The sequence below is a fragment of the Nuphar pumila genome, chromosome 4 (assembly GCF_984573655.1).
Source record: "Nuphar pumila chromosome 4, dmNupPumi1.hap1.1, whole genome shotgun sequence".
NCBI lineage: Eukaryota > Viridiplantae > Streptophyta > Magnoliopsida > Nymphaeales > Nymphaeaceae > Nuphar > Nuphar pumila.
Window position 1 is genome coordinate 63,676,130 of NC_143252.1, and position 72,089 is coordinate 63,748,218.

Below are 72,089 nucleotides of genomic sequence, written 5' to 3' on the forward strand. Positions count from 1 at the left end.
ACTGAAACTCCTGAAGAATTCTTAGACTAGATTAGCGAAGTTTGTGAAATCCTTGAATTCAAGAAAATCCCTGAGGATGGTCAAGTAGAATTAATATTCCTCAAGCTAAATGGTTGAGCTGCATCCTAGTGGCGCCATCTCAAGCAATCATGCAAGCACCAAGGTCGTGCCATAATTGAGCGCTGGGAGCACATGGAGCAAAAGTTGCATGCTCAGTTTCTGCCTATGAATTATCAACGTAAACTATATCAGAAATATCAGAGTCTAAAGCAAGGAAGCCGATCAATAGATCAGTACACCAAAGAATTTCATGACCTCGTTGCACAAAATGACATATGTGAAAGTGATGAACAACTCGTATCAAAATATATTGAAGGTTTGAACTTCCAATTGCAGGATATGTTAAATTTTGTTGAGTGTTGGACTGTTTTCGAGGCTTATCAAAAAGCGCACCAATGAAAAAGATCTACTCAGCAAAAGACCTTGGCAAAATCGAGTCACTCTATTAAACCCCCAATGTGGGCCCCTATAGTCCTAAGTGAAAAGGTTTTCCCACCCTACCGATACCCCAATGCGACTAACGCGTCTAGGGTTACGAGTCAGAATGCTCCGGTAGGAACCCAAGCTTGAACTTCTAGTTCCAATACCCCCATCAAATGTTACACTTATGGGAAGTTGGGTCACAAGTCCACTGAGTGTCGTGGCAAGGCCCTGTTCATTGAAGGATCGCATGTTGAGGATGATTCTAGATTGGATCCTGAATCCAAACCTGTTTATGATCAAGATCTTGAAGATTTTGAGGAAGAACCCAAAAAAGAGTGCGTGGAGGAGGTGTTGCTACCAGATAGAGGTGAAGCTCTCATTTCTAGGAGAATATGCTTAGCTCTACATCAAGAATCTAGTGATCGTTGGCTTCAGACGCATATTTTTTAGTCTGCATGCACCGTAAATGGAAAGGTTTGCAGATTCATTATCGATTATGGATGTTACGAGAATGTTATATTGGTTGAAGCTATGACCAAACTGAACTTAAGATGTAAAACTCACCCCATCCATATCAAATGTTGTGGCTTCAAAAGAGCATTGACGTCTGTGTTGACCGACAGTGTTTGGTCAAATTCTCGATAGAAAACACCTACCTTGATCAAGTTTGGTGCAATGTATTTCCCATGGAGACGGGTCATTTGATTTTAAGAAGACCTTGGCAATATGACCGAAATATCATACATAATAGAAAGATCAATGTTTATGCCTTCACTTATGAGGGCGGAAAGATAAAGTTGCTTCCTTCAAAAGATCTTCCTCCATTATCTTCCGCCCCATCATCCATCGTTCAATCCACTATTCTCATTGTTACTCTTCCATCTCATCCTGTTGTCCCCATGAATCTCTTAAGATTGTTGCATCTCACATAAAGGGACCCAGTGTGTTCATCGCAAGGCATGAACTTCAGGATCAACCAAAAACCCATTTTGTCATGAAGGATTCCCTAGCGAACCCTTCTCCTAAATTCGGTAGTGATCCTATCATTGAAGTTAATGAGAAAATCGTGAAGGAACCCTCATCTGAATTTGAGGGTGTTCCTATGAGTGTGTTCATTTCTGATTCAGCCTTTGAAGAGATGAATGCAGAACCCAACCTCGTTAGAGAGACCGACGAGTTGTGTGATCTTTCTTCGCTTTCTGATATAGAAGATCATAAAGAGTTGTCTCACAACATTTTTGACAATCCTTTATTCATGGAGAATCCTAAAGGTTGTACAAGTTGGTTCGATGACAACTTCATCTTTGATAATCCGCTTTATGGCAATGTTGATGAAGACATCAAACATGAAGAGGTGTTTGTGTGTGAGAATGTCATCGATGACTTCACACTTGTCATTAATAATCTCATTTTTGAAGCTAATGTCAAAATTGAAAAGCTCAATCCAAGTATTAGAGAGTCTGTGGAAATTGATGTCAATGAATCCTTAGAAATTGAAAATTCTCTCAGTGAACCATTAGAATGTTTTGAGCCTCATGTGAGCCCTAAATGCGATATGAGTAAAGCTGAAATAACAATCGTGCATACCCCAAAGTTATTGTGAAAACATTAGGATTTAGTTGATAATATAGATTCTACATTCTTAATAAATCCTCATAGTAAATATGAATTATTGTTATATTACATTGCTCGTGAATTGCCATATAATTGCCAAAATGTTAGTAAACAAATTGAATTATTGAACAACATGATCTATAGGCAATTTTTATTTGTGGTTGATCCAAATTTTGAAACTGTCTATAAAGCCTTGATGCAAGGTAAGATCATTAAATATAATGTTTTACATGATTTTGAGCTTCAATTCCATAGTTCTGCATCGCATCTATCTGAATTTCATTTTGCTCAGCACATTGCATTGCATTGCATCAAATATTCTTGTCATTCTTATAAAGAATTTTCTGCCCTATTTAGTTCACTTTTATTTGCCTTGAGCAGTTTCTACACTAATTATATTTTGAATTGTTGCAGAAATTATGGAGTGGCGCTTGAGCATAAACAAGCTCCGAGGATGAAGCCTTTCGACCCAGAGGGAAATGATGCAGAGCATTCTGAAGATCCGTGCATTGAAGGTAAGTTGGATTCATTTCCAACTCATCAGATCTGATTCGGGATGCAATCCGTGGCAGATCCAATCGTAGAGAACTATCTGGGTCCAATTGCATCTCTGCATACCCAGATCCACTTTAAATATCATGTTCCAATTTCTAGGATATTTTGTGTGTTTCTCAAAAATTGTATTTATATGTTTGATTTCATTTTGTATCTCCAGAATCGTTTAGACTTTTTATATATTTTATTTCTGTTATTTTTTTTAGGTGTCGAATTCTACGGATCCAGATAGTTCTAGTGCCCTGTAGAATTATTTTACGGCACTAGAGGGTGTATGGGTAGTTTTTATTTTTTTATCTGCATTTTATTTTAATGCATTTTTTAGCAGGATCCTAATTGTAAGAAGTTTGGATCTTGCCCAAGATCCAAACCACGTTGGATCCATTTGGTACCACTTCAAGTGAACAATCCTGACCCTCATTTGAATCCCAATTTGACTTAGAAGGTCAAATGGTTGTTGGATGGTCATAATAACCCTTTTCAAATGTTGCAAACTCATTGGTCCAAGAAGAGGTGGCACCTCATTGGCTCAATGAGAGGTGAGCCTCTTGTCCATATGCATTTTCATTGGGCCAACTTAAGGTGCAATGGGAGTTAAGATTTGTTTGTAATATGCTCTCTCGTTGGCCTCAAGGGAGGCTGCCTCTCATGTGGCCAATGGGAAGCCTTGCTCCTTTTTTAGCCCCTTAAATCCCAGCATAAAAGTGGTGGAGAGGTTGGCTGTCAAAAAAAAAATCTGCTGCAAGTTTTTGTGAAGAAGAAAAAAATGTGAAGAGTGGTCATTTAAGGAAGAAGGCCCTTGCGAAGGGTGTTTGGGTGTTGTGGTGTTGCCAAGCGTGTGAGCAAGGTCTGGAAACCCTTGTGGTTGTTATCCTAGACATCGGACACATCCCTCGTGTTGTCAAATCAATTGTGGTGTGGGCTTCCATTGTTGTTGCTGAAGTGTGGATGATTGTGGTTGTATTAGATACACAAACTTCTTCTCTTGTTTTCTGAGTTCTAGTTTTCAACTTATGTATGTTTACAAAAATTGTATTGCATCTTTTCTTTGTGTTGTAATTTCATCTAGATATTACTCATTTGTTATAGTTGGTTTTGTTTTGAATTTGTTCAAAATCTGGTGGATTTTTATGTATGGTTATCTTGGTTGGATTCAAGATTACAGTTTCGAGCTTTGAGTTTGGTGTTTGTCGTGTTCGTCATTCTGGACGGTTTGACACAGTCGCAGAGTTCTGACCGTAGCTCCCAAGTTACTTGTCAGTTTTGTGTGTGCTTTAGCTTGTTGGAAAGCCAAGACGTCAAGCTTCAACTTTTATGTTGAGCATTTGGTCATAATCTGCGTCTAAGAGCAGTTAAAATTGCTGGCAATTTCCTGACGTTGGGATGTGAACCACGTTCTGTCCTGGCAGTAATTTGTCTAACAGAGGTTAGTGTTTTGCCCTGATCTCCCAAGTGACTGAACAGAAAAATCCAAGTCTTAGCTTGTTTGGAAAGCTAACATTCGGATCTCCAACTTTTCTGTTAAAAGATTTTTCTGATTCAACTTCGTTGCTAGCTAAATACGGCTATCAATCTTTGTTGCGTGAATGCTAAAAAAAAAACTTGTTGAATTGCTTTGTTATGTCTCTGACAGCATTCGGTATTGGTGACAATTCTTTATATGTGCTGCTTTGTCTGATGAACCGCATAACATTTAGAAAAGTTGATATCCTATTTAAGATCTTTCATGTTCTGAGGGTTTGATAATTTGATCGTTTACTGCTTCATATATTCACTTGTTATCTGCATACTCTAAATCCAGTTCTACCATTCACATATATTAGAACAGAAAATATCTTACTTCAAAAATACGTAGAGACCAATAAGGTAATCCAAAAATTTCGATATTCGACATTATGGAAAGATCACAAAGTGATTGAATCGTCTGTTCAGAGTTTTCTGAAACTCCTCCGCCAGAGGGCTCGAAACCCCTCTCGAACCAACTGTCTACCTTATTCAATCAATTTGTCAAAGACCAGTCTCACTGATCCAGACATTCGTTTGTGGATCGGATATCACAAATCTGATTTGAATGTTCTTGAATCTGTTAAAAAGGTGTGTGCATCACGCAACTTTCTTGTATTGACCACCTCTTTCAAAATAGTGCTCAGGCCCCGAATCTCCGTTAGAGTCTTGTTCAAACTCACCGAAATATCGTTAGCTTCCGCGCGTGTCGAGATCCAGTTAGATCTTGAATCATAGATCGACTCCTGTGCTGAGTCCGTATCAGTTTTTTAAAAAAATGCATCAAATTACCTGTACAATATGATCATTTTCTTCTTCTTTTTTGATAGGCAAGCTGGGGTTAGGCAGACCAGTTATACAACTATACCATTGGGTTTTGAGCCTGCAACATCCGAACACAATGTGACGTGCACTAGTTTCTCCTACCAGACAAGAGGAGCTAAGATTTACTTGCAAAATTTCAAGTTCTCTGAATCCATCTCGATCACTTAGGTGCCAACTGCTACCTGATATTTACACAAATACAATGGCAGCAGTTCCAAGTAGGTTGGACTGGGGTAGGATTCATATAGTGGGTTTTTCTATTCAAATCTATTGCATATCCTTCCAAAAACAAGGTAGGGAACAGTACGATCATTAGCCCATTGGCTGGCGGCACCCTAATCGCATGCATATCATCTGGAAGGCCAATAATCTTCCACCCTCAAGTTTAATAACCAATAGCTGTGACACACCTTGTGATACATTCTCCATCAAGAAAAAAATAATAACGTAAAAGGTTGCGAAGCCGAAGATAAGACACTTAGGAACCACAATGGTTACATAGGCTACATCAGGGTTCCACTCCCAAGAGGCATACAAGAATGACAAATAAACACATTCCAAGGTTGGGTATTCACACTGTAACAGCCATAAAACAAGTGGCAAAGACGCGTTATGGAATTATTTTCTGCCAATTGCGCAGATAAAGTCATAAAATTAGAGTGTAAAAAGAAAAAGAAATGACCTCTCATTACATGAAAAAAAATAAAACGAATTCAGCCAAATGACTACAAAAGGAAGCTTTGTTGCTTCAAGAATAATTTAACAATTAAATGACTTGACAGAAGAGACTTTTAGTAGAGCCAAGAATTTATAAGAGCAATAGAAACCACACATACCAGCATGAATAGAGAGCTTTAAAATCATGAGCGTTTAGACAAGACATATTTGCTCAGCCAATGTTCGAATTCTTTAATGATGTACACACGACGAAGCCCCTTGATGTCCGCATTGGGTGCACTCCAAGAACAGCTATGCAAGAACTTGTGGTCTTAAGATGAGGTTGCACAAATTCCCAAATTTTTTTCTTCTGCACCTAAATGGAGATACAAATTTAAGCCCAATGAGCTGAAATAAATGAATAAATGCGTATGTGGTCAGGTCATTAAGACATCCTACTAGGGCTGGGCAATGGGCCAGCCCAGCCATATTTTGGACAGGCAGATCGGCCTGTTAATGACTTGGACTTAGGCCGGGATCAAAATGGCCCGGCAAAAAGCTCTGTTCAGCTGGCTTGGGAAATAAAACCCTGGCCTAACCGAGCTAAATGGCAAGTGGGCCCCAGGCCACCTAAACCAGTTTCTATATAGCTTGCTTATTGAGAAACACTCTTTGGAGTCTTTAGCAGCCATCAAGACCGCCAGTAAATAGTGTAAAGAGGGAAAAAATTGTGCCGCTGCGATCAGCACCACAAAACTGACTGATTTTGGTCAGATATTTTAGGTGTATGACAATACCTCTCTCTCTCTCTCTCTCTCTCTCTCTCTCTCTCTCTCTCTCTCTATATATATATATATATATATATATATATATATATATATATATATGTGTGTGTGTGTGTGTGTGTGTGCACACGCATTGTGGAAGGGGATGTCAAATGCATATTTTTAAGGAGTACAAGAAAGGTCCAAGACATGTTTACTGTATTGTAATATCCAAGCTATATAGGTTTGCTGTATTGTGTCATATCATATCATGTGATATCTGAAATGAAATGAGGATCTTCGAATCACGAACTTAGATTCACAAAGAAAGTGTCTAGAAAGACACTAAATCATAACCCTTAAAAAGGGTATAATAGGAAACAAATAGGAAATAAAATAATCTTTATTGATATGAGAACACCTAAATGCTTAAGAAGCATTTGGGAATACATTACAAAAGGGCCTGCACCCCTATATATACACCGCAGGAAGAGGGGACTCAATAGAGTCGTTGGACAGTCCAATGGCTCTAAATAGAGCTGTTGGACTGTGTCTAACAGCTCTATTGCTAGAAGTCTGGACTGAGACTTGACTAGCAAAGTCAGTCTAGTTCAAACTGAACTAGACGACTAAAAGAAAAATATAAAATTACAAAAAAAAGAAAAGAAAAAATATTTTATTTATATATATAATACTAATATAATAATATTATTATATATATATTTATAATTTTACATTTTAATACTTCCCCTCAAACTTACGGTACAATGAGCGAAAGTTTGTCTAAAAGAAAGTAGAATCGGGGAGCAGCAAGAGGCTTTGATATTCTGAAGTAACATATGGCAGATCAATTGTCTCGTGTAGATATTCCTCTCTGACATAGTGACAATCCATTTTGATATGTTTGGTGCGTTCGTGAAATGTTCGGTTACTGGCAATGTAGATCGCACTTTTGTTGTGACAACACATCTATGAAGCTTTTGTTGCTTCAGCTCCCATATCAGGAAGCAATCGTCGAAGCCAAACTACTTCAATGGTCGTGATTGTCATGGCTCTGTATTCAGCTTCAGTGGATGAGAGAGATACCTTATGTTGTTTTTTACACATCCACTAAATCAACGATTCACCTAAAAAACACAAAAAACAGTGATTGAGTGTTTGTTATTGAGATCTCCTCCCCAATCAGCATCAGTATATGCAATTAAATCAAGAGAAGATGAGGAGGATAAGAAAAGTCCTCGTGAAATTGAGGACTTAATGTATCTGATAATACGCATGACTGCTCCCAGATGAACAGAAGTGGGGCCATGTTGAAATTGACTTGTTGTGTGAACAACGTGTGTTATATCTGGTCTGGTAATGGATAGATAAAAAAGTGTCTCGATAAATTGTTTCTAAGGAATTGGATCTGCAAGGAGTTCTCCATCATCAATCTTCATTTTAATATTTACCACTTCTAGAGTATCAACTTTCTTATCATCAGTAATACCAGACCTGGAAACAATATCAAAAGCAAATTTAGTTTGAAATAATAAATATCCTCTAGGAGAATAAGCAACTCCAATGCCTAAAAAATATCTTAATAAGCCTAAATCAATCATTTCAAAATGAGATTTAAGAAGTGTTTTGATCGTTTCAACTTCCTTTTTATCGCTTCCTGTGATGATCATATCATCCACATAAAGAAGCACAATAATTCCTGCATCGAAATTCTTAACAAACATAGTGTCAGTTAAACAGAATTGAAAACCAAAATCGATCATAACACGACTAAACCTATCATACCAAGCTTTTGGTGTTTGTTTAAGACTATAAAGGGTTTTTTCTAAACGAATGACCTTATATTTAGGAACACTTAAACCAGGAGGGGGTTTCATGTATACTTCTTCAACTAGCTTTCTATTTAGAAAGGCATTTTTGACATCCATTTGAAAAATGAATCATTTCTTAATAGAGGCTAAAGCAACTAAGGTTCTAATAGTTGTCATACGAGCCACAAGAGCAAAGGTTTCTTCATAATCAATGTCATATTCTTGAGTATAACCTTTGGCTACTAATCGAACTTTATATCTTTCGAGAGTACCATTACTCTTGGTTTTAATTTTATAGAGTCATCGGCATCCTATAGTTTTCTTTCTTAAAGGAAGGTCTTGAATAGTCCATGTATAAGCCTTTTTTAGTACATCTAATTCAGCTTTCATGGCTTCTATCCATTTGATATCATTTCTTGCTTAGAAATATGTGGATGGTTCTTCATATGAGTGAATTAATGCAATAATTGCCCTATACGTAGGTGAGAAGGACTCGTATGACAAACTTTTCTGGAGGCCTCGTGACTCGGGATGATCATCTAGTTGGAATGTTAGAATACTTTTCAAGTGCACATGGAGGATTAGACTCTTGTCTCTTTAAATATTGAATACTAGTATTCCTATAAACTTCTTCATCATCAACATTATAATCAACAATTCTTCGATCATCATCAAAGTTATAGTCAAGATCATATTCATCAGGTGTTGATGTTAGATCTAATAAAAACGAATACTCAGTGACTTCCTTTGGTTTTTCAAAATCAAAGAAACTCTCTTTTTCAAGAAAGGAAACATTTTGACACATAGTATGTTATTTTTGAAGTCAAAACCTCTATAACCTTTCTGATTTTCAGCATATCCTAGAAAAGCACATAGAATCGCACGAGGGGAAAGATTATCATTTTTGCCGATAAATATGAAATATTTGCACCCAAAGATTCTTAGTCTAGAGTAGTCTGAAGAGACTTTAATAAGTTTTTCAATGGGAGTGATATTTTGTAAAGAGGAGGATGGCATCCTATTAATGAGATAGGTGGCGGTTAAGGCAGCTTCTGCCCAAAAATCTTTCGGGACTTGATTTGCTATTAATAATGTCCTAGTGGTTTCTATAATATGGCGATGTTTTCATTCAGCCAACCCATTCTGTTGAGGAGTATAGGGGCAAGATTTTTGATGTGTGATGCCATGTAATTTAAGATAATTTTTAAAATCAGTAGATAAAAACTCTCCTCCTGAATCTGTGCGAAAGATAGAAATATCATTTTGAAACTTGTTTTTAACCATATTATAAAAAATTTGAAAGTGTGAAAATACTTTAGACTTATGTTTAAGAAAGTAAATCCACGTATGTCAGGAAAAATCATCGACAAAAATAACATAGCAAGCAAATCCTCTTTTAGAAATCACAGGTGCAGGACCCCAAACATCCGAATGTACTAATTCAAGTGGTCTTGAAGAGAAAAAGGTTTTGTTCTGAAATGGTAATCTTTTCATTTTGACAAGAATACAATCTTTACAAACAAATGATTCAGAGTTACAAAATTTCTCTAGATTTGGAAAATGTTGGATTTTGGCTATATGTGGGTGACCAAGTCTCTTATGTCATAGCTCCAACTCAATTTTCTGAATATTATAGCAAAAAGCATCCTTCGGGATTTCCAAAAAATCCATGTAATAGAGTCATTCTCTATGGCCTTCCCCAATCAGCTTTCCTGACTGGCGATCCTGTACCCAACAACCATGAGAAGAAAAAGAAATATTATATTCAAAGTCAGAAATTTGAGACACATATAGAAGATTTAAATTTAATTTTGGAACATATCTAATTTCTGGGATAGAAAAATTCTTTGTTTTATAAATCTTTTCAAAATTTCTTATTCCTTCTATTTCAAGGGAAGTCTCATCGACTGTAAAAACCTTTGACACACTTGTTTTATTTTTAACACATTCGAATAGACTTTGATTATTTGGGGTCATGTGAAAAGATGCACCGGAGTCAACGAGCCAAGAAATTTTACCAGGATCGAAAAAAGATGAGGCTGCAGCGCCGGTTGAGGCTTCAGATGAAGAAGAGGCACCTTTGATGCGAGGCTGAAGAATCTCCATTAGTTGTGTCATTGAAATTGGTGCATCCTGATCTTTGGACTCCGATCCAGCAATTGCAGCTCTTTTTTCTCTTAGCTCTTTGAGTTTGGGACATTGTGGCTTGTAGTGTCCTGGCTCATGACAATGATGGCCTTTTTCTTATCATAGTCACTGTTCTGTCGATTAAAGTGAGGAGGTCTATAAGATCGAACATGATTTCCTGGTCTAAACACAGCTAAAACAGAATCATCTTCATCTTTAGAAGGGCCTTTCCAGAGACAGTTCTCTGTTACGACAATGAAGTCGTACATGATACTTCAAGTACAAGGTTTTGATGATGAGCAAAGTGAAATCATCTGCATTTCAGCTAAGGCAATGAAGAAATTGAAGAATTCGATGAAGAATCTTTGAAGACTAGTGTGCAAATGTTAAATTCATTAAAAGTCTTATATTCTTGTAAGAGCCTTACTTAGAGTGTTCATTTTTCAAACGTTTTGATCGTTCAAAATGGACTGTTTTGACACCCTTTCATACCCTCAACGTATGGAAACTTTCAACTATAAATATGAGTGCATTTTACACTCAAAAGCACTGCAATTCAATCAATTCGAATCAATTACTCTTTGTTTTTCACTCATATTTATTTTCTTACTCATGTGATATTTTTCACTTCAGTTTTTCACTCAAATTCCTTTGAGAGATAGTGAATTCGTGAGTAGAGTATTTCAACAACCTCAAAAGTCAATTGCATCTCATTTGCATTCAAAAGAAGAGCTCATAGGTTGTATTGTAAGTTGTTACTGTTTCAATTTTCTGTAAAAGGAAGGACTCCTTGGTTTAAAGGAGTTGTTTGCTTTCAGTAGGTGTGTTACTGGAAGTGGGACCGGATTTGGTCTGTATGATCTTGTAGTTACACAAGGTTGATAGTGGAAATCTCAAACGGGTTTTGCTTGGGGACTGGATGTAGGTCGGGAAAGACCGAACCAGGATAAATTATTGTATTCTTTGTGTGTTTGCTTTGTGAACTGCAAAATCTGTCAAAATTCCGCAGACAATTTTTAAAAGCACTATTCACCCCCCCTCTAGTGCTCGTTGCTTCGATCCTACTGCACTTTCATTTAGTATCGGAGCAGGTTTGCTATTATTTTGATTTAACCATCATCTAGCATGGCAACTATAATATCTCAGCACAAAGAATGATGCTCCTATGTTCGTCCTCCTCTTTTCGACAGGACAAACTATGGATACTGAAAAGTGAGAATGACAATATTTTTACAATCCATGGATCTCGAAATTTGGAGAGTCATTTCAGAAAAGTACCAAATGTCATCAACTGATTTCAGTCAATGGACCGATCAAGAAAAAAAGACGGTTTCACTTAATGTCAAGGCTATGAATGCATTGTATTGTGTCGTTGACAAGGTAGAGTTCAATCGTATCTCTCAATGCTCTACAGCAAATGAAATCTGACATACTCTTTTCGTGACTCACGAAGGTACGTCAAAGGTAAAGGAATCTAAAATTGTTTCTTTAGTTCATAAATTTGAATTGTTTAAAATGAAGCAAAATGAATCTATATCGAATATGGTAACAAGAATGACCGATATTACTAACACTCTGAAATCCCTTGGAAAAGAATATTCACAAGTGGATTCAGTCAGAAAAATCCTAAGGTGTTTAACTCCTGAATGGGAGAGAAAAACCACAGCTATTGAGGAAGCAAATGATTTAAACACTTTCACTCTTGAAGATTTGGTTGGTAACTTAATGGCATATGAAGTTCAACTTCAAGACAGACAAGAAGAACAACCCAAGAAAAAATCTTTTGCTTTTAAGGCTACTTCTGACTCTGAAAATTCAGAAGAAGATGAAGATATTGCCCTCATCACAAGGCAATTCAGAAGATTCATCAAAAAGGGAAGATTTCAAAGAAAGGTAAAGAAAGCGGATTTTTCCAATCCAAATGAAGTCAAGTGTTTTAACTGCAAAAAGGCAAGACATATCAAGAAAGATTGTCCTCTTCTCAAAATCAAGCCCAAGGACCAATTCAGGAAGAAAAAGGCATTTCAAGCATGTTGGGATGATAGTGACTCCTCTTCCGATGAAGAATCAAATGAAGAAGTCGCCAACATGTGCTTTGTAGCACAAGAAGACTCGGTAAGTCAATTTGACTATGATGATTTATTAGAAGCATTCAATGATTTATATGCTAAGTTTAAGAGTCTAAGTTCTAAAAACAAAGAGTTAAAACTGAAAATTCAACTCTTGACTCTCAAAATAAAGTGTTACTTTAAAAGATAGAGGATCTGAAGAAGGAAAACTGTTGTCAAGCATTTGAGATAAAAGAAATTGGAATTAGAAACAATCTCTTACAAAAAGAAATAACTAGTCTAAAAGAAAAATCAAATGATCTTTTTTCTATAGTGACCAAATTCATAAATGGTCAAGAGAATCTAGAAAGACTTCTTGGTTCTCAAAGATGCTCGGTTAATAAAACCGGATTGGGATATAGCTTCTTTGATACTCAAAATAGACCAAACTATGTGGTGAAGAATCAAAGACAATATTCTCAACCATTTGTTCAAAGAACTAAATTTTCTAGTTATAATAGAAATGCATATGATCATGGAACTTATAATGCTTATAAGCCTAGACATGATTACTCTAGAAATGCTAAATCTTTTTATAGAAAAAATATTTATTATCAAAGGAAACCAAAATCCAAATGGATATAGGTTCCTAAAACTAACTCTCATAGACCCAAAAATAGAAAAGGGGTCAAATGCTTTGTCTTCTAATTTTGTTGTAGGTACACAAAATAAGGAGCAAATGGATATTGGACAGCGGTTGTTTTAAACATATGACTGGAAGGCCAGAGTTATTTTTCACCCTCTAAAAAAAGGATGGAGGAACTGTCACCTTTGGTGACAATAACAAGGGAAAAGTAATAGGTATTGGTAATCCAAAATTTTCCTTGATAGAAAATGTTCTTTTAGTAGATGGTTTAATGCATAATTTATTATCTATTAGTCAATTATGTGATACAGGTTTTCATGTTTCTTTTGAACATGATTTATGCTTAATTTCTGATTTTCAATCTAAAAAGATCATTTTTAAAGGTATAAGAAGGAACAATGTGTATGAACTTTATCTAGATGAGTTACCCACTTTTAATGAAAAATGTCTTATTGTTTCAAATGAAATTCAATGGTTATGGCACAAGAGACTTGGACATGTTAACTTTAAAAGTATTTTCAAGTTATCCAAGAATGATCTTGTTAGAGGCCTACCTAGAATACCATATAAGAAAGATCACTTATGTGATGTTTGCCAAAGGAGTAAACAAATCAAGAATTCTTTTAAAGCAAAAGATATAGTTTCAACAAAACGTCCTCTTGAACTTTTACATTTAGATCTATTTGGACCATCTAGAATTCAAAGTTTGAATGGTAGCAAGTATACTTTTGTTATAGTTTATTCTCGATTTACATGAGTGATTTTTCTAAAAAGCAAAAATGATGCTTTTTCTGAATTTTCAAAACTTTGTAGAAGAATTACAAATGAAAAATCTACATCTATTATTAAAATTCGTAGTGATCATGGTGGTGAATTTGAAAATGAATCTTTTCTAAAGTATTGTGATTTACATGGTATATCTCACAACTTTGCTTTTCCTAGAGCGGCTCCACAAAATGGAGTTGTTGAAAGAAAAAATAGAACTTTGCAAGAATATGCTAGAACCATGCTTCAAGATAAAAATTTACCAAAATACTTTTGGGCTGAAGCAATAAATACAGCATGTTATGTTTTAAACTGTGTTCTTATTCGACGAATCTTACATAAAACAAGTTTTGAATTGTATTATAATCGTATATCAAAGATCTCATATTTCAAAATTTTTGGTAGTAAATGTTTCTTGTTAAATACCAAAGATAATCTTGATAAGTTTGATTCAAAATCAGATGAATCAATATTTCTTGGATATTCTTCTAGAAGTAAAGCTTATCGTGTTTTTAATAAAAGAACATCTTGCATTGAAGAATCTTTACATGTTTCATTTGATGAGAATTGTGAGCAGGTTATATGCCTCTAAGCGAAGGAGAAGAAGTAATACTTCAAGAAGAACCTTTGATAGAGAGTACTTCTCAAGATAATGTTCCTCTTCAACCTGTTTGGAAAGAAGTTCCCAATCATCCACATGAACAAGTTATTGGAGAAATAAAGAGTGGTGTCCAAACAAGAAGGCAATTAGAAAAATATATTGCAAATATTGCTTTCATATCTAAAATAGAACCAAAGAATATCAATGAGGCTTGTGATGATAAGTTTTGGCTTTTGGCCATGTCTGAAGAACTTAACCAATTTACTATGAATGATGTTTGGGATCTAGTTGATAGACCAAAGGATCATCCAGTAATTGGAACAAGATGGGTCTTCCGAAATAAGCTGGACGAAAATGACGAAGTCATTCGAAACAAAGCAAGGCTAGTAGCACAAGGCTATAATCAAGAAGAAGGCATAGATTTTGATGAAACCTATGCACCAGTGGCTCGATTAGAGTCAATTCGAATGATGCTTGCTTTTGCTTGTTACATAAACTTAAGTTATATCAAATTGATGTTAAGAGTGCATTCTTAAATGGACACATCAATGAAAAAGTTTATGTAGAGCAACCTCCAGGCTTTGAAAATGAGAAATATCCAGAAAAAGTCTACAAATTAAAAAGAGTTTTGTACGGACTTAAACAAGCACCAAGAGCGTGGTATGAAAGACTACGAAATTTTCTAGAACAATCTGGTTTTTCCATTGGTCGGGTAAACTCCACTTTATTTATTAAAAATCCTAATTCAGATATTCTTACTGTGCAAATTTATGTTGATGACATAATATTTGGTTCTACTAATGATTCTCTTTGTAAATAATTTGCTAAAGCTATGCAGGAAGAGTTTGAAATGAGTTTGATGGGCGAATTAAACTACTTCCTTGGACTTCAAATAAAGCAAACTGAAGAAGGAATATTCATCAATCAGGCTAAGTATACAAAAGAACTTCTCAAGAGATTTGGGATGGACTCATCGAAATCAAGAAGGAATCCTATGAGTACAACTACTTCTCTTGATAAAGATGAAAATGGTAAAAATGTAGATACTAAGCTCTACAGAGGTATGATCGGATCTCTATTATACTTAACTGCTAGTCGACTTGATATAATGTTTAGTGTTTGTATGTGTGCAAGATTTCAAGCTAATCCAAAGGAATCTCATTTAACTGCAGTAAAACAAATTCTTCGTTACTTGAAAGATACTTCAGATTTTTGTTTGTTTTACCCAAAATCATCTTCCTTTGATTTAGTTTCATATAGTGATGCAGATTTTGCAGGAAGTAAATCTGATCGCAAGAATACTAGCGGAACTTGTCATTTCTTAGGAAATGCTTCAGTCTCTTGGTTTAGTAGAAAGCAAAATTCAGTGTCACTCTCAACAACTAAAGCAGAATATATAGTGGCTAGTTTAGCGTGTTCACAAGTACTATGGATGAAACAGACCTTAAAAGATTTTGGTTTGAATTACTCTACAACAACTATTTATTGTGATAACACTAGTGCTATAAATCTTTCGAAAAATCCTGTTCAGCACTCAAGAACTAAGCATATTGAAGTTAGACATCATTTCTTAAGATATCATGTGTTAAAAGGAGACATTTCGTTAAATTTTATATCCACTAATGAACAACATGTCGATATCTTCACTAAACCACTTAAAAATGAAGATTTTATGAGAATTAGGAGAGGACTAGGCATTTGCTTTTTTTTAGATTTATAAAATGCTGATTTTTTGAACAAAATATCAAAATCGCACCTTATTAGTCGACTGATGAAATTCTAGTCGACTGATGCTTTAAAAATTTTTACAGAATGAGTCGCACCTTATTAGTCGACCGATAAAATTTTAGTCGACTAAACTTTTTTTTTTAAATTTCAACTGAAGGGACCCGATACCCCTTGGATTTTTTTTTAAATCATTTTTACCCGTTTCTTTTTAACGCACCGCTTCATTTTACGCCCATTCGTTTTTAAGGGTTTCTTTTTAACAAAACTCTCTCTCTCTCCTCTCTCTCTTCCGAAAAACCCTCGGAGTGTCGTTCGAACCCCTCCTCGCCGGAATCCTCTGGCCGTGACCCGTGCATCTTCAGTTTTTGCCGGAATCCTCTTGTCGTGACCAGTGCATCTTCAGTCCTCGCCGGAATCCCCTTGTGGCAGCCTCCTCTCACCTGCCGTCATCCACCACGAACTCCTCATCAACAAAACTCTCCCGTTGCAACTAAAGAGTTTCTACTGCAACGCCTATTGACATCCATGGCAGTGTTGAAAAGCCAAACGACATCTATTGTGTCTCAGCTTGCTCTGCTCTGAGACTCGTCGTTTTTCTGTAGCAGCCAACTCCTCCACAGCGTCTCCACTTGTTCCTCTCAAAGATTTAGTTGATCAATCACTCTCACCAGACGACATTTGGAAGCCGACATCAACTGCGATTCTTCTTTGACAGGTGAATCTGTTTCATTCCTTTTCAACCATGCCTCGCCAGACGACTGCATCCGCACACGGTTCTCCTCCAACTACACTTCCAGCACATCATAGATTTTCTCTCAGATTACTCAGAAATCCTCTTTTATATGATATTTTTGGATCGATTTCTGCACTTCCTATTTTACCAGGCCGAAATGTCCTGTTTCATCTGTTTTCTCATTATAAAATCAGAGAATTATTTTCAGGTATTTCACACCTTTTTGATGCCTGTGTAGACCCCCTTCATTATCCTTTTCTAATCAACTTGTTTTACACAAATTTACAAATTGATCATGAAACTGGAGTCCTGTTTCATCTGTTTTCTCGTTATAAAATCAGAGAATTATTTTCAGGTATTTCACACCTTTTTAATGCCTGTGTAGACCCCCTTCATTATCCTTTTCTAATCAACTTGTTTTACACAAATTTACAAATTGATCATGAAACTGGAGTTCTTTCCTTTCTTGTTCGTGATGTTGAAAATGAGTTTTATTCTAAACTACTTGGAGAAATCCTAGAAATTCCACCTTCAGACACTCTTTTCAATACTATTGAACTTAATGATGAAAGAATTTTTTAACAAATTCTTCTTCCCGGTGCACCTCATTGTCCTCCTTTCAAAAATACCAATCTTCAAACTCGTGCACGCATTGTTGGACGAATCCTTGCCCACAATGTTCTACCTAAAACTGGTTCTTTTGATTACTATTTCACAGATCTATCTATGGATTTTTATGTTTTATATGGAAATATTTCTGTAAATTGGGCCAACGTGTATTTTACTAATTTGTGAAAACAAAAACCATTTCTTCCTTTTGTATGTCTTCTTACTCGTATTTTCAGACATTTCAAAGTTCCCTTAACAAATGAAAAATATATTGAGCAAAAGGAGTTCTTTGATCAAACTATTTTTAAACGAATGAAAATCAAATATCTGCCTCCTTTAAACGTTGATCAAACTGAACCATCTGATCCCACTGAACCATCAATTTCTGAACCATCACCATCTTCTGCGACACCTTTATCTCAAGCAAAACGAAAGAAATTTTCTACAAGTCAAGACAATGATGAAGTTATGCAGCGACTAGAAGCTTTGGAGTTGCATCAACGCACTTTTCGTGAAGATGTGACTCAACAACTTTCTTCGATTCAGAAAGATGTTACTGCAATCAAGGACTTGCTCAACTCACTTTTCTGATCTTTATTTTCTGTCTTTACTGAACTTTAATACTTTATGGGTAGTAATATTTTAAACTTGTATTTACATTTTGCTTATGCTATTTCTGCCCTTACTCTTTTTTATTATGACAAAGGGGGAGAAAAAGATAGCATTTTGCATAAGAAATGAGAAAAAGATAGACCTTGCATGAGAAATGCGAAATTAAGAGAAAAAGATAGAAATTGCATATTGCATTATGACATGGAAATTACATCACGTGAAAGCACTGAAAATTTCATTTATGAAAAAGATTTAAAAATGCATGAAGTAATGATGGAAATGGAAACCAATAAATATTGATATATGTGCTTTGAATGGACTAACTTTTAATGTTTTGCAGCATATTGATAGGGGGAGTAAAATCTTCATCTATGCATCTAAAATGCTCCATCTTTGATTAGTTTGTCATCATCAAAAAGGGGGAGATTGTTACGACAATGAAGCCGTACATGATACTTCAAGTACGAGGTTTTGATGATGAGCAAAGTGAAATCAACTGCGTTTCAGCTAAGGCAACGAAGAAATTGAAGAATTCGATGAAGAATCTTTGAAGACTAGTGTGCAAATGTTAAATTCATTAAAAGTCTTAGATTCTTGTAAGAGCCTTACATATTTAGGTTGCATTTTACCTAAAAAGTCTTTAGAAAATCTTTTCTAAAAGAACCCTTCATGAAAATCTTTTTAGAAAACTCTTTTCTTAAATTTTCGTGTTTATTAGTCGACTAATAGACTCACCAGTCGACTAATCCTTTCGCGTCATATTTTTTAAAAAGTCATTTTTGTCAAATTAGTCGACCGAAGGTTTTATCAGTCGACCGGACAGAACATGTGTTTTCTGAAAATTTAGCAGCAGTCGACTAATGCTTTTATCAGTCGACCGGACAGAAGGTATGCTTTTCAGAAGATTTTAGCAGCAGTCGACTGAAAGGTTTTTCAGTCTACTGATGATATTATCAGTCGACTAATATTATCTCTAATCGACTAAGTTTCAAAAGTTCAGATTTTCAAACGACTCGATTAACAGATCAGTCGACCGACAATAACTGTCAGTCTACTAATAACTAATTATTAGTCGACTAACTACTGTTCCAGTCGACTAATTTTGCCGTTTTTTGCCATTTTTCATGAAACTTTAAAAAGGCGTGTCTTTTCATTTTTCAAACGTTTTGATCATTCAAAATGGATTGTTTTGACACCCTTTCATACCCTCAACGTATGGAAACTTTCAACTATAAATATGAGTGCATTTTACACTCAAAAGCACTGCAATTCAATCAATTTGAATCAATTACTCTTTGTTTTTCACTCATATTCATTTTCTTACTCACGTGATATTTTTTACTTCAGTTTTTCACTCAAATTCCTTTGAGAGATAGTGAATTCGTGAGTAGAGTATTTCAACAACCTCAAAAGCCAATTGCATCTCATTTGCATTCAAAAGAAGGGCTCATAGGTTGTATTGTAAGTTGTTACTTGTTTCAATTTTCTGTAAAAGGAAGGACTCCTCAGTTTAAAGGAGTTGTTTGCTTTCAGCAGGTGTGTTACTAGAAGTGGAACCGGATTTGGTCTGTATGATCTTGTAGTTACACAAGGTTGATAGTGGAAATCTCAAGCGGGTTTTGCTTGGGGACTGGATGTAGGTCGGGAAAGACCGAACCAGGATAAATTATTGTGTTCTTTGTGTGTTTGCTTTGTGAATTGCAAAATCTGTCAAAATTCCGCAGACAATTTTTAAAAGCACTATTCACCCCCCCTCTAGTGCTCGTTGTCTCGATCCTACTACACTTTCATTCTCTTCCATTGTTAATTCTTCAATAGTTTCAACAATAGAAGGAATTTTTTCCAAGTGAAGGAGGGTCGATTTAGTGGTTTCAAATTCCGGCCTTAATCCAGTTATAAACTGGTAAAAATGTTCAGCATCGAGTTGTTTCTGACGAAGCTCGATGTCTTCGGCACAATGCCACTTTGGTTCTAAAAGGGAAAGTTCTTCCCAAAGTTCAGACAACCTATTATAATATTCACAAATAGTTTTGTCTCCTTGGGTCATCATTCAAACTTTTTCTTGGAAGTTGCATACGTGTGCAATATCTTTAAGAGAATACATATTTTAAGGTATTCTCATGCCTTATCGTTATGATCAAACTTGGCAAGACTTGAGCATTTTTTAATGTCAACGCTATTAATAAGCCATGACATTATCTTCGCATGAGATATTCATCATTCTTTTCATTTCTTCTTATAAGAGGCAAGAGCCTTGATTTTCTCTTCTTCTGATAAAGGTTCTTTATCTCCCTCATTTTAGTAAGAGATAGCTTAGGTTCTAAATCGAAACTATCCACAATCCCCCATAGGCCTTTTCCCCATATATAGTGCTTCATGATTTAAGCCCATGTTACATAGTTCGTATCGCTTAATTTCATAGGCATGACGGTGACTTTATCATTGTCATCCATCGATTACAAGGAGAGAGAAAGAGTAGGGATAAAAAAGAAACAAGAAGAGAAATGAGAAAAAAGAAAGAAATACAAAACAAGATTTGAAATCTTCCCCAATGAAGTGATACAACATTTCTCTTCAAGTGGCGAGCACTTTTGCAAATGGGCATGGAAACCGAGGCAGATTTTCTTCAAGATCTAATACTTCCACAGCTCTGATACCATGAAATGAAATGAGGATCTTCAAATCATGAACTTAGATTCACAAAAAAGTGTCTTGAAAGACACTAAATCATAACCCTTAAAAAGGGTATAATAGGAAACAAATAGAAAATAAAATAATCTTTATTGATATGAGAACACCTAAATGCTTAAGAAGCATTTGGGAATACATTACAAGAGGGGTTGCACCCCTATATATACATTGCAGGGAGAAGGGACTCAATAAAGTCGAACGGCTCTAAATAGAGTTGTTGGACTGTGTCCAACAGCTCTATTGCAAGTCAAGTCTGGACTGAGACTTGACTAGCAAAGTTAGTCTAGTTCAAACTGAACTAAACGACTAAAAGAAAAACATAAAATTACAAAAAAAAAGAAAAGAAAAAATATTTTATTTATATATATATATATATAATAATATTATTATATATATATTTACAATTTTACATTTTAACAATATCATACACGAAAAAAAAAAAGATTTTAAAATCAACTTAAGAATTTGCATGAGAATTAAAAAATAAGAATATAAAAATTAAAATAGATTGATCACAAAGTCAAGAAACTATCACATTCAACAATAAACCTACAAATCAACCTGATTACAAAATGAACATACTATATAAAAAATGACACAATAAGCAAACAGCAATCAAAGCAACAATAGTTGCAATGCTATAAAACCATATTGGTAACATGTATCTGAAGGGTCCAAAAAAAAATCATACGCAAGATGGAGGCAGATCCCTGGGGATGCAAACTCGAGACCCCACAATTATGATAGTGTGATTTTATAATATTAAAAACATTAAATAAAACACAACATTAGAAAAAAACAAAAACAGAGTTAAGAACTTACTCAATGTCTTAGAAATCATTTCTATTATCACAATGAACATAAATGAAATAATGGGTCTTTTCCCAAATCATCTCCTTATCTTCCTCTTTTATGTAGTCCTACATATTCTTGATTCAAAGCTAAGATGTCACTTTCTTGTGGATTATGAATAGAGAAAGTAGGACCTTAGCCTTATTAAGTCAAAAAAGACTCACCAAAGTAATAAATAAAATAAAATATCTGAAAAACAGACAAAATCATTAAAAAGTGATTGTATCTAATGATACAACATTTATCATGCAATATTGTACAATGAAGTATACTTGTGATATTACATGTATCTTATGATATGTACAGTGCAATACATAATACAACCCTTTCTCTATTGAGAGGGTTGTATGATACAGTATGATACGACAATATCTTAATAGTTAATACACCCCGTTTCTCTAATAACTAGAAAGAGCACCATCATCCAACTGATTTTGGCTATCCCTATGGCTGAAATCTGGTTAGAAAGGAGTATCAGGATTTTTCAGCGAAATCCAATGATGATGACACTTAGAATTCAAAAGTGTGTTGCCACATCTCCTAAGTAGGATCACCCCCAAGGCTGAAAAACAGGGAGATAAATGGGAGCCAATAATAGGGGTTTTCTGCCTCATTTTTTTATCCTACCATTTTCTATCGTCAAAATGTCCACAAAGGGAATGGTGGAATTGTCCAAAAAGGACATCACTAGGGAAAATACAATAGAAAGGGAAGTAAGAAGATATTTAGATTGGTACATCAAGATCATAGCCTTCATAGGTTGTCTAGTTTGGATAGTGGGATCCTGTCTTAACATACCAAGGTCTCAAAGAATACCCCATGCCAAGTGACCCCAATGACTGACTTTTATTTTTTTCAGAATTGCAGTTAAAACATATGAGAAAAGGGGCAAACGAAGCCATTCCCATTCCTTGATTTCCTAAATTTGGTTTCACAAAACCCTAAAGAGTGCAAGGGTTTACTTGTAAAACACCTGTTAGCCAGAAACCGACAAGTGAGACCAAAAATGTCATCACAAACCACCTAAATGTGCTTGCTTTGTAAATAGATGATGATAAAAAATGTCTGTTTTAAGTAATTTTAGATCTGATCACATATTGTAGTCTCCTAAAAATGTTACTTAAAGCTGAAGAGTTAAACACGGAGGGATAGCATGATTTGCTTGTTCCATCTTTAGATATTTCTGGTAGGAACTCTTCCATGTAGAAACAAGATCCAGCAGTTGTTTTAGCTCTCAATTTGGACAAGTAGAACTGACATCAGCCAAATAAGAAGCATTTTGAGCATCAAAGTTATCAGCCAGAATGATATTCCGTGAGCCAGCTGTATTATAAACCGGAGGAATGCACCTTCTATTAGGCCAAATATTACTGAACTTCTCTCACCCATTTTCAAAATAATAACAAAAAGGGATACTTAAAAAGCCTACATATGCTCCTGAAGAAGGTAAAGGACCAGCAAGGGTTTGTTCCAAGAATTAGACATGATCACAAGTGGAAGAAAGGAGATATCCATCCCCAGTTGGTGTTCAGTCGTATTTTATCTGCAGTCTTGATTTTGGTGCTATAATGTTCAATAGCAAGTTTCTTTATCGGGATATTATGAATTAAGGAACTCCTTGAGATGATTAAGCCTTAAACCAAAAAAGGAGAGAATTTCCCAGGAAAGCTTTGTGAATATTAGCAAATTTTCTATGAAGTAAAAATATTTTATTTTTCAAGTGTTTCTCTTCTTCATCCTTTTTCTCTTGTGGTCATGTGATCCTTTTTTATCCACAAAACTTTTCCTTACAACATAAAAAAACTCAAACAAATAATAATTAAAAAACAGTAAGAATATCATTCCTAGCTCATTGCAAGTTAATTTACAAAAATTTAGTAAAGATATTGGCATCAGCTCCATTCAGTCCTCAGCATAGGAGGCATTGTCAACTGCTAAATGATCTGCTTAATGTGTTTACCTACAGAATTATGGTGCAGAAGCAAGCAAAATCATGTATTCATGATCTTGTGGACTGACGGCATAGTAATCGACCCAAAATCAGCAGTATCTATATGGAAACATTAGATACCTACCTGATTTGGAGTGGCAGCTTCTGGTTGTTCACGCTTTTCTTCTTCTAAACCAAACCATATTCTTTCTCCTGGAACGGAACCTTCTGGTGGTAAAAGAAGCTCAACATGCTCATGTTGTGCATCAGAAGCAGCCAAAAGCATTCCATTTGACTTAATGCCTCGCATGTTCCGTGGCTTAAGATTAGCAAGGACAATAACACTCCTATTCTGCACATATCAATAATGAAAGAGAAGGGTAACCAACACTCTGCATGTCATGCTAATCTTTATTACAAAGTACCATGATTTCAAAGCTTATAAGACCGCCAAGGTGCCAACTTAACGCATCATTGTCTCACCCAATATCCAAGGAGAACAGCAAGAATGATTTTGTAGGTATGAAGAATTAGGAACAAGTTCATAATAAGAATCCATCCGGCCAATCCACGGAGGCAATGTCTTGCTTAAATTCAGATGCATGTGAATATGAGCCTGGTGTCCACAAGTTAGCAGGCACAGAAACTCGTAAGCAAGTAGAGACCTTTCAATAATATTTGTGTTCTACAAGCCTGTTAGAAGTTTCCTGTATGAAAATTGGGTGCTATTGGCAAAACCTAACCCGATCGTTCATACAAAAAAATCACAAGCCCAAAAACTTCCAACTATTTCTTAAATTTCCATAGAATATCACAAGGAACAAGCATTAGAAGAGAGGAAAAGCACCCAAACAAACTATGAAAAAAAATACCTTACATACAAAAAGTATCTCTAGAACTCTCCCAAAACCACACTTCATTTCGTTGCCACACTATAAAAATATCATTATTATTGCAATACACTAATGCAAGAGGAAATAACCAAAACATAAAAACCTTTACAAGTAATGACAACTCTCAAGCTATGTCAAATAGATACAATGAGTATGACATGGGAATTTCTGAAAATGCAGATACTGGCGCGTATTTGTGTGTGTGTAAGATCATTGTACACGCACACTATATATATATATATATATATATATATATATATATATATATATATCTTGTTAGATTGCTTTTGTTTGTTGCTCTCTTCTACAGGCTCTTCAAATATTAGCAGAATGAATGATTCTAAAGACATTTCGAGAGTATTAAAGATTGATGATATTGAAGATCCTTTATGTAATAGAGCATATGATTGAACACTCCTTGAAGAAGCGCCAAATGGACAAACTTGATGAAGTCTATGAAGACATCTAGTGTAATGGGTTTTTTTTTTGTAATTTCAAATTGACAATGAGACACCGTAAGTTTAAGCGGGGGTGTTAAGATTAATGTAATATATATATATATATAGATATATAGATATATAATATAATGATATATATTATATATATTTTTAATATATACAATATATATATGGGAGAAGTCAAACTAGCTTTGACTTACTCCCAACGGCTAGAACTCTAGCCGTTGGGAGCCCTCTCTCCCATTTGAGAGCTTTCCCCCTCTTTTCTTCTTCTCTTTTCTTTTCTATAAATATAGGAGGGTGTGTGCCTTTGTAAGGTGAGAGAGTGATGAGTGGTATTAAGGTTTTTCATTATTTTTCGTTGAGTGTATTGTAGTTAGGCTTGAATGTAATTTTATTTTTGTATTTCTTTTAATGTCCATTATGAATAAAATTATCTTTTTACATTTTGAAATGTGTCTTTCAATTTTTAAGTTTTGCATAATGTTTTTGAGTCTTGGAGATCATTTTGAAGTGCATTGGAATCTGCACCATTTTGTGACATCTACAACCATGATCGGTAATTTGAGAAATAGAAAGAATATTTAAAATGAGTTTTGGGACAAATCTAATTTTTGGTATAAAAAAATTTGAAGAATTTTTAAAGTCACCAAACCCTTTTATATCAAGAGAGGAGTCATCGATGGTGAAAACATTATATTTATTTGAATTATTTCTATATTCGGAAAGTAAATGATCATGAGGGATCATATCGAAAGAAGCACCAGAATTCAAGAGACAAAATAAATACCTGGAAGAGAAGAGGATACCGCGGCTCTAGTGACAAAGAAGATGAACCTTTGAGAAGTTGTTATAAGGCCTCACATAATTGTAATACTGTGTGTTTTTACAATTAGTTATGTCCAGTTGAAATTTTGGCTAAGTGTTGTTGAAATATAGGTAGAACCCTCAATATTAGAATGTGATATTTGAGTCTGGACTTAGCTCAAGTTTCATCGACAAGACCTAAATGAGCCAAACAAGACATGATAAAAAGTCATATTTTCAACCTTTAAAATCAAGTGAAATTCGGGTTAAAGTCAGGCAAATTTCGGAGGCGAAATTCGAATTATATATTGTTAGATGCGCCTCGAAATTCTGATTTTAACGGTATTTTACTTTTCCGAATTCGGGCTACGGTTGACCCAAAAATCGCATTTTTTTTCAAAAAAGCTCAGTCTTTATGAGACCGAGTCTAGGTTGGATTGGACTGGATCCGATCCATATGATCCAAATTAATATAGATCTGGACTCAGTCCAAGACCCATATTAATTAGGATCTGGTCTAGCTTAGGATCCAAATGGATTTTGGATATGGATTTGGATCTTGGATTTGAATCTAGGTCCAAAATCTAGATCCAATGAAAATAAAGCTTTACATTTAAAATACAGGTTTAAATTAAGGAAATGTAAGGTTTAAAAGACTCCCAGAGGGATAAGGTACCCTCTGAAATTTTTGGAGAATTTATTAAATAATAAATAATTATTATTTAGTTATTTTAATATAAAAATTAATAAATTCTGAAATTTATTGGAAAGAGTACAGCTTGGGTTTCTAGAGGAGGCGTCACCCTCTAGAAGAATCCAAGGCTACTATGTGTTAAAAAAAAAGGTAAGTAAACAAATAAAAAGAAAAAGGAAAGAGGGTTGAAAAGTCAAACTAAAATTTTAAGAGATTAAGAAAGGGAGTTGGAGATAGACTCCCATATGAGAAGCTCTATCTCCAGCCCTTATTAGAAAGCCCTAAAGGGGGGCGTCACCCTCTAGGAGCCTCCTCATTATAAAAGCTTCAAAAAAAAGAAAGGAAGAAAAGAAAGAAAGAGAGGAAAAGAGAGAAAAAGAGAAATAGAGAGAAGAGAGGTAACCGTGGAGGAGGAGAAGAAAAAAGGAGAGGGAGAAGAAGAAAAAAAGAAGAATGAGGAGATCTACCTTCTTCTTTGGTCGTCCGAAACTTTTTCCGGTCTTCTCTTAAGCTTCAAAAGAAGGTACGGTTTTTCTTTTGATTCGGATGAGAAAAAGAGCCTAAATCAGATTTAGGCGAGATTTTTTTTAAGCGAACCATGAATCTAATTTGGTTTTCCATGTTCAACTTATGAAAATCGATATGTGCATGGGTGGAATATGTATTTCTAATTTAAATCATGATTTTTGTAATATCGCGTATTTTCACACTTAATCATTTTGAGTTTTTTAAAAAAATTGGCTAAGTATAGAGGGAAAATCGGTAGATTCATGATTTTATGCCGATGTTTTTGAGTCTGGGCTTGGCCCAGGTCTCATCGACAAGGCCTAAACGAGACACTTAAAATGTGAGAAAATGTTTTATTTTCAACATTTAAATTCAAGTGAAATTCGAGAGAAATTTAGGTTATTTTTGGACAAATTTCAGAAGCGAAATTTGAGTTATATATCGTTGGATGCGTCTCAAAATTTTGAGAGTAACGATATTTTACTTTTCTGAATTTAGGTTACAGTTGGCCCAAAAATTGCGTTTTTCCATAAAAAGATTGCCTCGACGGGACGGGTTCGGATTTGGATCGAACTGGATCCAATGTATTTGATCCAATCTAATATGGATCTAGACTCTATCCAAGACCCATATTAATCTTGAATTGATCCAACCCAAGATCCAATTGGGGTTTGGATATGGATTTGGATCTTGGATCCGAATCTAGATCCAAAACTCATACCCAACAAAAAATCCAACTTTAAATTCACTTTTATATTTAAATTAAAGTTAATTTAGAGTTAAAAAGACTCCCAGAGGGATAAGGTATCCTTTGGAAGTTTCTAAGTATTTAATTATTAATAATTAATTTTAATTAATTACTTTTAATTAATTACTTTTAATTAATTAATTTAAATTAATTTCGAATTTCAATTTTTAGAAACTAATCGGGACTCCTTGTTAGAGTCCTTAATGGTCTTTAGAAAGCTTAAGAAGGTTTGAGAAATTTTAATTGAATTAGGAAACAGTTTTGAAAAGTCAACATAAGAATTTTAAAATTTTTGGAAAGAGTGAGAGAGTACTCTCTCTCTCTCTCCGGCCCATCTAGAAGCGGTTGGAGAGAGGGAGGGCATCACCCCCCTTTTTTCCTATATATACTTCAAAAAATAATGAGAGAGAAAGAGAAGGAAAAAGGGAGAGAGAGAGAGAGAGAGAATGAGAAGGAAAAAAAAAAGAGAGAGAAAAAGAGGGAAGGAGAAAGAAGAGGAGAAGGAGATTGTTCTCCAATCATCTAACGTTTTCACCGTTGATTTCTATTTTTTTCGATCTACGATTAAAGTACGGGTCTTTCTCTTGTTTCGAACGAGAAAAAGAGCATGGATTTGATTTTCATGCAAGATTTTAGTGAAAAATCCATGAGAAAGGAGTAAATCTAAATATTTACTCTAATACGGGTTTTATGTTTCACTTTTCAGGGTTTATTTTGAAAAAAAAAATCATATATGGATGCTTGTATTTGTAGAACCCTAAATCGGGACAGATTTGCCATGTTTGCAACATACGCAAATCTGGCCCAAATTTAGTGCATGTGAAATCTTAAAAACGGGATGTAAAAATAAGTATAGGCATATATTTTTGTAAATGACTTGTTGTACATGCATACATAACTGAAAAATTGGCATATGCATGTAGGCTTATGATAAAATCCGTTCATACATGCATAAGCATGTTTACTTGGCCATGAATCTGTGCATACTTGAATGTATAAACACTTATCCGTGCACTTTTGAAACATGTATTTATAAATTCTGGTATTTCTAATTTAAGAGTTAGATAATCATGCTACTTATCTGAAAAGGACTGCATATGCTTGGATGTGAATTTAGACACGTCTGTGAAATTTTAATTTTTGTCATGTATGCAGTCTTGAATGTGGATTCTTGTTATTGTATAAGTACATGCCTGGTGAATCCCAAATTTTGGGCAGGTGTTTTCTTTAAGGAAAAAGAATTTTAATGATTTCAAAAAATATGTGAGAGGGGCCTTATGATTGGTCGGGTCGGCAGGCCAGCCGTGTTCGGTTCGGCTGGTTAGGTCTGACCAGACCTATCAACGCCATGACAGGCCTGCCAGGCCCAGCTAAACTGGGTTCAGCTGGCCTAGCTTGGCCTGCCAGGCCTGCGGAGCCCGTAGGGGCCCAGCCGAGTGGGCTCGGTTGGGCAAATACTTTACAAAACAACTAAATTTTTTTATTGTTTCAAAAAAGAAAAAAAGGGGTTTGGGGGATGCAGTCGAGCAAGCTGGGGCCCTGTCAGGCCCAGTCCAGCCACTCGGCTGGACTGGTGCAATCCCTGTCAGGCCAGACTGCATGCTTTAAAAACAAAATTAGATAAAAAATTTGGGGGCCCCAACCGACCCCCTGTCAGCTGGGCTTTTGGCCAGTCAGCCCCCAACCGATTGGGTCGGCAGGGCTGGGGACTGACCCAACCGACTGGTTCAGCTGGGTGAGTTTGGCAGTGTGCCAGACCCAACCGACACAGGGTCATATGTCAAAAAAAAAAAAAGGAGATTTTAGCTTATGTTTGCCCTATGTGAAATCTGAAACAAGAGTTTGTGTTGACACATGAAATTCCAGAATCTGCTATTCAAATTTGATTGGACTAATGCATGAATGATATTTTTCACATGTTTAGTTTTGATATATCATGCTTAATTGAGTGGTGAATGCGAATTTACTTTCATGAGCATACATGAAATTGATGTGCTTTGGCACGTAAATAAATGCATGAGTGTTCACAGGCTTAATTGAAATAATTCAATAATGAACGCATGTATTTGGCATGATTGTATGAACTAATGCACATGAATATTGTTGTTTCATGCACATCTCTGAATTAGCATACATGATTGTGCATTGAAAGACATATGAAATGAAAGCATAGCGGCATGAAATTTATGATTTTTGCATATGAATGCATCAATGGATCATCGTAGGCCGTATGAGCCTTGAGAATGTGTTGCTCCTTGTTTACTTGTTTATGCATGGCAAAAATCACACTTGATTTTATTGTTCTAGTTGCATTCTTCTATGTTGTCACGGGTTGTGGTCTCGTGATGAGCTTCACATGTTGATTTACGAACATGTGTCATTAATTCTGCATGTTGAATTGCAAATTAAATAAGTTGAATTAATAACAAGATAAAAGAAAAGAAAAAAACTGTGTAATCTACGCTTCCTCGATGTCTCTTCTATAGTATGAAAATCCTGGGTACTAAGACTCTGTGTGCATTGTTGTGCCCCTGATCCCGATATGGAGGTTCTCTTCTCGGCCACGGCTTTAGAAAGATTCCACCACTTTGCCTAGAGGTGGTGTGTAGACACAGTTGTTGTTTTGATATACCAAGAAAAGTGACATTAGTGAATGTTGATTTTCATAATATCCCGACCAGTGTTGTGAAAAGCGTTGAGGCGTAGCGAGGCGCTCCACCAAAATCTGAGGTGAGGCGTAAGCCTCGAGGCGCAAAGCGTAAGCCTCAAAAAAAAAATTTAACTTAAAAAAAACTATAAAAATTATCTAAAATTATAAATAAATAAGAAATGCTTTATTGATGAAGCGCCAACCAACACGAAATAAAAAATCTCAAATAAATACGAAAAAAATATGAGATTAACATGTAAAAGTAACATTAATGCAACAACTTGATCTATATAAGTATCTAATTGCATAAATATGAGCATTCATTCAATAAAAAACTAACATTAACAACAAAATGCATATTAGCACTAACAACATCATGTCATAATTAAAAAATGCATGTTAACATTAACAACCAAATGTTAATGTATTTGTCCAAAATTCTTCAAGATGAGAGTGTTAAGATTCACAATTACAACTAAAAGTCCCAAAAAACATATAAATGGCCAATAGCTCTATGATATGAATTAGGGCTTAGGCTCTTGTTGTGTCTCGTCATCATCAATATTTAAGTTTTCAATATCATCATCTGAAGAATCCATATAAATAGGTTCTTCATCTTCATTCTCTGACTCTTCATCGCCTACACTTTCTTCATCCACGTCCTCAATTACTTCTTTTGCTTTTCTTTTTCCTTCAATAAAAAATCATGTATTAAATATTTATGTTATGTAATTAAAAAAATACATTTATATTCATGGTTAGGTAAAAGGAATATAACTTTACCTTGATCTCTTGAAGACATGTCTTGCCTAAAACCACTTTGTGAAACATGAGGCAAAGTAACTTTTTCAATAGGTACATGCTCAATGGCATTTATGTCGAAGTTCGGATCCAACCATGAATCCTCCAACCAATTGGGATCACTTGGCAACATTGGATCTTCCTTCTCCACAATCCACTCATCGTTTGAGTCTATATGATTTAGACATATAGGGTCTTTGGTAGCCCTTCTCTTCATATTTCTCTCTCTTAATTTCATATTGTATATTACAAAAATCATGCATTCATCTTCTCTTTTTCAAGTATATTCCTTCGTTTTGGATGCACCTATAATTTCAAATCATTGATAATCAAATACAAGATAATTAAACATATAAAAATGTATTTTAAAAATAAAATACAAAGTCACAAACCAATGAGAAAGTACTCCAATTCCTCTCACAGCCCGATGCACTGCATGTCAAACTTAAAATTCGAATTGGAAAATTCATCAACTCAGAATTTTCGTGCCCAAATGAACTCCACCAATCAGCTGCATTCAAATAAAATAATAAAAATTTGATAAAAACATTAAGAATGTCATAATTAACAAAAACATAAAAAAATATTGACAAATAACAACATAATTGCAAACTTACCAGGACTTTTTAATTTTCTTGTTGTAACAGCTGTCTCTCTGCCAAACAAGCCCTTTGCCTTTTTAAATGCATCGATTTGTGTTGTAATTTTCAACCGAATATTTGCATCAGAAACTAATTTTTCAACACTATCATAAAAGTCACTCATAACTTCTCCATCAGGGTTGAAGTTGTCAGCATAATGAAAACGTGGATTTAAATAATAGGCAGCTGCATGCAAAGGCTTATGAAATTGCAAGTCCCATCGTCTATCAATGATATCCCAAATAGGTTTATATTTTCTTTCGACATTGTCAAGGTTTGAAGCAATTTCCTTCTTCGCTCTATCCATTGCCTCATACAAAAATCTCATAGCAGGTTCGTCTGCATCAACGAATCGCAACACTTTCGCGAGAGGTAGTGTAGCTTTAATTGCATATGATATGGCAGCTCAAAACTTATAATCATTAAGAACAATATAAGAAATGTTCTTAGCATCAGATTTCTTATAGTAATTAGATGTTCTAAAATTTGAAAACAAGAACATCGACTTTAACTCTTTCTTATAACATCCAATAATATGAAGTGTAAGATATGTTGTGGCAAAACGAGTGACGGCTGAACGCAGAAGTTCTTTCTTCTTTGTGAATTTTCTCATTAAATTTAATACCCATGCATGACTATAAATGTATCTTGTAAATTTTTTTGTCTTTTCCACTGTATCTTTAAAAATTGATATATTTCCAATATCTAATAACATAAGATCCAAGCAGTGGGCTGCACATGGTGTCCAAAAACATGGTTTTCCTGCTGTTAACATATTTCCAGCTGCCACATAATTTGGTGCATTATCTGTAATGAATTGCACCACATTACTTTCACCAACTTCTTTGACAACTTCTTCAAACAACTTACACAAATTTGCACCAGTTTTTTCCATGTCGCTGATGTCAACGGACTTCAAAAATATTGTCTCAGATAAGTTGTTCACAAGAAAATTAATTAAGTTTCTTCCTTTTTCATCTGTCCAACCATCTGCCATAATACTGCAACCAACCTTTGGCCACTCTTTTTTTAACTCTTTCAAAATTTCATGAGTACAATCTACCTCGTCCTTCAAAATCCACGTTCTGATTTCATGATAAGAAGGTGGTTTGAACCCTCGCCCATAATTTGCAATAGCTTCTACCATTGCACCAAAATATGGACTATTGCAAAGATTAAATGATAAGTCATTTGCATTAAAAAAATCTACCAATGGCACGACATACATTTTTTCTTTCATCCCTTCTTAAAGCAGTGTTTATTGTGGTTTGTCGTGCTTCTTTGTTCACAAAAAGGTTCATAGGACCAGCTGTACTTGTTTTTGCATCACTACCTGATCCACTAGTTTCTTTATTCACATTATCGTTGGTTGATGATCCAAAATAAATACTTCTCCCGATATCCAACTTGTTTTGTTCTAACTCTTCTTTCTTTAGCCTCTGATCCTTTAGATGATGCTGAAAAAATCTTTTCACGTCAGGTGGAACCGCTTCGCACATGCTTACTCCATGCTTTGTGCCAGCTAAGTGATGTTTTAGCCTATAGATGCCTCCTGTAGTCTCCTTATGACAGTAATTGAAAATTACATGTCCTACGAGTTTGGGATCTTTAGTAGGATTTGGAACTTTAACTCTATGATCCCATCCTACATCTTTTGTCATTGTTCAACTGCAAAAATACATGACAAAATATATATTAACATCATGCATTCTGTTGACCACATTACATGAAAACAAATGCAAAATAGACAATCCTGGTGTATAAGCTATATAGAAATCCTAGAAAAAAACATAATTGAGCAACAGGAGCTATGTTGCTCATGTGTGCCAAAGTAATAGAAGCAAAACAATGACGGCATACATAACTCTTCTGTAATGTAACAGACTAATATACAACATGCTAACCGAAGGCATAGTAGTGAGGAAGTTGCAAATCTATCAAAATATAATGTGAGTTGAAAGGTTCTTTAAGTATTTTGTCCATCTTAATCAGGTTTGGTCCGTTGCAGGTTTTGTAAACCAAACCCATGATTGTGATCTCTTTAGTTCTTTTAGTTGAAAACACATACCACATTCAAAACTTATCATGTTTAGTCAGATTTTTTAAAGAAATCTAAAAATCAGCATTTTGTCACTATAAGTCAAAAACGATGGAAGCGAAAAGATGGCTACTTGTGCATGTCCAGAGACTAGAGTATTTCTATATTTGAAGAGGCAAGGAATAACATCCAAAATATTTTGAATCCGTAGCCACTAAACTAATACATAAATACAAACAAGGCTAAAAGGTGACAAGAAAAACACGAGTGACAGCATGGCAAAAAAGTCATTAATAAGACAACAGGAATAGAAGCCAACAGTAAAATATTCATATAATGAACCTACTTTTTAGTTTAAATTAGGCTGAGTGCGTCTAGTGGTCTAAATAGTTGACATGATAACCTTTCATAGTGGAGAACCAAAGAGTGATGGGAAGAGTAAAACAATCTCTCAAGAAAAAAGATGGGAACAGTAAAACAAAGCAAAAAGCTAAGCAGATGAAAAATCGACTTAACTTCAAATCCCCTAAGGCCCTAATATTATCTGTCACCTGGAAGTTCAGAGACATCCAATTCATAACAAGAAGTATGCCAGAAGTATATTGCTTGTCATACAATAATCAAAGAAACAAACTTCTAAATTTTTAGCTACAAACTAAAAATTCATATCATGAAGAGAGAATTCGGACTTATACTAATTCACAGACAAAAACATACACAGATTTTTTGTTTCTTTAACATCCAAAAAGCCTCGAACTGATTTACTCCATTACCCCAAAAAAAAGATAAGGAACCATGAACAACTATGAAACTGAATCCTCAATTCAATGTTCTCTTAAACCAACAGAAAACAAATGCTAAATCGTAACTCCACATCACCACAAGGGAGAAACTCAGAAACACAGCCTATTAGCTAATTTAATTCCCAAAAGACAAAAAGATTGAAACCATAAACAAAGGAACAGAATACCTGCGTTCAACCAAAGAGTTAAGGGCTTATGATGAAGATGGCGCTCTGCCTCCATGAAGTAGTAAAAGAGACCCCCTGCCCACCAAAGGCGACGACAGGGGCTCCGCCCCCGTGTCGGTCGACCACAAAAGAAAGGCAGGGGGGTAACCCCCTGCCGAAGAGAGGCAACGATCACAGACAAAAACATACACAGATTTTTTGTTTCTTTAACATCCAAAAAGTCTCGAACTGATTTACTCCATTACCCCAAGAAAAAGATAAGGAACCATGAACAACTATGAAACTGAATCCTCAATTCAATGTGCTCTTAAACCAACAGAAAACAAATGTTAAATCTTAACTCCACATCACCATAAGGGAGAAACTCAGAAACACAACCTATTAGCTAATTCAATTCCCAAAAGACAAAAAGATTGAAACCATAAACAAAGGAACAGAATACATGCGTTCAACCAAAGAGTTAAGGGCTTATGATGAGGATGGTGCTCTGCCTCCATGAAGTAGTAAAAGAGACCCCCTGCCCACCAAAGGCGACGACAGGGGCTCCGCCCCCTTGTCGGTCGACCACAAAAGAAAGGCAGGGGGTAACCCCCTGCCGAAGAGAGGCAACGACAGGGGGCTCTGCCCCCCTGTCGGTCGACCCCTCAAAAGAAAGGCAGGGGGTAACCCCCTGCCTGATGACAAGGTGAGCGACAGGGGGCTTTGCCCCCCTGTCGGTCGACCCCTCAAAAGAAAGACAGGGGTAACCCCCTGCCTGATGACAAGGTGAGCGACAGCTGTCGGTCGACCGCTCAAAAGAAAGGCAGGGGGTAAACCCCTGCCTGACGACAAGGTGAGTGACAGGGGGCGGAGCCCCCTACCGAAAAAGAAAGAGACAGGGGGCTTCGCCCCCCTGTCAGTCAACCAAGAGAGAAAAGCAGAGGGGGGGAACCCCCTGCCCACCAAAGGCAACGGCAGGGGCTCCGTTCCCTGTCGGTCGATAAAGAAAGGCAACGAATGGCAGTGGTGGTCCATTCGGTCGACCCATCACGGAGAAGAAGAAGCAAAGAAGTTTACCTGTCACCGGAAAACGCAGAGGTCGCCGGAATGGACAACGGTGGTGGTGAGTCGCTGGCGCCCTCGTAACAAAGAAAAGAAGATGGTGGTGGTCGGCGGGTCGTCGATGCCTTCTCAGCAGAGGAAAGAAGAAGGTGGAGGCGATGACCGGCGACGGGTGGTGGCCGGCGGCGAGTGTTGGCCGGCGACAGCAGTGGCGGGGGACGAGAGGGGACGGAGTGGAGAGAGAAGGGGTGAGGGCTTTCCCTCGCCCCGAAGCCCCTGTGTCTTTTTTAAAGACACAGGTTCTCAATCTTTCGAGAATACAGGCCCGGATCCGGGTCGAACTCGAGTCCGGGCTGCCCGATTTTTTAATGCGCGCCTCACTTTGAGGCGCGCCTCGCCTCAAGGCGCATGAGGCGTACGCTTTTACGATTTTGCGCTTTTTAAGTGTGCCTCAAGGCGAAAAGGCCCTCGCCTTGAGGCGAGGCACGCTTTTTGCGCCTTGAGGCGCGTTTTTAACAACACTGATCCCGACATTAGATTTTTATTTTTAATGTTCTAATAGATGGTGTTGATTCTTGATATGAGTCGAAGGCTGAGTGTGGAACTCAGTAATAAGATACAAATTGTGTGTTAAGCTACAACTGGGGATCTAACTCGACCTCAAAAAATTTTACCCGGTTTGAATATCTGCGGGCAGCAGTAATAAAAAGAGGAACTAAAGTTTGTGTGCATTTAATAGGGACATGCATATAAAAGAAAACTCAATTCATGGCAAGTTATGTTGAGCGTTGGGCTCATTTAGTGAGTCGAGCTCACTTGTGTATAATGTCATACACCCCTAAAATAATGAATGTTGATGTCAACTTCACCAACAAAGTGCTCCTATTGGCCTAGATATGCTAGAGCATATGAATGGACGGGTTGACCTCGTCATGGTGTTCATGTTGCCCTGCGGGGAACAGTGTGCCTAAGTACCTCGAAAGAAGGAAGTGTTTACTAACTAAGTCTAAAAAGATAAGTCGCACGGTAGCCCATTCACAACCGGTTCACCTTAGAGAGGGTGGATGGTACAACCCTGAGTGACCGATCGATTTTACTGTTACGACAATGAAGTCATGCATGATACTTCAAGTACAAGGTTTTGATGATGAACAAGTGAATCAACTGCATTTCAACTAAAGCAATGAAGAAAGATGACAAGCATTGAAGAATTCGATGAAGAATCTTTGAAGACTAGTGTGCAAATGTTAAATTCATTAAAAGTCTTAGATTCTTGTAAGAGCCTTACTTAGAGTGCATATTTCGGTTGCATTTCACCTAAAAAGTCTTTAGAAAAACTTTTCTAAAAGAACCCTTTATGAAAAGCTTTTTAGAAAACTCTTTATTTAATTTTTCGTGTTTATTAGTCGACCAATAGACTCACCAGTCGACTAATCCTTTCGCGCCAAATTTTCTAAACAAAATGTCATTTTTGTCAAATTAGTCGACCGAAGGTTTTATCAGTCGACCGGACAGAATGTCTGTTTTCTGGAAATTTAGCAGCAGTCGACTAATGATTTTATCAGTCGACCGGACAGAATAAATATTTTCAGAAAAAATTTAGCAGCAGTCGACTGAAAGGTTTTTCAGTCTACTGATGATATTATCAGTCGACTAATTTTTTCTCTAGTCGACTAAGTTTCAAAACTTCAGATTTTCAAACGGCTTGATAAACACATTAGTCGACCGACGATAACTGTCAGTCTACTAATAGTTAATTATCAGTCGACTAACTATTGTTCCAGTCGACTAATTTTGCCGTTTTTTCTGAAACTTTTAAAAGGTATGTCATTTCATTTTTCAAACGTTTTTAGCGTTCAAATGGACTGTTTTGACACCCTTTCATACTCTCAACGTATGGAATCTTTCAACTATAAATATGAGTGCATTCCACACTCAAAAGCAATGCAATCCAATCGAATTACATTGAATTACTCTTTGTTTTTCACTCATATTCATTTTCTCTCTCACTTGATATTTTTCACTTCAGCTTTTCACTCAAATTCCTTTGAGAGAGTGAATTCGTGAGTAGAGTATTTCAACAACCTCAAAAGCCAATTGCATCTCATTTACATTCATAAGAAGGGCTCGTAAGTTGTTTGTAAGTTGTTACTTATTTCATTTTTCTGTAAAAGGAATGACTCATTGGTTTAAAGGAGTTGTTTGCTTTCAGTAGGTGTGTTACTGAAAGTGGAACCGGATTTGGTCTATATGATCTTGTAGTTACACAAGGTTGATAGTGGAAATCTCAAGCTAGTTTTGCTTGGGGACTGGATGTAGGTCAGGAAAGACCGAACCAGGATAGATTATTGTGTTCTTTGTGTGTTTGCTTTGTGAATTTCAAAATCCGTCAAAATTCCAAAAACGATATTTAAAAGCACTATTCACCCCCCCTCTAGTGCTTGTTGCCTCGATCCTACTGCACTTTCATTTGGTATCAGAGCAGCTTTGCTATTATTTTGATTTGACTATCATCTAGCATGGCAACAACATTATCTCAGCACAAAAAAGGATGCTCCTTTGTTCGTCCTCCTCTCTTCGACGGAACAAACTATGGATACTTGAAAGTGAGAATGACAATATTCTTACAATCCATGGATCTCGAAATTTGGAGAGTTGTTTCAGAAAAGTACCAAATACCATCAACTGATTTCAGTCAATGGACCGATGAAGAAAAGAAGATTGTTTCACTTAATGCCAAAGCTATAAATGCATTGTATTGTGTCGTTGACAAGGTAGAGTTCAATCGTATCTCTCAATGCTCTACACCAAATGAAATCTGGCATACTCTTCTTGTGACTCACGAAGGTACGTCAAAGGTAAAGGAATTTAAAATCGCTTCTTTAGTTCATAAATTTGAATTGTTTAAAATGAAGCAAAATGAATCTATATCGGACATGGTAACAAAAATGACCGATATCACTAACACTCTAAAATCCCTTGAAAAAGAATATTCACAAGTGGATTCAGTCAGAAAAATCCTAAGGTGTTTAACTCTTGAATGGAAGAGAAAAACCACAGCTATTGAGGAAGCAAATGATTTAAACACTCTCACTCTTGAAGATTTGGTTGGTAACTTAATGGCATATGAAGTTCAACTTCAAGACAGACAAGAAGAACAACCCAAGAAAAAATCTTTTGCTTTTAAGGCTACTTCTGACTCTGAAAATTCAGAAGAAGATGAAGATATTGCCCTCATCACAAGGCAATTCAGAAGATTCATCAAAAAGGGAAGATTTCAAAGAAAGGTAAAGAAAGCGGATTTTTCCAATCCAAATGAAGTCAAGTGTTTTAACTGCAAAAAGGCAAGACATATCAAGAAAGATTGTCCTCTTCTCAAAATCAAGCCCAAGGACCAATTCAGGAAGAAAAAGGCATTTCAAGCATGTTGGGATGATAGTGACTCCTCTTCCGATGAAGAATCAAATGAAGAAGTCGCCAACATGTGCTTTGTAGCACAAGAAGACTCGGTAAGTCAATTTGACTATGATGATTTATTAGAAGCATTCAATGATTTATATGCTAAGTTTAAGAGTCTAAGTTCTAAAAACAAAGAGTTAAAACTGAAAATTCAACTCTTGACTCTCAAAATAAAGTGTTACTTTAAAAGATAGAGGATCTGAAGAAGGAAAACTGTTGTCAAGCATTTGAGATAAAAGAAATTGGAATTAGAAACAATCTCTTACAAAAAGAAATAACTAGTCTAAAAGAAAAATCAAATGATCTTTTTTCTATAGTGACCAAATTCATAAATGGTCAAGAGAATCTAGAAAGACTTCTTAGTTCTCAAAGATGCTCGGTTAATAAAACCGGATTGGGATATAGCTTCTTTGATACTCAAAATAGACCAAACGATGTGGTGAAGAATCAAACACAATATTATCAACCATTTGTTCAAAGAACTAAATTTTCTAGTTCTAATAGAAATGCATCTAATCATAGAACTTATAATGCTTATAAGCCTAGACATGATTACTCTAGAAATGCTAAATCTTTTTATCAAAGGAAACCAAAATCCAAATAGATATGGGTTCCTAAGACTAACTCTCATGGACCCAAAAATAGAAAGTTATGTCACATGGGTGCGGGTGCGGGTGCGGGTGCGGCACTTCCAAAAAACCCGGGTTCGGGGGTGCGGCAGGGGCAAAAATGTAAAAAAAAATTATATATATATATATATATATATTGAAGTTTTAACAGTTTAACATTTAACAATAAACATTGTCATAAACTCATTATATGATTCATCATGCATGCAGTATATCAACCTAAATATCAAATTATCAATCAAATAAGTAAAGCAACTACATAAATCGACCTAAATATCAATCAAATAAGTATTGTATAAAAGAACTAAATTACATACTCTGCCCCTCCCCTGCCAACGCAACAAGAGAGCGAGAGCGAGGGGGGCTCGGCCCCTCCCCTACTGAAAACAGAGAGAGCCAGATGGGGGAGGGGCCGTGTCGACCCAAAAAAAATCCAGATGGGGGAGGGGCTCAGCCCCTCCCCTGTCGACCCAAAAAAAAAAACAGATGAGGGAGGGGCTCGGCCCCTCCCTGTCGACCCAAAAAAAAAACATATGGGGGAGGGGCTCGGCCCCTCCCCTGTCGACCCAAAAAATAAAACAGATGGGGGAGGGGCTCGGCCCCTCCCCTGTCGACCCAAAAAAAAAAAACAGATGGAGAGGGCTCGGCCCCTCCCCTGTCGACCTAAAAAAAAAAAACAGATCCCCTGTCGACCAAAAAAAAGAGCCAGATGAGGGAGGGGCTCGGCCCCTCCTGTGCCGAAAAACGAGGGAGCAAGGGGGGCTCAGCCCCTCCCCTGCCGACCCAACAAGAGACCGAGAGAGGGGGGGGTGCTCGGCCCCTCCCCAGCCGACCCAAGAAGAGAGTGAGAGACATACCTGCGAAAGAAGAGGAGGAGCCGAGAGGATGAGCCGAGAGGCGGAGCTGGGGCGGCGATGGGAGAGAGCTCGAGCTCAAGGGGAGAGAGAGGAGAGATTAAAGCAAAAAAAAAAATTGCCCTAATCCTCCTTTTCATCGGGGAAAAAAAAAATTTTTACGCCCAAATAGTGGAGAAAAATGACCCTGGTGCGTTGACCGCACCCGCATCGCGTCGCGTCGACGCGGGTGCGGCATCTGTTTTGCCGAGTCCCTGTGACATAGATAAAAAGGGGTCAAATGCTTTGTCTTCTAATTTTGTTGTAGGTACACAAAATAAGGAGCAAATGGATATTGGACAGTGGTTGTTCCAAACATATGACTGGAAGGCCGGAGTTATTTTCCACCCTCCAAAGTAAGGATGGAGAAACTGTCACCTTTGGTGACAATAACAAGGGAAAAGTAATAGGTATTGGTAACATTGGTAATCCAAAATTTCCCTTGATAGAAAATGTTCTTTTAGTAGATGGTTTAATGCATAATTTATTATCCATTAGTCAATTATGTGATAAAGGTTTTCTTGTCTCTTTTGAACATGATTTATGCTTAATTTTTTATTTTCAATCTAAAAAGATCATTTTTAAAGGTAAAAGAATGAACAATGTGTATGAACTTTATCTAGATGAGTTACCCACTTTTAATGAAAAATGTCTTATTGTTTCAAATGAAATTCAATGGTTATGGCACAAGAGACTTAGACATGTTAACTTTAAAATTATTTCCAAGTTATCCACGAATGATCTTGTTAGAGGCCTACCTAGAATACCATATAAGAAGGATCACTTATGTGATGCTTGTCAAATGGGTAAACAAATCAAGAGTTCTTTTAAAGCAAAAGATATAGTTTCAACAAAACGTCCTCTTGAACTTTTACATTTAGATCTATTTGAACCATCTAGAATTCAAAGTTTGAATGGTAGCAAGTATGCTTTTGTTATAGTAGATGATTATTCTCGATTTACATCAGTGATTTTTCTAAAAAGCAAAAATGATGCTTTTTTTGAATTTTTCAAACTTTGTAGAAGAATTACAAATGAAAAATCTACATCTATAATTAAAATTCGTAGTGATCATGGTGCTGAATTTGAAAATGAATCTTTTCTAAACTTTTGTGATCTACATGGTATATCTCACAACTTTGCTTTTCCTAGAGCGGATCCACAAAATGGAGTTGTTGAAAAAAAGAATAGAACTTTGCAAGAATGTGCTAGAACCATGCTTCAAGATAAAAATTTACCAAAATAATTTTGGGCTGAAGCAATAAATACAACATGTTATGTTTTAAACTGTGTTCTTATTCGACCAATTTTACATAAAACATGTTTTGAATTGTATTATAATCGTATACCAAAGATCTCATATTTCAAAATTTTTGGTAGTAAATGCTTTTTGTTAAATATCAAAGATAATCTTAATAAGTTTGATTCAAAATCAGATGAATCAATATTTATTGGATATTCTTCTAAAAGTAAAGGTTATCGTGTTTTTAATAAAAGAACATCTTGCATTGAAGAATCTTTACATGTTGCATTTGATGAGAATTATGAGCAGGTTATACCTCTAAGCGAAGGAGAATAAGTAATACTTCAAGAAGAACCTTTGATAGAGAGTAATTCTCAAGAAAATGATCATCTTCAACCGGTTTGGAAAGAAGTTCTCAATCATCCACATGAACAAGTTATTGGAGAAATAAAGAGTGGTGTTCGAACTAGAAGGCAATTGCAATATATTGCAAATATTGCTTTCATATCTAAAATAAAACCAAAGAATATCAATGAGGCTTGTGATGATGAATTTTGGCTTTTGGCCATGTCTGAAGAACTTAACCAATTACTAGGAATGATGTATGGGATCTAGTTGATAGACCAAAGGATCATCCAGTAATTGGAACAAGATGGGTCTTCCGAAATAAGCTGGACGAAAATGGCGAAGTCATTCGAAACAAAGCAAGACTAGTAGCACAAGGCTATAATCAAGAAGTCATAGATTTCGATGAAACCTATGCACCAGTGGCTCGATTGGAGTCAATTTGAATGATGCATGCTTTTACTAGTTACATGAATTTTAAGTTATATCAAATTGATGTGAAGAGTGCATTCTTAAATGGACACATCAATGAAGAAGTTTATGTAGAGCAACCTCCAGGCTTTGAAAATGAGAAATATCCAGAAAAAATCTACAAGTTAAAAAGAGCTTTGTACGGACTTAAACAAGCACCAAGAGCATGGTATGAAAAACTACGAAATTTTCTAGAACAATCTGGTTTTTCCATTGGTCGGGTAGACTCCACTTTATTTATTAAAAATCTTAATTCAGATATTCTTATTGTGCAAATTTATGTTGATGACATAATATTTGGTTATACTAATGATTCTCTTTGTAAAGAATTTGCTAAAGCTATGCAGGAAGAGTTTGAAATGAGTTTGATGGGCGAATTAAACTACTTCCTTGGACTTCAAATAAAGCAAACTGAAGAAGGAATATTCATCAATCAGGCTAAGTATACAAAACTTCTCAAGAGGTTTGGGATGGACTCATCGAAATTAAGAAGAAATCCTATGAGTACAACTACTTCTCTTGATAAAGATGAAAATGGTAAAAATGTAGATACTAAGCTCTACAGAGGTATGATCGGATCTCTATTATACTTAACTGCTAGTCGACTTGATATAATATTTAATGTTTGTATGTGTGCTAGATTTCAAGCTAATCCAAAGGAATCTCATTTAACTGCAGTAAAACAAATTCTTCGTTACTTAAAAGATACTTCAGATTTTGGTTTGTTTTACCCAAAATCATTCTTCTTTGATTTAGTTTCATATAGTGATGCAGATTTTGCAGGAAGTAAATCTGATCGCAAGAATACTAGCGGAACTTGTCATTTCTTAGGAAATTCCTTAGTCTCTTGGTTTAGTAAAAAGCAAAATTCAGTATCACTCTCAACAACTGAAGCAGAATATATAGCGACTAGTTTAGCGTGTTCACAAGTACTATGAATGAAACAGACCTTAAAAGATTTTGGTTTGAATTACTCAACAACAACTATTTATTGTGATAACACTAGTGCTATAAATCTTTCGAAAAATCCTGTTCAGCACTGAAGGACTAAGCATATTGAAGTTAGACATCATTTCTTAACAGATCATGTGTTAAAAGGAGATATTTCGTTAAATTTTATATCCACTAATGAACAACATGCCGATATCTTCACTAAACCACTTAAAAATGAAGATTTTATGAGAATTAGGAGAGAACTAGGCATTTGCTCATTTTTAGATTTATAAAATGCTAATTTTTGAACAAAATCTCAAAATCGCACCTTATTAGTCGACCGATAAACTTCTAGTCGACTGGTGTTTTAAAAAATTTTACTGAAGGAATCGCACCTTATTAGTCGACCGATAAAATTCTAGTCGACTGATATTTTTTTAAAAAAATTCAATTGAAAGGACCCGATACCCCTTGGATTTTTTTAAATCATTTTTTTTTAACACTCGTTTCTTTTTAACGCACCGTTTCATTTTTTTTCATGCCCGTATATGTTTTCCCCTTTTTATAAAAGAAACCCTCTCTCTCTTTCTCCTCTCTCTCTTCCGAAAATCCCTCGGAGTGTCGGACGAACCCCTCCTCGTCGGAATCCTCTTGCCGTGACAGGGTGCCTCTTCAGCCAACGCCGCTTGTGGAAGCCTCCTCTCACCTGCCGTCATCCACAGCGTCATCTTCTATTTCTGTAGCAGACGAACTCCTCCTCGCCTCTTCACTCTTGCCTACAAATCCGTGGAAACTCGACATCCCTTTCGGTGGGTTGTTACTGCCGATTGTTTTAGCCACTACCAACGATCTTGATCATAGAAGGCACAGTGTCTGCATCGCATCAAGTGTTTCTGTTTCATTGGTTTTTCGCCACGACACCGGACAATATCTTCCTCCCGCCGGACGTCATTTTTAAAGCATTTAGAAGGTGACATCAACACCATCTCGACTTGTTCCTCTCAATGACTGTGTTGATCAATGACTCTCTGCAATTGCGATTTTTTTTCAGGTGAATCTGTTTCGTTCCTTATCAACCATGCCTCGTCAGAAGAATGCATCTGCACAAGGTTCTCCTCCAACTACACCACAAGCACGTCATGGATTTTCTCTTAGACCACTCAGAAATCCTCTTTTATATGATACTTTGGGATCGATTTCTGCACTTCCTATTTTACCAGGCCGAAATGTCCTATTTCACCTATTTTCTCGTTACAAAATCAGAGAATTATTCCCAGGCATTTTCCACCTTTTTGATGCCGGTGCAGACTCCCTTCATTATCCTTTACTGATCCACTTGTTTTACACAAATTTACAAATTGATCATGAAACTGGATTTCTTTCCTCTCTTGTTCGTGACGTTGAAATTGAGTTTGATTCTAAACTGCTTGGACAAATCCTAGATATTCCACCTTCAGAAACTCTTTTCAATACTATTGAACTCAATGATGAAAGAATTTTTGAAGAAATTCTTCTTCTCAGTGCACCTCATTGTCCTCCTTTCAAAAATATCAATCTTCAAACTAGTGCACGCATTGTTGGACGAATTCTTGCCCACAATGTTCTACCTAAAACAGGATCTTTTGATTACTATTCCACAAATCTATCTACGGCTCTTTATGTCTTATTTGGAAATATTTCGGTAAATTGGGCCAACGTGTATTTTACTAATTTGTGGAAACAGAAACCTTTTCTTCCGTATGGATGTCTTCTTACTCGTATTTTCAGATATTTTAAAGTACCCTTAACCAATGAAAAATATATTGAACAAAAGGAGTTCTTTGATCAAATTATTTTTAAACGTATGAAAATCAAATATCTATTGTAATGAAGTATGCGAAAGAATCCAAGAATGCCAAAGCATTCACTATGTCCAACACGGACAAATGAAACAAGCATAAGAGAGAAAATCCACCAAGGGATATACGAAGGGCCTTATAATAAGGCTACACACATAAAAAGAATATCTCTTTTATTGGAGAGGAGCTCTCTAAAGCAATACCAAATACAAGGGGGGTTCCCCCTATTTATAAGAAAAGGGAGACCAAAGGGGGCTCCCAATAGAGTCGTTGGGAGCCCCCAACGATCACAATTGTGACCGTTGGGGGGCCCAACGACTCCATTGTGGGGCCCCTTTTGGTATCCCAAAATACATTTTAGAAAAATAAAAAAACAAAAATAAAAAACATAAAAATAAAAGAAATAAAACAAGTACCACTATTGGGTACTTGTGAAAAGACCATAATACCCCTATCGGGTATTATGGTGAATACATCTATATTTATATATATATAGATGTATTATTACATATGTCTTAACATGCCTCCTTTAAACTTTGATCAAACTGAACCATCTGAACCATCACTCTTTGAACCCTCACCATCTTCTGTGACACCTTCATCTCAAGCAAAACAAAAGAAATTCTCTACTAGTCAAGACAATGATGAAATTTTGCAGCGAATGAAAGCTTTGGAGCTGCATCAACACACTTTTCGTGAAGATGTGACTCAACAACTTTCTTCAATTCAGAAAGATATTATTGAACTCAAGGAGATGATCAAGCAACACTTCTCTTGATCTTTGTTTACTGTCCTTACTGAACTTTGATACTTTATGGGTTGTAATTTTTTGAACTTGAATTTGCATTTTTGCTATATCTGCACTTACTCTTTTTGCTTATGACAAAAGGGGGAGAAAAAGATAGAACTTGCATGAGACAAAGACACATGAAGTAATGATGGAAATGCAAAACAATCAATATGTGTTATGTGTTTTGAATGTACTAACTTTTAATGTTTTGCAGCATATTGATAGGGGGAGTAAAATCTCCATATAATGCATCTAAATGCTCCATCTTTGATTAGTTTGACATCATCAAAAAGGGAGAGGTTGTTACGACAATAAAGTCATACATGATGCTTCAAGTACAAGGTTTTGATGATGAACAAGTGAATCCACTGCATTTTAGCTAAGGCAATGAAGAAAGATGACAAGCATTGAAGAATTCGATGAAGAATCTTTGAACACTAGTGTGCAAATGTTAAATTCATTAAAAGTCTTAGATTCTTGTAAGAGTCTTACTTAGAGTGCATGTTTCGGTTGCATTTCACCTAAAAAGTCTTTAGAAAAACTTTTCTAAAAGAATCCTTCATGAAAATCTTTTTAGAAAACTCTTTATTTAATTTTTCATGTTTATTAGTCGACCAATAGACTCACCAGTCGACTAATCCTTTCGCGCCAAATTTTCTAAACAAAATGTCATTTTTCTCAAATTAGTCGACCGAAGGTTTTATCAGTCGACCGGACAGAATGTCTGTTTTCTGGAAATTTAGCAGCAGTCGACTAATGATTTTATCAGTCGACCGGACAGAACATGTATTTTCAGAAAAAATTTAGCATCAGTCGACTGAAAGGTTTTTCAGTCTAGTGATAATATTATCAGTCGACTAATTTTTTCTCTAGTCGACTAAGTTTTAAAACTTCAGATTTTCAAACGGCTTGATAAACACATTAGTCGACCGACGATAACTGTCAGTCTACTAATAGTTAATTATCAGTTGACTAACTATTGTTCCAGTCGACAAATTTTGTCGTTTTTCCTGAAACTTTTAAAAGGCGTGTCGTTTCATTTTTCAAACGTTTTGATCGTTCAAAATGAACTATTTTGACACCCTTTCATACTATCAACGTATGGAATCTTTCAACTATAAATATGAGTGCATTCCACACTCAAAAGCAATGCAATCCAATCGAATTACATTGAATTACTCTTTGCTTTTCACTCATATTCATTTTCTCACTCACTTGATATTTTTCACTTCAGCTTTTCACTCAAATTCCTTTGAGAGACAGTGAATTCATGAGTAGAGTATTTCAACAACCTCAAAAGTCAATTGCATCTCATTTGCATTCATAAAAAGGGCTCATAGGTTGTTTGTAAGTTGTTACTTATTTCATTTTTCTATAAAAGGAAGGACTCTTGGTTTAAAGGAGTTGTTTGCTTTCAGTAGGTGTGTTACTGAAAGTGGAACCAGATTTGGTCTGTATGATCTTGTAGTTACACAAGGTTGATAGTGAAAATCTCAAACTGGTTTTGCTTGGGGACTGGATGTAGGTCGGGAAAGACCGAACTAGGATAAATTATTGTGTTCTTTGTGTGATTGCTTTGTGAATTTCAAAATCCGTCAAAATTCCAAAGACGATATTTAAAAGCACTATTCACCCCCCCCCTCTAGTGCTCGTTGCCTCGATCCTACTGCACTTTCATTTACGACATGTTTTGCGGAGCAATGACGTCCTCTAGCTACTGCAGTAGTATAGATTGCAATTTGTTGCCTATGTGATGTTTTTCCTGGCCACGAGTTGCTCGCATGAGGTTATCACTCGGTCTGTAGGTACCCCGGTTATCACATTAAAAAAAATAATAAACGTCATGGTATTTTTCACATATACGATGTTTTCCTTCGCGTACTCGAAGGAGTAATCAAGACAGAACAATTAAACTAACTTGCTAACTGATGATTGAATAGTTTGTTATTTTCTGCATAGTTCACTGCCTAATTGTAATTTTAGTTGCATGTTTGTTATATGATGCTTAGTTGCTTATTTACATTGTCTAAAGCATGATCATTACTTGATAATGTTACTCACTGCTTATCTCTGATCATGTTGTTATATCGTCCTTTATCCTTTCTTTTTCATTTTAAATTTAATTGCTTTATTTTAGTTCATCAATTGTCCTTTTTGCGCAACTTTTCCCTACCTTGGAGAGTCGTGATGTTGAGTGCATCTTCATGTGCATGTAATGACGGTCTCGGGCCGCGGGGCACGAGAGGGCTCCATTGCGCATGCTGAGAGGTAACTGAGGCAGGGCAAGCTTGGGGACGACGTCGGGGAAGGCAGCAGTTGGAGGCTGTCGGGCGAAGGCCACCGCCATCAGGGTGGCTGCGGCGAGCTAAGGACGAAGGGAAAGGGTAACAAAGAGAGATCGTGAGGAGAGTGTGAACACCCCAAATTTTTCAAAATTTTAAAATTTCATTTTTTGCCCCTAGCACCCACCTATTGAGTCAGTCAGAAGGGCAATTGGGTCAATTTCTAATTATTTCTCGGATTCACTTCCTTGTTGAAGATCAGAAACCCAGTTTCATTTTCTCTACTTTATCCAATCTCGGATTCAGATCAGATATCCAAATCAAATTTTAAGCCCGGATCTTCTAAAAATCCAAAATCAATTCTCTACGTGGTTCAAGCATTTTATTTAGATCCCATCTCTATTTGAACCCATTCATCTCATTTTTCCCCAAGTTCTAGATCAAGACTCGATCTTCATTCAAAATCTCGGATCTAGATACATTGTAAAATTCAATTAATCCTTCCGTTTTCAAAACTCTTCTTTTTGCAAAATCCTTAAAATTTCAAATTCAATGTTTTTCTTAAAACTTCATCTAGATCCTGTTTCGTGAATCATTTTTATAATACTTTAAATTTTCTCTTCCTATTGTTTTTATTGAATAATTTCAAAAAAATACGATAAGAGTACAATTCTAAAAAGCTGCTTTTTAGTTAAATAATATAGGCTTCTTGAAAAACTTTCGTAACTAAGCCCTCTTTCTTAAAAATTTTAAAATCCATAAGGGGCTTTGTAAAATTTTTGTAACTAACCCCCTCGTTATAGCAAAGGAGGAAAGGGGGTCGGACTCTGTTGAGGGGAAGAAGAGGAGGCATCGGAGCTCCTCTCTCTGGCTCCCGCTCGTTTCCTTCCTTCCCTCTCTTTTTTTCCTCCAATTTTTTTTCTCCTTTTTCTTTCTCTTCCCCCTTTCTCTCTTCCTGCGATCTCTCTTTTCTTTCTCCATCAGTGAAAGAGATTGATCCGACGGCGCAAAGGCGGAGATTCCCTCTCCTCTCAATCCATACTTCTTCACTCTAGTCCACGGTAAGATCTTCCTCATTTCTCTTTTCCAGTTTTTCATTTGGTTTTTACATTATGTTTGATTTCTAGTTGTTGCATCATCGTTCTAGCATAGCATTTTGCATTTGAGGTTTATTTCATTTACAATTTCTAATTGCTTTATTCATTCATCATAGATCTACATCTTTCTTTTATTTCAATAAACATAGCAGCATTCATCTGAATTTTTTTTTAGACAGTATTCATCTACATCTTTGTTCATTCACCTGCATCATTGATCTCTCATCCAACATCCAGTAAGTAGCAGCATGATTCAGCATTTGCTTGGATCTAATTCACGGTGAAATCCTCATCTGCTTTGCATTTGATTTCACCGTGAATTCATCTATTGAATATGCCGTGAAAGCGTCTTCATATTTGTCGTGAAGTTCCCAGCCGTCCAATGTGAAATTCAGCGTCAACACTTCATTCCGACACCTGCTGATCTGAAATCCAGATCATAGCTGCCATGAAATCCAGCGTGTGATCTGGATTTGCCGTGAAAATAGACTCTGCTCTGATTTGCAATTGAAAGTGCCTCTCAGTCATCTATGAAATCATTCTCAGCAGCTGATCTGAAATCAGATCTGAGCTGCCGTGAATGACTCATTTAACTCACCGGAAATCTTGTGTGAATTACTGGAATCTGATTTACCATCCACCGTAAAAACCTATTCTAACCGGAATTGCTTGCAGTTGCCGGAATCTGATTCGCTGAAAAACAGATTTCTGGTCAGGCTGTTGTAGACATTATTGTGAACCGGCAACACAATTTTGAGAAAGATCTTTGGAGAATTATAAAGCGTTTCTTGGGCCAAAAGCTGAACTTAGAGGATAATGTGGACTCTTCCTTTATTGAATCTGATTTTATAGTTCTTATGCCATATAGAAAGAAAAAAAACTATTTTTTACTGGTAGCAACTCTGGATCACTACTTCCCAAAGATCAAAATGTTAATACTAAAGACCAGCAAGTTTATTAATCTAATAAAATAGAGGGAAGTGAGGTGCAGCATGGTTGTTCAATGGAAAGGATGGTGAAATCAAAATTCAGCAGCTCTGTCATCAATTCTGCTGCTGCTGAAGAGGGCAGGTCTATGACCATGGTTTGAAATGCTAAGCCTGGAGGTACTCAAAATTGCATCACTTGCAGAGACTGCTTGGTCTGATATAATATCTGATCTTTCATCTATGTCAGAGATCACGCGAGATGCTTCTATCTCAGATATATATTTAAAAAAAAAATCAAAACCTGAGTTGCAATCGCTATGAATTGCAATCGATGGGAATTGCAATCCGGTTTCGATTCACGGCATTTCATCTTTAAATCCCACTGAGTTCAGAGTAGGTAAATTTCACAACATTTCACTTTCTTACTTCATTTTCATGGTACTTCATTTTCTTATTTCATTTTACTTAAAGTTCACAGCATGCCATTTGATATCAGTCACAGCATATCATCTGATTCATATCATTCGATTCTTATAGCATGTTATTAGATTTCTTAACAGCATATCATTGGTTTTTTTACAGTATGTCATTGGATTTCTTAACAACATATCATTGGCTTTTTATAGTATGTTATTAGATTTCTTAAAAGCATATCATTGGGTTTTTTTTACAGTATGTCATTAGATTTCTTAACAACATATCATTGGATTCTTACAGTATGTCATTAGATTCCTTAACAGCATATCATTGGCTTTTTACAGTGTCATTAGATTTCTTAATAGTATATCATTGGTTTCTTAGAACATGTCATTGGATTCCTTAGCAGCATATCATTTGACTCTTTATAGCATGCCATTTGGTTTTTTACAATGTCATTAGACTTCTTAACAAGATGTCATCCGATTTCTCACAGCATGCCCAGGTTCTACTTAGGTAAATGTATATGCAGCATGTTAGTCTTAATATGATATTTTCAATTTCTTTTCTACATTTTGCATTTTGCTGCCTTGTGCTAACTCATATTTGCAGGTAAGCTCGGAAGACCCTGATTTCTTTCCTAGACTAGGAAGTTTTTAATATTTCAATTTCCATTTAAGATTGTAATAAATTTGTATTAATGAGAATTTCTACTTTTCTGTTTTGAATAGAATGTATGAGCATATAGTTGCATTTTAAATTCTCGTAAGTGCTTATGGCATTTCATTTTACTTTATTTTTCAAAAAGCACTATGGGATAACACGAATGACACGTGTACCATTCTAATAAGAATTAATTAACCCTAAGTAAATTATTCACATTTATGGCCACAGTCAAAATGTGAACAATACTTAGGATTTTTATCTTTTATGGAATAAAATTTGACCTACACTTTAAGTCCTTTCTGAAAAACATCATATTTTCAAAAATACATTTTCCTCTTTTATCAGAATTAAAAATAAAGATTAAATCGAGATATATTTGTGGCCATAATCATGAATATATTGAAATTTGATCTTGCCTTAAATTCTATAAAAGCACAAAAATTAATTTTATTCTTTCTTGAAATTTAAATGAAGATTAAGTTAAAATATATTTGTGACCATAGTCATGAATATATTAAAATTTAATCTCATTTTATTTCTATTAAAAAATGAAATTAACTCTTCTAAACTTAGCAATGTTGGCACAAATTTTTATGTCAACATTGTTCATGAACCACCCCAAATGTTTGGCATGGTTACTTTTTCAATCATCTGCCTTTGTTTGATGCTCATTAATCGCTTTAATACGATCCTCACCATCAAGAGCTTTTTCAACACCATAATGTTGGTTCAAGAGTGGTCCACATCACAAAGCCCCAAAGTCTCTTTCCACGAAGATGATTCTCTATAGTCGATGCCCACGTCAAATAATTCAAACCGTTGAGCTTGAAGGAGAGCTGTACTCTTGAGTCGTGCTCCATGATTCCATGATGAAGAGGAAGGTAGAGTTGAGGAGAGAGAGAACTTAAAAAAGATCCTAAGTGGAATCTTCCAAGATCACAAAGAACCCAAATGGCTTTGATACCATGTAATGAGATATGCAAAAATACAAATTACAAATGATAACACAAGAGGATTCAATAAAGAACCAAATATCACAAGCACATAAAGTACAAAATACACAAACCCACTAAGAAGGAAATGCCAAAAGGCAAAAGAAGAATATTATTAAAGAGAGAAAGTGAGAGAACTCTTTCATAGGATGAAGGGGAAGACCCCTTTATATACAAAAAAAAAACAAGAGAGAGGAGGGCATTGGGGCTCCAACTAATAGACATTGGGGACCCCAACGTCTATCCAAGTGGGGCCCCCAATGAACTCAAAAGAAAAAGAAATAAAAAATAAGAAAATAAAAAAAACCTAAATAAGTTGTATGCAAGTTGCAACTTATATTACACTATGAAAAGACCAAAATACCCCTATCGGGTATTTTGGAATATATATATATATATATATATATATATATATATATATATATATATATATATATATATATATATATATATATATATTAACACACCACACTATCTTCAAATACAAAGAGCAATCAAGGGGCGATACCATGTAATGAACGAGCAAAAAATATAAATAGAAGCTTCTTATGGGCTTACAAGAACACAATGACCACTTATGGGTCAATACAAAACTCATACACATAAGCCACTTATGAGTTTCAATCATAGGTAAAAATAATGAATATTATTGAGAGATTGGGTGTTTGAGAAAGCAATACCCATCTAAGGGGAAGCACCCCTATATGTACACAAAGGAGAGTCAATATAGTTGTTGGGAGCATCCCAATAGCTATAAATATAGTTGTTGGGATCTCCTAAAAGTTATAAATATAGATGTTGGGATCTCCCAAAAGCTACAAATATAGTTGTTGGGATCTCCCAAAAGCTATATTTGGGAAATGACAATATTTCCCATTACAAAAACAGGAATTTACAAAACAAAAAAAATACAAGGAAAATTTGGAAGATCAAGTGTGATTCAATTCTAGAGGGTGATTTACTCCTCAAATACCTCCCAACATTGAATTATTTCAAATTTCACTTCAAACAGAAAGGAAAACAACAATTCTCTTCAACCCAGACACTAATCTCTTCTCCAAAGCAAGATTCTTGGAATTCCAACATAGAGTGCAAATTTCATGCAAAACTCTATGTGAGTTCAACAACAAATCACCCAAGATGGCTTCTCACACACCTCACAACTGGTATTGAGCATGAATCACTGACCCAACAAATAATCAAGAGAGAGATCACCTAATTTTTGCAACCCATTTGAGAATCTTGGTTCTTCCTTGCTCGATCTCTCGACCCAAGCATCAAAAGTCACCAAATCACTATCCTTCGCGTCCTCCGCATTGGGTTGACTCTTCTTCACATGGGATTTGATCTCTGATAAGTCCTTCACGTGAATTTGTCATTCACTTGTTGAAATGTGTTGTAATTCATTGGAATCCTCCCAATTCGGCAATATCTCCTTGATCAGTATCTTTAATTGGATGCAATATTTCACCGAAACACTCAATCTTCAAGATGGTGGTTCTTGGAACTCTAAAAATAACAGCTACACCCAATAGCTCTGATACCAAATGTGACCAACCCAATAGTGACACCTTAGATCCTAGCTACAATATTGGAGGAAGGAAGGGAGATGATAAGTGGTGGTCGGCTAGCTTGTAGGAGAAGCTAGGAAGGAGATGGAGGGATCAGCCAAGAGAGGAAGGGAGAGAGGTGGTTGGGAGAGAGAAAATCCCTAACAACACATTGTTAGAGCCAAATCTCCAGCCAACTAGTCTATATCCAATTATTCTCATAGAGAATCCAAGAGGTAACAACACATAGAATAGAATGAGTACAAGTGAGAGACTTAGGCTATTATAATATAAGCACTAAGCCCTCCAAAAGACCATGTTACCCTTGTAACAACCCAGCACACTAGAACCCTTTCTATGCTCATTTTAACCCTTCTCAATTACATTTATTACTCTTATGCCCAACCCCCTTACATTGGACTCTACTCGATCCTCTATAGTGGCCCAAGAGTGCTTGGCTTGTATCACCGACCAACCTTGAGTCTTCAACTACCTAAGCAGCTTCATCAGCAGCAATATAGTTAACTAAATTTTCTTCGAGGGAGATGGGCTCTACAACAAACCGTAAACACATTGTCGTTGCTATTCGCCATCATCTGAGTTAACACCTTCACAATGCAACATATCAACTTCAACTGCAACCAACTTAACATCATCAATAGATTATGTGGCTTTGTCAGTGATGACGCAAACATAGAGTAGCATTGTAGAACTCCCATTAACTTGGTGAAGGTATTGAACAGGGTTGCAGTGATGCATTTATTCTGATTCATAGGGCTTTTTTGGGTGATCAGCATAAAACCTTTGTAGGTGTTTGTTGTTGCAAAGGAGTAGACGTAAGCCATTACAAATCAATAGAGAAGTTAATCTAGATGGGCACATATAATGCATGGAATCAACCTGCTCCTAAAGCTTCCTATTTTCAACTTTCACATCTCTATTTTCAATAACCTTATTAATAACCATATCATAAAGCTTAGATGCCTTCTTATGCTAACTACACCTAATAAGAATTGTTTTTTTTAAATCTCTTCTTTTTCTCGTCAAGGATATCAGGTGCTTTAGACAAATGTTATAGCTACTCCATAGTTCTTGAGGAGGTATATATGGAAATGAATTTGTGACACTTTGTTCAACAAGAAAATGGCACATGCAACACCCTTTGCCTAAAAGGTTGTGGGCACATTTTCAATTCTCAACATGTTTCTTACCATATCCACAATTGTTCAATTTCTTACATCCAATTGCAGTATTTTGTTGAGGCATGTACTAGAACTAGATTTTGCCTCCACTATTGGTTATCAAGCATACAAGTTTAAAACTGCTTTCTTTTTTCAAGACAAGCTCTGAGCTATCTTTCATAAAAATGAACCAGAATTATTTACTAAAGTCATCAATAGAGGTTAGAAGACATTTCTTTCTTAGGAAAGACTTATCCACAGACTCACCGAAATTAGATTGCACAAGTTGGAGAAATCTTCTAGCTCTCCAACACTCTCCCAACCAAACATTGATTCCATGATGTTTTCAATATGCACACACATATATAGCATTTCAAGAAGTTCTATAAGAGAATCCCTTCACCATGTTCTTCTTTGTGGACAGTTTCAAACTAAAAGTGTGTAAAACACAAGTGTCATAACCAAGATTCATCCTTTAAAATTGCATTGAAACATGAAAGTACGATGTTTTGGATTCTTAAAGCAAATTTTTTTTTCTGCTTTAAATTTTGCAATTAGAGTATTCTTCTGATCAACCATGGTATATGTATGACCATGGATGCTTCTGGTGTCACTTATTTAATTCTTCATTCACATTGCATACCATCAACCTGAATCATGAATTGATAACCATCTTTTCTTCATCAGCAACATTATTAATCCCTTACTTTAACTATTCTGCAAATTTCCAAACTTTGACTTGTAATGACCATATTGCTTGCAATTAAAACATCGGGCTTGAGATATTTCACAATTTTGAGTCAGAGATGTTTGTAGGTGGCATTTCTTTCTTTTTCTCTGCCATATGAAGTCCATCCACCTCCTTCTCAATTTGAATTGTTCCTTTTTTTTCTTTCCAGCATACTCTTGGAGATTGCGTTCGATGCTCTTTACATTTACCATTCTCGGATGGACTTTGAATTTTATTTCCTATCAAGTCATTTATAGTTATAGCCTCCAAATCTTTAGAAGCTTTTATGGCAATGACTTTCTAAGCATATTAAAGTTTTAATTACCCTTTCAATTATGCTAATATTGGAGATTATCTCATAATTTGCTTTCATTTGATTGACAATTGCAAGAGACCAACGACAAATAATTTGTTATGTTTTCCCATTTTTTCTCATTTAATAGTTCAATTTGATGTCTTAAGATTTGCAGCCGCATTATGCACCTTCTCAGCTCTCCTGGTAGGACTTGTCAAGAGTATCTCATGCTTATTTGAAGTTTGTAGCATTGGCGATCATTTTAAATATCATCCTACACACCGTTGATAAAAAAAGAAGAATGCCTTCTTACCCTCCTTTTGCTTTTTTTTAGTGCTTCTTTTCTGGTTGGGTGTGAACCGCTTCAATCATCTCATTAGCTGGCTCAACATAATCTTTTTATGACTCTTGACAATTTTTAAAGACCAAAAAGCATGTTCATTTTCTTGCTCCACTTAATAATATTTTTTTCTGTCGAACTTAGGGAGCTGGGCTTGTAAGATTTATTGTTGGAAGCCACATCCAAACTTCAATGCAGTGATAGCTTACTTGGCTCTAATGCCAATTCCAAAGGAAGAAGCAATAGAAAAGCCCATAAAACAAGGCTGACTTCTTCTACTTGCCTGAAAGGGCGGGACGCGCCTACCTGCTCTCGGAGTCAAAACTTTCCTTTCAAGACTGTTCAAAATCAGCACCATGCCCTTTCAAACCATAAATAGCAAACTTACCCTTACAAGGTTAAATGTTAACAAACATAGCCATCATACTGTGTCAAGAAAAGGTTTTCGTTATTGGAAATGGCATGTTGTCACGAGCACAGTTTTGCTATCTCACGACGACAGAAGATATTCGAAGAAAGTGAGAGGAGGAGAGGAAAGAAAAGGACCTGAAGCTCCTCCAGGGGGACGAAGCGAACGAGACCACTGCAGATCGTCCGGGGTCCCGGCTCGCCCACGTCCACCTCCTCCACGTAAAGAGAGTCAGCCTCCGGATGTCTCCAGGCTTTTAGTATGCGTCCTACTCTGATATCCAGCGCATCGGCAGCATCGTGGAGGGTATCCACACTGGGAGAAGCTGTTGGTGCATCGGAAACGGAGGAGGAGGCTGAGGGCGTCGTGTTTGTTGAAATTCCACTGCTGCTATCACAGGTATCTGGTGAGGAACAGAAGATTCTCGAACGAAGGGGCAAAATGCTGCTGCTGCTGCTGCTTCTGACTCTGAGGGCCTTGAAGGAGAAGGGGGGCTTCACCTGAAGGAGGGGAAAGGCCAACTCGGTGGCCGTAGGAAAATGAGGAGCGGCGGAGGAACAAGGAAAGCACGCAAGGAGCGCCACCCTTCTGAATCCAATGGCAGTGGCCATGCCGATCGCAAAAGACGCACCCTTCAATTGTTGCTAGTCAAGTGCGAGTTCACCCTACCCGGCCAGAACCCTATGAACAGGGGATATAAGTGATAAGGGTCTGGGATAGATCTTCACAACTCCTGCGGGGTGCTCCCCCACGCCTCCTTATACGATGAAATAGCGTTGTCTTGTCCCCCCATCGGGTGTCCTCAATACGTTAGGGGGTGTTTGATTTCTTGTCCAAAATTAGATATAAAATAATTGACGCGGGGAGAGCAAAACGGTCCCTTGTGGGTCAACCTTACTGTGAATGAAGAATTAAATAAGTCACACTCGCCCTCGTAGCAAGGTACATGCACGAGTTGACCCTATCAAATAGGTTGGGTATGAGCCAGCCTCAACCTGTATTGGATTTGGTAGGATCTGGGTTTGGTACAAAAACAAGGGGTGAGATTAACTATCAGGATCAAACCTATGAGATCATGCTTGTGTACGGATTGGTATGTTTTATAAAATTTTATATACATGAGTTTCAATTAAGATCATGTCTCCATGGGCCAAGGCTAAGCTCACTGAGCTTTATGCTGCGATGACAGTGATCGTAAGTACGGCAAGTAGAACCGGTGGGGCTAGGTCTTTGAACCTAGTGATTTAATTGAGTAAATATATAAAAAAAGATCATGTTTCCAATGTAATATATATAAGTCAGTGTTTGCATAAAAAATATAAGTATAATAATATATAATAATAATTAATAAATAAATAATTTAAATACATGTGTAAGTATGTTAAAATTATTAAATATATACACTCATTTACACATAATAAGATAAATACGTGGGTTATGGTAAACCTTTCTTATTGTGCTTATTGATTATGATAAAGAAGGATAACATGTGCTATACTTGTTGGTTACAGGAAAGAAGATTTATATGTGTTGGTTATGGTAAAAAAAATTTACCATGCTTGTTGATTATGGTAAAAGAGGACAACTTGTACAGGTTACAGTAAACCTCATTTACCATGCTGGTTGGTTAAAGTAGAAGAAGGTAATTGGTGTTGGTTATGGAAAATCAAGCACGCATCACCTTAACTCTCAAACATCCACCCATGTTCTGACGAAATAGGAAGGCAAAGAGCATAGAGGTGATTACAGGTATAGATAGCATTCATCCAACAAAAACAGCATCCATGATGAAATAACTTTCATCATGGGATGCCAAACTTAAGAGAGCAACTCTATAAAAAAGAAAAGTTATATAATTTTAAGTGGAGAATAAAAAAAAAAAGAAATACAGAAAAGATAAAAAACAAGTTGCCAAAGTGATGGTGTATTCAAGGGAGTCCAAGAAGACACGAGAATCCAATTAACTCTCAAGCCCTTATATTTTTCTCTCTTTATCTCTCTTTTCTTTTTCTTCTTTCCTGTAATCTGAGCTTTGAGAATCAGAGGCTATTGTAAAGGTGAAGAGATCCTGAAATAAAGTTTAAAGTTTTTATATCTCAATTTGAGTGTTAAAAAATATCAACGCTCCAGTTTGGCATACCTAGTGGGATATTCGTCTCATTCTCATCTCCATCTAAAAGTTGCAACAATGATGAAAAGAAACAAAAGTCTGAAAATCAAATTGGTGCCCGCAAGCTAATTAAATGACATTAACACTTTGCATACTTCTACATACGGGAGCCATTTTACTAGAAGCAAAGTCACAGCCACATCGACGTCTTTTGATGGCTTGGAAGGCTTAACATTGAAATTTGATGCATCTTTAAAGAGAAAATTGTTGAAAAGTGTTTCCACTGCAGTTAAAATTATGAAGTCGAAATGCTCTCTTATGCAAAGAAAGTCGATAGTCTCCTATTTTTTCTCGGAAAATGAGATGTTGAAAGGCTCTTCTGTGCAAATGATGTCAAAAGGCTCTTCTTTTTTATAAGAAATGAGATATCGAAATGCTCTCCTATGCAAAGGATGCTGAAAGACTCCTCTCTTTTATCAAAAAATGAGATATTGAAAGGCTCTCCTACAAAGGGGTCTTACATATTTTAAAAGAAATGGATATCGAAAGGTTTTCCTTATGTTCAATAAAAGATACAAAAAAGTCTTTCCCTTAACATGAATGAAGAAGATGGTTGAACTATGGTGGTTCCCAAAAAAAATTACGTTTATTGAGAAAGGGATCTTTGAAAAATACATCTGGTACTATGTCTTCTACAGTGCAGCAAGAAAAAAAATCAACATTCACGTTGGTAAAATTGACATCACCAACCAGCCAAGCCTCTTTAACACTTTTGCCAACAGAGAGGATATCACTAGTTGGAAAGATGATATCACCAACCAACCAGAACTTACCCGTACAAAAAAAGGTAATGTCATGTGCTCAAAAAATGACATCACCAACCAGTCAAAGCTCTTCAACATATGTGCCAGCAAAAGTGATATCACCTATCAGCCAAGGCTCTCCGGCACTTGTAATAGCAAAAGTGATATCACCCAAGACAAAGGTGACATCACCTACCAGCCAAATCTCACAAGTGACATGGGCTGAAAATGTGACATCACCAACCAACCAAAACTAATCTACCTGTACCAACACAGATGACATCATCGATTGAAAATATCACATCATCAACCAACCAGAACTTATTTGTGCCAACAAAGGTGATGTCATAGGCAAGAAAAGTAATATCATCAACTAGCCAAACTTTATCAGCATATGTGTCAACAAAGATGACATCACCAACCAGCCAAAGTGTGCCAACACTTACGTAAAAAGTGATGACATCTACTTGCCAAAGTCTTTTAATGCCTACACAACTGGAGGTATCATGCAAGGCTGTGTTGACTGACAAAAGTTACGACATGGCAAATCTCATGGCTTATTTTACTCTTGACCAACCATGTAAAAGAGGATTTTGGAAAAATACTCCTAGATCTAAATATTCAAAACTACTATTTGAAGAAGATCCAATCTCACTTCCAAATAGTCCAATGGCAGTGTTTGTTATGATGATTGAAGCAGAACAAGTATTAATCTCAGAAGAGCAATTGACATTACTTAAAAAAAAAAGTAGAAGAAAAAAAACGTAAAATAAATGTGTTGCTTAGTAAAGTGGTGAAAAAATAAGGAACATCAAATCTTCCTCATGCGTCATCATCAACATCGCAATTTAGAGGAAGGTCCTTCCTTACAGAGGAAAGGTTCTTAGAAGAGCTGAATTGAAAATTTGAGCAATTTAGTGTAACAATGACTTATGGGCCTTCTCGAAGTTATTCTAGATCGTATCCAGAATATGTGGATAAGGTCTCTTATCCTCCAAATTATCAATCCCCAGTCTTTAAGAAATTAAGTGGGTTAAGATGTCCAAGAGAACACTTGGCTCATTTCATAACCCAATGCGATGGCACATGAAATAACGGTAATTATTGCTTAAGGTAATTTGTCTTGTCATTGAAAGGGCATGCATTTATTTGGTATAGACTTTTAAATCCATACTCGATAATGAATTGGGAAGAAATGCATGATAAGTTCTTAGCTAGGTTTTATATTCAACAAAGAATCGTGATTGCTCAGACTTATTGAAAATTATGCAAAGATTAGATGAATCAGTCATGAACTTTATATCCAGATGGAGGTTATGTTTGTCTTATACAAAGTACAGATGACGAAAGCATGACCTCTAAAGATGTGCATGAAAAACTTGCCACCATCTATCTCACATTACATGATGGCAATAGAACAAAAAACATTCAATCAACTCTCAAACATTGCTTAGAACATTGAAAGGACCTATGACAGGTCTAAGATAATTTTTTATGAAAACAGAAAAAATACCTACAATGAGGGTAATGCATAATGCAATGTGGCTAAAACAGTGTCAAATCCCAAACCAAAGGTTAATGAACTCAAGAATAAAAAGAATAAAGACACCAAAGTTTATGGTAACAAAAAAGGTAGTAAAGAGGGTAAGGCCAATACTACCTTGAAAGAAAAGTTAAAGAAAAATTACTCTTTTAATGATGTTGACATAGAAGAAACTTTAGAGTACATGTTGGAAATGAAAATGCTTGAGCTTTCAGAGTGCAAGAGTCCAAGGGAAGCAAAGTAGATAAATAATTTTAATTACTGCAAATAGCATCATCTTACCATTCACAAAACTGAAGAGTGCTTTGTACTAAAGAACTTTAGTGAAGACAAGATCAATAAAAATAAGTTAGGTCTATAAAGATGGGCACCATCAAAAGAGAAAGTATTAGCAAACATGACCGCCATACAGTTTGGTTCACTTCTTCCAATAGACTTGCCACATGTTGTACTTGCTTGACCAATTCTGCCTTTTGAACCTCAAATAATAATCAAACTAAATTCTTTAGTAACACAACAAGTTCAAATGAATAGAGATTGTTTTTGGGATTTGAACTCATGCTATTAGAGTTCTGGTACTACATATACAGAGGATGAGTTGATTGATGGGAATGATGATAATTCAAGCTATATACACATGCCTAAAACTTGCAAGACTAGGAGTGTGTCTGTGCCTAGTTTGAAGAAAGTCAAAAACAAAATTATGAACCCATCTTACCTATAGAGTTGGGAGAAGAATTTAAAGTTGAAATGGTACCTCACAATGTAAAGATTGAGAAAATTTAAGTAGAAGATAAAGGATCAAAATCCATTGCACAGTGCAATCATATTGAAGTGGTTGAAGGAGTAGTTATGGAATTGAAGTTAGGCAGGCAATTGCCAGAAAGAGAGGCACCTCCTCATCAACCAGTTCAAGAAGAAAGGCAACATAGAAGGGGGTGTCTACCTATAGTTCATGAAAATGTTGAAGCATTTGTCAAGTATAATGTAATCGCTCATCTAAAAAAGATACCAACATTATTAAGTGTATATGATGCCTTCATGTTATCTCCGAAGATGTGTCAATTATTAATACAATCAGTTAGTCAACCAAAATGCTATATGACAAAAATTAAGGAAAACAACGATAGATCTATTGAAGAAACATTATGTTATGCTTGCCTTTCATTTTTTGACAAATATTTTCAAAATGTTAAGAAACTCCACAATCGACCTATGTTTGTCACAAGAACAGTTGGATCACAAAGGATTTTTCGAATCATAATCGATTATGGATCTGGAGTAAACCTCCTCTCTGTAACAACCTTATAAGATTTTGGATTTTTTTGTGGGGCAATTAATGCAATCCATACTCATGATACAAGCGTTTAATTAAGATTGTCAAAAATCTCTTAGGATATTGAGCTTAAATTAATTATTGAGGAGCTCTCGTCAATGGTTAAATTTCATAACATTGATGTTATCACATCATATAATGTACTTTTAGGAAGACTGTAGATATATGACAATGGAGTTGTGGCATCTTCACTACATAAGTGTTTCAAATTCCTTAAAAATGGAGTCGTGAAAACAAAAAATGTTGATCCTAACCCATTTTATAAAATTGTAGTTGAAGTAGAATATAATGTTGTCTATAAATCACAACCAAGTGAAATAGCCTCTTGAGGCATACAAGATAATGTACAACATCCAAATTTTGTAGAAGTCAAGAGTTGACAAAGTAGTCGTTCACTAACCTCTGATGAGGATGAGGTAGCCACAATGAATATGGTGACTGAACAATCATCAAAGAGAATTAACAACAACCTATTTATGACTACCTACAAAATGGGTGACTACCTCAAGAGAGAGAAGAACATATACAAATCATAAGCATGGCCTCCTAGTTAATGTGCTAAATGATACCCTCTGTCGAAGATCTTATGATGAAATTCTTGTTATATGTCCCATAAGAAGAGAAGAGCATTACATGAAGTACATCAAGGATCTTGTGGTGCTCATCAACCCGGTCTAATATTAAGCAAATCAATTATGGAGAATCAAATACTATTGGTCTACCATGATGTCATGTAATTAAGTTTGCACGGAGTTGTAAGGTTTTCCAAATTCATAGTGAACTTATACACCAACCACATGATTACCTACATGTCATTGCCTCATCTTTGACCCTTTCCATCTCCGAGGCTAGATGTTGTTGGTCCTATTGCTCTCAAATCATTAGCAAATCATCAATATATCCTGGCATCTACTGATTACTTTTCTAAATGGATTAAAGTTATACCTGTCATAATGGTAACTTGAACAATAATAGCATACTCAAGAACTATATCATTCCATTAAAAAATCAAGTGGTGAAAAAAAAATTGCACAAAGTTCAAAATCAAGCAGAATTTTTTATCGTCTTATCATCCCTTAACAAATGGATTGGCTAAAGCATTTAATAAAACTTTGTGCAAGTTTTTGAAAAAGATAGTCACCGACAACAAAAAAAATTGGCATAAAAAGTTGGGTGAAGCTCTTTGGCCGTATAGAACGACATACAAAACAACCACCAATTATAGCCCATATTCTCTTGTCTACGGTTCTGAAGTAATATTATCCTTGAAAGTTTAATTCAAATCCCTAATGGTAGCATTTAGCAACTCGCTGACTTATGAAGAAAGAACTCAAATTTGTTATGTTAAACTCAATTCTTTAGATAAAAAAGGATGGCTAATTTCTATGATTGAAATATAAAGTATAGGTTATTTAAAAAGGGAGATCTAGTGTTGATGATGTGGTGCCCTATCATTCCATCTCGATGTTCGCATGGTGAATTTGAGTCCAAATGAAAGGGACCGTATGTGGTTCAAGCAATGTTTGCAAATGAAGCTTATAGGGTGACATCTTCAAATGGCGAATATGTTGTTTCTATAGTAAATGGTTGCATTCTGAAAAAAATACTTTGCATGAAAGAAAACACTCCTAGCCGCAAGACCCTAAACTGCACAGTGAACACTCCTAGCCGCAAGAGCCTAAACTGCACGGAGAGAGTGTTCCTTGTTGCAAAATCCTAAAGTGCATGAATAATGATTCTAGCTGCAAGAGCCTAAACTACATGGAGAACACTTCTAGTCGAAAGATCCTAAATTGCACAAAGAACACTCCTAGCTGCAAAAGCCTAAACTGCATGAAGAGAGCTCCTTGTTGCAAAAGCCTAAGTTGCATGAAGACCAATCTTACTATACAAGTATAAACTCTATGTATAATTACTTCAAGAAAAGCCTCACATGAGTATAAACTGCCTAGGGGCATTAAATAGTTTTGCTTTCTCTTTTAAATATAGTAACTCCATACACGAGTATAAACTGCTAATGAAAATATGTCTAATAAATTACCTTATAGTTTAACTTAAATAGTTTTTCCTCCTTACCGCTTGAGGTTAAACTGCATGGTTATTGTTAGGTCCTTTTTTATCTAATGAAAAAGCATGTGTATTAGAGAGGAGCATAAAAAAAATGTTCATTGACTCATAAGTGAAAACTTAAGCAGACCTAAGTCTAAGTGAACATGAACAAAATCTCCTCAATTTGGTCCTATCAAATCATACTTAAGCCTATATGCATCATGTCAGGTGGGTCAGAGTCTAGGCTCCTAAGTTTTGCATAAAAATGAAGCTGTCATTTGTAGAATAATGGCTTAGAAAAATTTAAATAAGGCAAAGGCATCAATTTGACCAAACGAAGATGAGTCCTATCATGATCGCCAAACCTGTGATCATTGAAAAAAAATTCCTTTTTTCTTTTTAGAAAGAAAGAGAAAACTCTTGCAAGGTCTCACTTGACCGTTTGAAAAAAACTTTAAAATATTACTCGCCTTCATTTTTGAAATTTGCAAGAAAATAGAGAGATGAGACCAACTCGTCGATACGAGGTTCAACCATTCCTGGTGCCTTTATCAGGGGTAATCGAACCAAGGATCAAATTTATGCCTTTGCATTACCTAAATTTGTCTAAGAAATTATTCTAAGTCCTAAATGCACATTGAATCAGGCTTGTGCTATGATTTTGAACTTCGAAAAAATATGTATGCTTTTGAAAGGAATTCAGAGATCTGATTTTTCAAGTGACTTTGAAATGGGTTTGAAATATCCTTTAGGGAATCAAAGAATTTGAACTTGAATTAGAAAATTGAAATTGAGTTTGATTTGAAAACTTGAAGTTGGATTTAGTTTGAATTGAAAAAATTGAAGTTGAATTGAGTTTGAGTTTGAAAATTGATTTCAACTTTGAAATGGAATTCGAAGTTGAATTCTGAATTAACAGTGAAAAAAAATGAAATTGAAGGTTTTGAAATTGAATTCAAAGTCAAGTTTTGAAACCTGAATTAATTGAAAATCGATTTTGGAGTTGATTTTTGAATTGAGAATCAAACTTAGAAATCAAATTTTGAATTTTGGAATTTAAAATTAAAATTTGAAAATCAAAATTGGAAATTGAACTTTGATTTGAAATTTGAAATTGAAAATGAAATTGAATTGAAAATTCAAACTAAAAATTGAATTTGAAATTTTGGAAATGGAATTAGAATTTAGAATTGGAAATTCAAAATGAAATTCGAAATTTGATTTGGAATTAAAATTGAGAATTGAAATAAAATTCAAAATTGAGAATTGGAATTTTGAGAATGAAAAATTTAAAATTTAAAATTGATATTTGAATTTAAAATGAAAATAGAATTCGAAATTTGGAATTTTGAAAGAAATAAAGAATTGAATTTGATATTCGAATTTGAAATGAAATTCAAAGTTGAAAATTAAAGATATGAAAACGGGAAGTTAAAATGGATATTTTAGAATTGAAATGAGAATCAAATTTTGGAATTTGAAAAGAAAATTGAAATTAATATTTGGAAATGAAATAGAATTTTAAGAAAATGTTTTGAAAAGACATTGGAAAATATTTGAAAACACTTGGAATTTATAAATGATTTTGAATTTTGAAAAATGAATTTGGAAAGTGACTTTGAATTTAAGAATAGAAATCGAAAATGACTTTGAATTTTTAAATGAAAATTGTTTTTGAAAATCATTTCGAAAGTCACTTGGAAGTTCGAAAATGACTTGAAATAATTTGAAAAAATGATGCAATTCTATGAATATGCTAATGAGGTGAACCTAGCTTTTATATTTTCATGAAGGTCATTTGACCTTTTCTCATATTGATCTAATTGATCATTCTCTGCATCAGTCAATTCACCCAAGTTGACAACTTTCAATTTTGGAACTGATAAAGAAGTTTCAATTTGTGTCTCTTCTTCTTTGAGGGTTGATAAGGTTGTCGCTAAAGATACAACTTTCTCTTCTACTTGGCCTTCTTGGATCTGTAGTACACGAATTTGAGCTTTAATGTTTAAGAGCACCTTATGTGTTGAATAAAGATCAACTTTCACTCAATTTGCATCATGCAATTTTTGCTCTTAGACTCTTTTAAAAATTTCAACTTCTGATCGAGCCTTGATAAGATCGGTTGTCTTCTGCTTTAAAATATCAAAGTTGAGTCTTCTCCCCTTCGTGCTCTACCAAGCACTCACGTCTGCCATCAAAGACTTTATACTTTCTTCAAAAGCAAGGTCCTCATATCGAAAAGCTTTAAGACTATCAAGACCTCGTTGGACATCATCCATCATGAGGGGCAAGCCTTTAAGTCTTCAATCAAGTTCTTGATAATACCTTTGCATATACTATCAAAGTTAGTGCAGCGAGCAGACCTTGTTTTAATCAAGTGTGTGCTACCTTTATCTAATCCAGATGAGTTGAAAGAAAGATCCAAAGGGGCAAACTCTTATATATATACATAAGAAAGAAAGACGCAACAAAAAAGAGTGAGGGGAAGAAGAAAAAGAGTATTGACATTGATACATGCCAAAGGTTGTCTCACTACAAGAGCAAATGATGACGCTTCACCTGCAAAAATATCAAAACCCTATGGTGGTAAAAAATATGACGTTGCCGAAGGATCAGAAATACCCTTTACTTTGATGGACCTCGGTAAAGAACTTTGCAATGGTGAAATTATTTTATTGAGCCCGTCAAGAATTTGATCTGACGGAAGAGTTGCAACTCTTTGGTATGCAAACAATTGTTCAAAAAATCACCTTTTTGCAAGTTAAGATCCATATCATCTTTATTTTCTATTGCAGAAGAATCACAATCCATGAGCTCGGGAATGTAAGGCTCATTTTCTACCACAAGAGTTTCTTTATGGGTGTTGGACTCTATCCTCGTTCTTTTACTTTGAGCTTGAATTTGATGATTGACTTTCCTTCTAATTAAGGACCGATGATCAACCTTCTTTGTATTCAACTCTTTTATTGGCAATTTCTTTCGTGAGTGTAATCAGTGATAGGATGTGTCCATACCCTTTGAGTCTTTTGGTTACACTATAAAACATATTTACTAGCGCATTATGCTGGAGATTCAATACCAAAGCAGCAAAATTGTTGGTTGCGATTGAAAGAAAGGTATCTGCCCCAATGAAAGCCCAATAATGAGAGGTCGGTAACCTTGCAATCATTTGTTTTTAAAATGATCACCGGTGGGGATCCCTTGTACATAACCCAATTGCCTTGCAAAATGACTCGGATAGTAAAGCTCTAGTCTAAATTTGCCCCCCAGACATAAGGGGAGCAGCCATTCACATGATGACTTTAGTAGAGCAATTCTTTTTTCACTCAGTGTGTGTGTTATTGTCCCTGAGAATTATGCAGTTATTATCTTTAGGGTCACAAACATTAAATTGAAAAGATTCAAATTGCCTCAAAAAGGGTCTTCCTTTGATAGGGTCCAAAGGATACGCCTGTGTATTAGAGAATTTCTTTATTAAAGGCCAATTGTTAGAACCAAGATCAAGTCTTGTGTAGTAATGATCCTTGAAATGAATAGCAGCCCAACATAACACATAATGCCATGACAAGTACACAAAAATTTTGCCAGGTTGTTTAGATTGGCCAAAATTAACAAATTCTCCCAAAACTCGATAAATACTAGCATAGACAACTGGAACAAAAGTAAAATTTTCACCAGCTAAAAGATGCCGCACCATTATAAAAGTTTCAGGGCGAATAACATCACATTTATTACTGGGAAGAACAAAGCACCCAATATACATTGCTAATAAAGCAGCTGCTCATATTGCATCCATCTCATGGCCAAGTACATTGTCAGAAACATGTGGTTTTAAAGGAGGCAAATAGGGATTTACATCTAGTATTTCTTCATCAAATTGATCAATCTTTGAAGATGGTGGTGGTTGTTTAATTGGGCCACTGTAAAAATGCTTTATCAAAGGTGAATAAGAAACACCATTAGATTTAAAAACAATTAATCTACGATATCGCTTAAGCTTCTCATACTCTACAAATAACTGCTTGACTGTCAAGAAAGTCAAGTGACCACCCGAAGATGAAGGATCCATATGAACAAAAGCTTCTTCAGCAATGAACCCATCATATGACATCCCAAACACTGAAAGTCTGAAAATGTGATGTAGCGCTAATAAGGTCATTCTAGCAGCTCACTAGGGGAACACCCAGGTGTTAAACTCAGGATCTCAAAGCTCTTATAGGGCCTTCACTAGGGTAATATCTCGAGTGAACCAACCTGTATAAGCTTCCAAAGCCTTCATAACTAACTAGACAGTACTTTATGGGTCCACTCTTGCAATCCTGGTAAATAGGTGTCCATACCTCTTATTCTAAATTGATTACTCCAACTAGTCCTATTATCAATAAGACCTTGCAACAAGTGGGACATGTACCACTGTGAAGAAAGAGAAGTGGAATTATTCGTATGTGCTAAAGATTTTGTTAATTTAGTGCCACTTGTATATACCATATGAGGGTATCCAAAAGAACCAATCTCCACTGTAGTTTCATAATAGATTCTTGACAAAGAAAGCTGTCGAGATGTTGCTGACCCATCAAAAAAAGGGCTAAAAAGTGGATTTTGGCTATTTGAAAATTTTATATACTTAAAATAGTGGTCAAAATCATAGAATTGTTGCCCTTTCCAATTGATGACTATGCCATCTTCCTTCTTTTGGGAATAGTCTGGAAGGACAACTTTAGCTCTTACTTCAAGAGCTCTCATATCCGATAATTTTTTCCGAAAATTACCCATAGCCATGCGAATGCCTTTAAGAAGAACTCCTGACTCTTTTATTAACTGAGATTCCTTTATCATCCTAGGCTATCTTCATAGTCAACATTATCATCGTAGTTATCCATTAAAAAAAAGAAAGAAAAAAATGGTTCTCATACATACCTACGAGAGCTTAACCTCAACCTCAGAGCTTTAGATCATGAATTGGGATTTAACTTACTATTTGGTGCTAAAAGGATATTTTTTTATAGATGGCTTTGTAAAAGTTGAGGAGAAGAGTGATGATAATGTCAATCAATAAGAAATCCTAAAAAATAGGGGTTTCAACTATCTCAAAAGGTGAAGACCTTTCAAAAGACGTCAGACCTCACCATCCAACGTTTTGGCAACCACTTCTTTGGTAATTTGAGTTACCAAAAGGCAGATGATAAGAAAGAAACAAAGAAGTTTTAATCCTAAACTTGGTAACTTAACTTACCAAAAGTCATTGATGGATATATAAAAAAAAAACTACAAAACATTGGGCATTAAAAAGAAGTCCTAAAAAATTAGGAAAACACATCTAAAAGAGCGAAGTAGGTTATATGTTCCCCCCGAAGTTAGCCACAATATGTGTTCGGGGGGGGGGGGGGGTACCAATGCGTGCCACGTATATAAGTTCATTGGGCCCGTATCCCCGTGTGTGTCTGCATCACTTAGCATCATTATCCAGTGCAATTGCAAAGACATAAGTACCCTTTCCCGCCATTCTTGCAATGAAACGATGGTTCGAGAAAATGAAAAAATGTTCTCTTTTCAAAAAAAAGAAAACGACGGTTCTAGAATGATGTTAACTGTATAAAGTCCAAATGTTTCATTTTTGCCTTAATCAGTAAATTTTTGCACCATCTGTTGTAACAGGAGCTTCCTTTGACGACGCAAACTTTGTCGTCGTCTCATGCCACCGGAGTAGCAGTTGTATCGTCTTCTGCTGCCATCGGAGCATCTTTTGCCATCGTCTGCTGCCGTCGAAGCATTCTTTGCCGTTGTCTACTGCCGTCGAAGCATCCTTTGCCGCCATCTGTGCAGTGACAACATTGTTGCCACCATCGACTACGTCTACCTTTTGGGTGTTTCTCCTCCACTGTCGGATTACCAAGGTTTCGTTATGCAAACAAATCAATTTGTATGTTCGATGCAAGAACGATTTATACGGAGGAGGAAGAGGAGGAGAGAAAAAGGCAAAAAAAGAATAAGGAGGAGAAGGAAAGGCAATTGAAGAAGAAGGAGGAAGAGGAGAAGGAAAGGCTAAAATTTCACTAGAGCGGGGGTGAATAGTGAAATACGATGCAGATCGATAAACTAAAAAATAAGACAATAAGGCACAACGTAATAAATACAAGATTTATACTGGTTCGGTCGAGTTACTGACCTACGTCCAGTCCCCAAGTAAAACACTTGAGCCTTTCACTATAAAATTCATGTTACGGGATAAATAGTACAACACCCTCTTCCTCAGAGGTCTACTTCTCTTAACAGAGAAGGGAAACACCGTCTTTCTCAGAAGACTACTTCTCTCAACAGAGAAGGGAAACACCCTCTTTCTCAGAGGTCTATTTCTCTCAACAGAGAAGGAAAACAACATCTTTCTTAGAGGTCTACTTCTCTCAACAGAGAAGGGAAACAACAATAAACAGAAAGTTACAACACTTTCCTATAGAACCTTCAGAATGATATACAGAGTATGAATCCACGTATGAAGATTATCAGAATGTTCTCTCTTTTAAAAATAGGCAGAATAATCTCTCAGGAGAACATAATGTTCTTTTTCTTTTTCTTCACACACTTGATTCTTTTTTCAGAGAGCTTTTCTTGTCTTTTTCTCTTTCTTTTCTTTTTCTTTTTCTAAGCTCTTTTTCAGTGTGTCGAGTAGGAATTTTTCTCTTTGAAAGCTCACTTGTCTATCTTGATATTATTTTGTTTGTATATATATAGGTCTTAAAAAATAGTCGTTGTTTTTTGAAATAATTGTCCTTTTGTGATGTGAGAAGTCAGGTCATCTCAAACCAACTTTCTATGAGAAAATGTGTGAAATGATATGTGTACTATATGTTGTTTTTTCAAAAAATCATCATTCCATAAATTAAAGAATTGTTAAGTATTAAATGTTTGGTGTCTTAAAAAAACAATACTTTCTTCAAGTTGTCATTTCTACATTTAAAT

The 72,089-nt window shown here is 35.8% G+C and overlaps 1 protein-coding gene across 3 annotated transcripts; it reads right to left on the reverse strand.

Annotated features, from left to right (window-relative positions):
- Window positions 1–5,683: 5,683 nt before the first annotated feature.
- On the reverse strand, window positions 5,684–58,005 carry LOC149840251 (Nucleic acid-binding, OB-fold-like protein). 3 transcript variants are annotated; one of them, XM_090004378.1, is made up of 3 exons: window positions 57,429–58,005; window positions 23,700–23,906; window positions 5,684–6,007 (listed from the first exon to the last, which is right to left on the reverse strand). In XM_090004378.1, the coding sequence occupies exons 1-3, from the start codon at window positions 57,900–57,902 to the stop codon at window positions 5,870–5,872; spliced, it is 819 nt and encodes a 272-aa protein (XP_089860504.1). In that variant the 5' UTR covers window positions 57,903–58,005; the 3' UTR covers window positions 5,684–5,869. The 3 variants fall into 3 exon arrangements, with proteins under 3 accessions (XP_089860504.1, XP_089860503.1, XP_089860505.1); XM_090004377.1 differs by having other exon boundaries at window positions 5,684–6,013; XM_090004379.1 differs by lacking the exon at window positions 5,684–6,007 and adding an exon at window positions 23,406–23,584.
- Between the last annotated feature and the right edge of the window lie 14,084 nt (window positions 58,006–72,089).

Excerpts from the sequence above, each read along its gene's own strand:
- LOC149840251 (XM_090004377.1), bottom strand. The coding sequence starts at position 57,902 with ATGGCCACTGCCATTGGATTCAGAAGGGTGGCGCTCCTTGCGTGCTTT. Across the intron at positions 23,907-57,428 it reads TCCCCCTGGAGGAGCTTCAG|AATAGGAGTGTTATTGTCCT; the intron begins GTCCTTTTCTTT and ends TGATATGTGCAG. Across the intron at positions 6,014-23,699 it reads AAGCTGCCACTCCAAATCAG|GTGCAGAAGAAAAAAATTTG; the intron begins GTAGGTATCTAA and ends ATCTCCATTTAG.